Here is a 60,948-nt window from a genome sequence, read left to right as displayed (position 1 = left end):
TCAGACCTCGAATCCAGACTAGTAGCCAGCATAACAGCCAGCCTTTTTCAGACATCCTTGTATGATCTCTCAATTGTTTTAAAACATCGGTTTAGTTGTGAAAAGACAGAAATACAAAACCTTTCCAACTGAGTAGCAGCAGCAGCGACAACAAGGTTTAAAGATTGCCAGGGTTTTCACTCTGCTAGATGAGTTTTGCATTTCAGAAGCAGAAACTGTGTAAAAGATTTTAGATACACACAGGTCAGAAAAGGACCAACTGATTTAGAATACATCCACCAAAAGATTTTTCAAATTAGTTTGAAACATCCTTCAGCTGAGCAGGGAGCTGACAGAGCTCTGCAAAGGGAGTGAGGCAGAGCAGCAGAAAGCCACTCTTGCAGGAAGTCAGGAAACAAACTTGAACTCAGTAAAAATTTGAGAATACCAATCCATGAGGACAAATGGTTAAATGACAGAGTAATTCCTAAGGATGGAAATTTTATTCAATTATAAGAGCCTTCAGTCATCACTGACAAAGTTATCTACATACATCCAATTCAAAAAGATAAATGTGAGGTTGTTTCTTTTTTGGATCAGGCTCTCCAATTTCATGGTATACAGTTCAAGCTTCTATTTTACCTGCCTTTACAATAAGAGAAATACTACTTTATTATTATAGAGGTGTCTATAACTACAAACTCCATGACAGATGAAAAAAGGTGCTTTCTTCCACTAAACTTTGCTTTTGGGACAGAACAGATGTAGCTCCTTATGACTCTAAGAAATTAAGCACTTAAGTAATTACTGGTTATTTACACACCAGGAAAATGAACAAACTGTTTCCCCATAACTTGGAACAACTCAATCCCACAGGATAAATAAGGGGTTTTACTGGCTTGTTTGTTTTTTGTTTATTTGTTTGGTTTTTTAAGTTAGCAGCACGTGTGTGTGTGTGTGTGTGTGTGTGTGTGTGTAAACAAGATCACATACAGAGATAGCCAAGTAAGAGATCTAGCCAGTGGCTATAGTGGAGAGGAAGAAAGTTTAAGATTCTACAACATTCAGTTTAAGATTTTTTAATCCAGTTTATTAAATATTGCTTTTTGGGGACATGTTTACAACAAGCCCAAATAAATTGTTTAAGGATTCAAAGCAGTCATATTAAAATACAGCTTCAATATAAAGTTTGTCACAGTTTTACAGTATTCAAAAATGACAGACCTGCCTTAAAAAAAGACTATTACACCAAAACATAAGAAAAACAGAAAAAACAAACAAGTTTGGCATTTTCATAATCTTTATAGTATAAAACAGAATATTAAATCTATTACCAGCAAGCTGATACTTCAATCTATTACCTAGTCTGAAGTGTCTCCCATTAAAACACACTATACAACAGCACTATACAAAAAGTTGTGGTGATACTCGTTTGATGAAAGTGCATCCCTGAAAGTTTGCCAGTTTATTATAGTTAGCTCTTAAAAAAAAAAAAAAAAAAGTAAAATTAAACGTCCTCTTTTAACCGAAGGCTTTAGTATTTTTTTTTTTTTTTTTTTTTTTTGCGGTTTTGTCTCGCTTTCAGCCTTCTTTTAAAAGTGTCTAGGGACGCCCACCAGGGGGCAGCGTAAGATTAACCATCAAATCACGAACGGCTGCAAATATTGTGCATTCACCTGGAACAGGGAAAAGAGACAGGTTAGCATCACCCCACACACCCGCCCTCCACTCTAACAAGCTCGCGAGGCAGCGCGCGACGCCGACTCCGACCACGCCGGCACGGCTGCTACCCCGTACGGGCAGCGGCTGACGGTAACACGGCGACTGCGACTCGCAAATCCCAGCGACCTCCGCGGACGTCGGGATTTGTCATGATTTTAAGTGAAGTAGCTCCGGCTTTTTCCAGCAGGGCCGCTCTTGTTGGTCATGAAATGGCAAGCAGCTCTTAGCTTTTAGTGGCTTTTGAACGTCAGATTGAATCTACACTAGAATTTATCGTGCATGGCACTGCAAGCCGGATTTTTCTGCATGTTATTAAGTAAAAGCACCACATCTTGCAAAGAAAAAAAACCCACCCAAAACTAAAACCCAAAACTTTTTCAAGTTCTATTTGTATTGATTAAGAGCAGAAACTAAACATTTCAAAAGACTCAAGCCTGACACAGCTGGAAGATGTTTTCTGTCCTAAGCCTAGTTTTGGAAACATTTCTAATTGCAAGACTGGGCAAAAGTCAGAAATCTGTTTCTTCCAACCAAATCGCTCTGGCTCTACCCTTGACATCTGAACTGCAAAATAAAATACAGAGCAAATGGACTTTTGTTTCAAACAGCTGAGATCTAATACAGAGAGGAAAAACCAGCCACAGCGGTCTCAAGTTCTGAATACCAGCATTTTTTGACAAACACACACACACACACATATATTCTGAAATAGCTTAAGAAAGTTAAAACCAATAGAATCAAAAGGGTTTAGTAAGAACAACAAAAGGTGAAGTATTAGGCAGCTGTGACTTTCATCTACTGTTTCCTGGTAAGAGAATACAATTAATAGCCACTATCGTACCCTGCTCACAGTGGGCTGAATTCTTCCTGCATATTTCAAGAAACATTGATTAAAAGACATGGAATTTTGTTGCTGAAGGAGCAACAGTGTGAGCAAAGAGATAAGAGCAGAGCCTGTTGGGATGCATTAATCCTAACTGCCAAACTAGGGATTCCCAAGATTATTTTGGGCAAGTCATTACCACATCAAAGCTACAAATCTGGGCTAAATACCATCCACTGCATCACTGAAAATCAGACACTGAAAAACGCTTAGGCGTTAAGTGCTCTAAGAAATATCACGAGTCCCCTGAGCTCCTCTCTAAGGGTCACCTCCAGCGTCTGTAGGGACTTTCATTTCCTTACCAGATTGATGTCCACTACATAATGCAGGTTGTAGACTTACAGCTCAAGTTTAACCCTATTATTCCAGGGCATTGATTCCACCTCAGTTCATATAATTTTTTCCCCAAAATAAAATATTTTTTTCCCATGGAGGCGTAGGTAAAGCGATCTCAGAAAGACAGCGTGCTCACAATGAGTCAACATTTTACTGTTAAACACAGCAGAATGTGTTTGTCCACAGATCTGAAAAGAAAACTCTTTCAAAAGAACTTACTTTTCAGGCACTACCATTTTATTAAGAGGAAAATTAAGCTGAATACAAAATACTTTCTCACAAAGAGAGAAAGGTAAAAAAGATACAGCCAAAACGAGGCAACACTGATTACGGGTTACAATGAAAGTGCCAGTAATATCATATGTGCATGATGGGAAGCCCTGGTCCTTTCTGACTGAAACAGTGAAAAAGTCACTTAACCAAGCAAATTGTAATTAGTGCAGCAGAAGAGCTAACACAGGTAGGAAAATCCTGGGTACAGCACAATAGCATCAGAAGAGAAAGGATATGTATCTGGGATCTCCCATGTACTGCTGTTGTAAAAAAAGTCTCCCAACTATCTACTTTTCATCTGTTGGCTCTCCTATCACCTTTCAATGGCAAAGAAAAGAAGGTATCTTGTTCTCTTTTATCAGATACAATAATGTAAGTTTTGACAGTAAGAACACAGGAAATTGCAGTTCAAGTGTCCTCAGGGAAGATCCTACTTTGGCTGGGTGGTGGTGGTTGTGGAAATAAATAAATCAATCAATCCATACAGACTCATTCTTTCTTTTAGAAGTCAGAGGAAGGACTACTAGAAATGTCCTCTGCTTGGCCAGCTACACTCTTCTTTGCCTGGGTAAGGTCCTGCTCAGGGCCACCATCTCTCTTTATAGGCATTTTTTCCCTGTCTATACTCTGCCCTCTGTGCCGCATTCCCGAACTACTTCAAAACTTGTATGACGAACAAAAATTGTCTATCCTGATCTATCTAATGATCATCAGAAGACATCTCACCTGGGATACTCAAGAGCAGCTTTGACAATTACTCCCTATGCTGCGGTATTTTGCGGAGGGTTTACCAGAAAACACAACTTAGTGCAATAACAAACAGCAAAACAAGCATCTACCCTTCCCCGCACTAGGGGAACTCAGTGGGGTAGCACCTTCCAAAAGAAACATCTGAAGTTTAGTTAATGTATCCTGAAATAAAAGTGCTATACAAACAACAGTTCTGTACCACATACAGAACTCTTACAGGTAATCCCACATGCCCTCAAGGCTATTTTCTCTCCTGTTTACCTACACTATTACTATACGTTAAACAGAAAATGCATGTTAATTTAAGTCTCATCACAATTTTCAGAAATGTATGCATACCCACACCAATTTAAGATAAACATTGCTCATGTTCTAGCACTTGAAATAAACCATCAAGCATAGTTCAAGTTACCGCATAACAACAAGATGAATAATTATACAGAATAGAAGTAGAATTCAACTGCTGGATTCACAACTTCAATCTATTCACTGGGTTATTGGAAAAAGGCTTTGTTCTTCAGCATATAACTACAGCAGAAGTGAAACTTATTGTTCTTATGAGCCATCTGTGTATTAGGACCCTAAACCACTGCTTACAGACAACATGCTGCCCAAAGAACCTGCTACTGTTGTTCAACGTTTCCGATATTAAAAACAAAAAAATAAAAAGCATGACAAACAAGAGGGAAAGCAAAGCACAACGTTACTCACAGTGCACTACCTACGGGCCAATGAACATTCAGAACAACCTATTTAGCTCAAACACTTCACAGCACGTTTGGTGGACAGAACTGTATGCACCTCTGTTAGTGTACACACTGACAAAGGAGTATACAATCACTCCAATCACTTTTTAGTCATTCACAGCACATGGACAAGTTCTGATAACTATTTTAACATCCCCTTATATTCTACTGTTAAGCTAAATAACTTCATATTAACCATGAAAACTGACACTCGACCATAGCATATTTCTTGTGACTCATTCTGGGCTCATTTGTTAAAAAGTATGACTCCTACTGTGCAGCAAGAGTTGGGCCAATAAGAGGTGCATTCTATCACTTGGGCAGAACAGCAAAATCCAGCCTGAATCATCAGTGTAACCTTCTGCTGTGTTGCCAATACTTGCTACTAAGTTATGTATTGCCTGTCACATCAGGAGTTTGTTATCACTAAGGAAGTATGATAGAAACCAAGAAGAATTCAGACTTAGGAGAGGTTTAGTTTTACACTGGAGATTTGTCACAGATGTCTGGGTGAAGAGAATATATCTACTGGACATGTACAGTACCTGGTCGTGGTGAATTCAGTTCAGCAAACCTCTTTAGAATATTGCTAACCATCATTGGAGCAGCAACAGAAGAGTTCTGCTGCCTGGGAATGTCAGCTTGTTGCGTTGTACCCGAAGCCATATCATAAATAATTGGGACGATAATACTAACAGCTTCCTGTGGGACTGTTGTTTTCTGTGTTAGCTGGAGCTGTGGGAAAAAACAAAAAGTGTGTTAAATTGAATGACCATGTACTTCAGCGCAACTCCTGATACAGCTAAACACTCAAGGCCTACAGACAGCATGCACTTCCACCCCCTCAGTTTTCAGACGTCAATTCAGTAACAGAGAAGTTATCAGGTGTAGACTATTTTCTTCTCCAAAGCACCCTACAGTGAGCATTGCCTCAGAGACAACACTGATACAGATTTGTTCTAAACATCTCATTCCTGCTATCCTTTCCCAGCACCACTAATGTGTGTATCACTTGATCTAGGTGGTTAGTGCCTCAAAGAAGAACAAAACACCCCGAAGTCAAGCATTTGAAGATACCCGTAGCCCAGAGGGAACCGAACTTTATATATTGTCAACATCTCTCCAAGAACCCAAAACACGAAGAGCTGCTGTGCTTTTATAGGAGGGAGAACAGGAATACTAGCTGAACTCATTACAGAAGAGATGCACGTATATCTAGGCTTCCAAATGGCAGAACATTTTTAGCTATTACAGTTGTCAGATATAGCATGCTTATGTTTTGCTACTAACCCGTGATGATTTCGAAGACATGCAGCCCACAAAATTTTAAAACAGATAGCACTACTTACAAAAAACAACATTTTGGATTTCAGCACAACAGCAGGTGTTCCTGGAGGCGCAATTGGCGGTGCACTGGGAGGAATTGTTAAACAAAACTGCACATTCCATTTCAGCTGACTTGCCTGATCAGGGAACTGTTTTGAAAGAGCAGCACAGAGAAAGAACAGCAAAGGTCTCACATCAGTGACATATACGACTATGAACTAGGAAAGTTTTACAAAGTAGAATGTGCGCCTCTAGCTAAACTAGCAGATGTTGCCAGGTTTAGCATAAGTCAGAATAACTCTGAAAGAATTGAGCATAGGGTAAACAAGAATACAATCAGAAAGATTCCAGCCAGCCTACGCATGTGCCTATGGTGCAGTAACATGCCTACAGTTTCTCAAAATCATCAGATTAAAGGAGAAATTTTGGGAGTTTCCAGGAGAGCTAGTAGTAAAATGAAAATTTCTTTATTAACACTAAATAACATATGTATAAATTGAGAGTAATTTATGTGTTTACAGATAAAGATACGGCACCTTTTTTTTTTTTAAATATAATAACCGAAGTTGGGTGAACTAAATAGAACAGTTAACTTACCAGCTCAAGTTTCATGATGTGTACGCAGTCCCTGAGGATATGCGTTGGAGCCCCTAGTAATTTTGTGAAGGCTATTAGGGTGTTTGCTTTAAAAGGTGGTCCTGCAACCTAAAGAAAGACACTGTTTAGTACTGCCTGTTTAAATATAGCTATATCATTTAATATGGTAACCAGCATGCACTGCTGTTAATTTTATATTTTGCAGCCCTTTCACATGCCAATGAAAGTCAGCAGTACCACTCAAAACACCATCAGAAACTAAAAGCAATGCACAAAAATTTAAACATTAATGATTTGAGTACATACCCTTGTTTCAAAGAACTTCTCCAAAACTTGTAACTCCTCCGATTTCCACTGTCCTGTATTTTCAGGTGTTACTTTCAGTTGCAAGGTCTGGTTGGTTTTGGGATTGAGAGCAACCCTGCACTTCAGTGCCTCCGTCTTAAACATAATTACACCTGGTTCATTGGAGTTTATTAACTGTAGCTGCATAAAAAGAAGTATCACATTCAATCAGTCATTCGTTAAATATGGCATGCACACACATTCACTCCCAAGACTGTAGTGATCAGTCTGCCCTCTTTCCAGAAAGAAACACGTGATATTTGTATACAGATAAAATTGCCTTGAGAATGAAGCTTATGCAAGATTTGGCTTCTTTCTCTGTCACTGAATTAATGCCAAAGAAGTGAAGAGGTGCACATTGTCTGTCCCAAACCCTAAAGCAACATTCATGACTGAGTAGTTCAGTTACTGTCAACTAGTAATTTCTTGGGCGCTCCTGCCAAGTAGTGGCATTCATAGTAACCCTGTGGCTGTTCTAGTTAACTCCCAACGGACATGCTAAACTCACAGGAGCCATGGCATCTGAAAATCTGGTCATAGTCTTGCTATCATACCAGTTATTAAATGTCACCTGACCAAACAGGCTTTCCACTTCAAATCTGCGTGGAAAAAAAGTGGAACTAAATGTTTTTTCTAAATTTTGACACTTTAGACAGCAAGATTCAGAAGTATAGCACAAGTCCAACAGCAAATACTTACTATATTTGAAGCATTTCAGTTGTGAATTTGAAAGATTCTGATCCGAAAGACATGGAGTACAGAAGCATGAAAAAGAACAGTTGTGAAGTCATACTCGCAGGTCAGTATTAAGACAACCTAAACCATACCGTTTCCTGCTGTATGATCCTCTGAAGATGCCTCCTCATAATAACTGATCCGAGGAATCGCTCAAGAGGGGAGCAAAGATAGCTGCCAGCTAGTCCCGGCACAAGCCCAGGGGTAGGAGAGGGCAACAGCAGAATATTCAAGGCACTGTGGGTGAGGACTGTAGGTATGGATGCAGCCCAAGAGCGCTGAGGTAGTTTACGAGGTGGAGGCATGCTGGTCGGCATTGCTTGGGAACCTGTTGATACAGAAGAAGTACTTGCAGTAAGGAAGGATTTCAGCTGAAACATAAGATAGGTGTTCACTTTGTTGTCACTATACAAGCAATGAGTTCTCTGGGCCAAAGCTTAATTGCTCTAATTTAAGAATTTGGCTGCGTAGTGATAGGCAACAGATAGACAAAGTCAAAGAATTAGAGTTTTGACCCTCCACCCATGCAAAGAGTCTCAGTAACATTAAAATCCTACTCCCTCTTCCTCTTTCTGCAGCATGCCAGCAGATAGCAGGTTTGTACAACAAACTCAATGAGATGTAAAGATGGCTAAATCAGTCGTGCAAGAGCAGCATTACAACTCTATGATGTGAAAAGTTAGTATTTGGGTAGGCAAATATGCCTATCATTGCTTTCACTCTGAATAATTTTCTCTCAGTCACGGAGCTCAGTAGTTTAAGACTAATTTCTGCAGTGCAACCAGAGGCATCAATCCTCCTGAAGTTTATGCTATATGATTTAACTAGTTTTCCAACTTGTTACAGAAGACTTGAATGAGGACAGAATAAAGGCTTCATTTCCTTAGATATTTTACTGCACAAGGGCAGTAAGGACCGTTAGGCTGACACACAAAACTACCAAAAAAACCCAGAACTAGAAATGTTAAACATGAGTGTTTCACAGTCATAACACTGATAAAGAAACCTACTTGTTCCAGCTCGTGGGGAATGAGAGGCATCTGGGACAGGTGAATGAAGGGAAGGGTTGGCTGGTGACATTCCAGGCATTCGTGCTGCTGGTGATGGACCAGAGACCTGGGGAGATCCTGGCCAGTTCCCTGCACGCTGACTGGGTGACATCATGGTGTATGGTGAGCTTGGGTCTATGGTACCTACAGATGTTACAAGACTGTTGTTATTTTCTTAGAAGTGCAAGGTTTTCTAATCTAGAAATCTAAAAAAAGGCTTACCAAAATCTGTAAAGCATGAAAGTGTCTGCAAGCTTTTAGACTACATTTTACAACCATATAAAAAACGTAAGGGGGGGGGGGGGGGGGGGGGGGGGGCAGAAATCGAGATAAAAATTCAAGGATTTTCTGGTTGTATTTTTTAAAAAGTAAAATAAAATTGAACGTTAAGGCAAATGGGCATGTTCAACATGTAACGGGGTCTAAACTAAAAAGGGCTCTTGCCTATAGACTTGGACTTCTACTGCTCCTTAGCAGCTGAAAGCCTCAGCTAGACTCTTCCTTACCTATTCAGTATCTTACAGTTATCTCTGCAAAAGTATCTTTGGTTTTGTACTCTGCTATAAAGACTGATCAGAACAAGCTTCTTAAACTGTCTGTTGTATATCTATCTCATTTTGTTCATCTTGACAGTTAAATCGGTGTCCTAAAATAACAAATCTGAAGTGTTCATTTATTGTGATCTATGGAATGATTTCCAATGCACTGCAATTACAGCAAACAATTGTTTTGGCACCTTTCCCAAAAAACATAATATAGGAAACAACCAAAAGGCATGTTGCTTGCATATAGGTATGTCAAACCAGCAAGACTCTGACAATGTTTTCAAATTGAAAGTATTTGAATTTCTAACCTGTTCCAGTTACTTTTCCAGGAAATGCAAGCAGTGCAAATACATTAACTACTCTAACAAGAGACAATGCTCATTAAAAGCTGCAGCCATTGTTCTGCTACAAGACCACATGGAATTTCCCCACATTAGTAAGCAGGAAAGAGTGACTGGTAGTCAATTTTTAAAACGTTAGGAACACCTCAACGTGCCATGCAGCCTCTTTTGACTACTGTTAAAAGTTACCCCACATGTACGAAAATAGCTACGTAAGCCAATTACCAGACATGAATTTTTCTCAATTAACTGAAGTCTGCTGCAGAAGACTTAATTTCAAGAAGCAAATGTGTTCTCCTTGTCCTATATATAGACCTGCCAGTAAAGAACTCACCATGTGGGCTGGCAAAGTTAGCTGTTTGTCCCATTGTGATTCCAAGAGAGGAAGGTGAAGGAGTTGGACCAAAGGATGCTGGTGATGGTGCTCTTAAAGCTCCGCTAGGTGAGCTTGCAGCATGCAAATTTCCTAATCAAAAACACCACGTCACTCAACATACACGTTTCCGATTTTTCTGTTACAATTTTTTCTATCAACTGCTACAGCTCTCTCCTTTTTAGGGAGACAGCAAACGATTCATGAGAATTTGTTTTGCACTCACAGGCTATATTTTGTACATGCATGAGCATTATATTTTCCAGATTGATTCACCACACAAAGGAAACTTTCCAAGATATTTGGCTTGAAGAATGGCATTTCCCCCTGCCCAGCCCTTCCCCAAATTTAAATATTTTCAGCTGTTGCGCTATAACAGCTGGGAGCAGAAAGCAGAGCTTTGGTGATGAAAAGCTTTTCTGAAAAAGCAGGTATTTAAAATTAACAGGTTTTGATCTGAGCACGTTGTAAGCTGTAAGAATGAAATCGTCCCAAATTATTACATAGCTAAAGATGACAGTTTCACTGAATGTTTTTTTTTTAGCTTCAAAATGTACTTTCCAAAACATGCACAGCAAGACTTTGCTTTGCTATTTTTCCACAATATAAGGTGTATTCTCTTGGCTAACTTGGAGATAAACACAGGTCAAATAATAGAAAAAACATGCACACACAAAAAGAGCTGCATGTGTATTTCCAGTACGTGATTCGCACACAAACTCTCAGCCATCTTACCTGGTGACTGTGTGTGCATCATAGATGGAGATGGCGTCACTGTGTTGTGATAGGAGGTGGGTGGTGAAGTAAGAGGATACGCTCCTGATGCTCCCGCCTGTTTTGCAAATGGCTGAAATTGTCAACATGGGACAATGAAAATCTTTGATCATTTTGTACTGAAGTTAAGTATGTGCAGGAGAATACTAATGAGAATTTGTTCCCCAGCTATGAAATCTGATAGGTCCATCAACATAGTTATTTGATTCTTTGTATCACCTTGTTCAAGTGCTCACTATTTTTTTTAAAGGGAGTTTTTGCAGTTTTTCCTCAAGACATAATGCCTCTGCACCTCATTCCTTTTTATCTGCCACCCTTATAACAGAGAAATCTCCTGACTCCCCCTCCCATCTTTTATCTTAAACAGTCGCCCTCCCTCCCTCAGTCCTTTGATTCTAAGGCAGCAAGCCTCATGTAACCTTCCAAAGCTGCTATTCATATGCTATGGGCTGTTTACACTGGAATGAGAAACGGCAAAATAAATTAATACATTTTGCCCCAAGGGTAATTCCACAGCAGAGAACTATTATTGTCTCCCTTTCCATTTTCTACTGCTAATCCTTCTAGAACGAGTGTTCTTAAAAACCTACAGTTGTGGAAGACAATAAACTTTTCTGATTTTGCCTGGAGGGTACCTGTTGCTGTGGTTGCTGCGGTGGCTGCTGGGGTTGAAGCTGTGATATCAAAGAATCCATCATGTCTCCTCCAATAGGAGAAGGTGGGTTATCGTCTTCATTTACAGATCGTCTTCGTGCATCCTGATTGCTGTCAACAAACATGTTCAGGAATGTCTGTGGAAAAATCAGTTTTGTTAGCAGTTTCTCCATTTAAATGTTATTACATAAATGAGCACGGTATTTGCTGAGCTCTAATACTATATCAGCTACAGCACATAAGAAACAGGCAGGTCTCTAGAACTAACTACAAGTGGGCATTCATTATATACAGTACGAATAGTTTACAAAATATATCAATTCATAAACAGAGCTTCTCAGTGGATATTTAAGCTTAATTTCCTTTTTCTTTTAAAAAAGGGGTCTTGCATCACCACCAAACAAGAAACCTTGCTTATTAACATGAAATATCTCCAAGTAGTTGAAATACCAACATTCTTCTTTTTTTTACTTAAAAACAAGGGAAAGCCTACACCTGGAAATAGCTGTTCCAGAACAACTCACCAGTATCCAGAACCTACCGGGCTACTGTACCACACCTACAACTGCCCTGTTCAGTCAAGAATGCCCAGGTCACCTCCCCTGCAGGGATCTCTTGTATGCAGAGGAATTTGCCAACCCTCTTGAATGACTTCCTCCTCTACCTTCTGAATTTCATTCTCTTACACTTTTCCACTGGTATCTACAATCTCCTTCCTCTTCCCATTAGCCTTCCGCTTAGAATTCATGAAAGAGGCAGATGTTTAGCATCAGCTAAATGCAGTACCAGAGATCAGTATTCAGTTACAATGGTCATAACAAAAAATTAGGAAACTATCCTGTCTCACAAGGGGTGCCACTTTCCAATATTTCAGTATAACTAGCACTTGTACAAGCTGCCCTCAGCTAAGGTATTCTGTCAAGAGCGTGCACAGATTCATTCTTCAGGAAGAGCAAACCAGCACTGTATTCATAAGCAAAGCCACAGGCTCCTGTCACACACCAATGGAAACCGTTTTAAAAGAGAAGTTTCCGTCTAGAATCATCTGACATGGAGTGTTTCCTCATCTGCAACACATGAACGCTGTCCTGCCAGACAACATAGTTTGTGAGAAGCAGTTGTTGTTAATCCTGGAGAATACATCTAGCCTGGTCACAAAGCTTCAGCAAGTTTTAACAAAAGGATGCCTGAAGTAGCCTCTACATTACTTTATTACATAGATAAGAACCCCCACCCGACACTTGGCGCTAGTTTTCTTAAAGGAAACGTTTTAATTCAAGCTAATTAACAAATCTACTTATAAATCAGAAACATTCCTTCTGTGCTCAGAGTTTTGGGAGGATTGCAGCTCTTCACAAAAAAGTTTCACAAAACTCTTCACATCAGATCCATGCTTCAAGTTAGAAGCTCACTTATTTACAACATACCAGAAAACACAGAAATGGTCACCTTTAATCCAGGCGCAGGGTAAAAGCCTTCAACTATTTTGCTGTTGTCAAAGAGACTGTATGCCCCATCACGTATTGCTACAACACCACGACTCCGGCAGTAGATGTCAATGCAGTACATATTCCTAAAAGCCAGCCTGATATGCGTGGGTGACTGTGGCAGAATTGAGAAACACTGATAGGCAGTGTTGGTGCGTTGAGTCAGACCCAGCATTGGCACAGTTGGAAGTTTGTTGATGGCATTTAATGGAGCCTGAGTGTCAAACAAAACCTGAGAGAGAACAGATATTGAGAGATCAGGTAGCTTACCTTTAAGCAAAGGTCAGGGAAAATGGGGCATAGTGGGGATACAATCTTCCCCAAGCCACCTTCTGCCAGTGAGATCCATAAACAATCATAACACACACATGTAATTTTGAAAAGAACAGTTTAATCAGAATTCAGCTCTTAATTATCTTGCACTTTTCTTGAGAGAAGTTTTTAAAACGTTACCTGTAACAACTGTACCACATTTGGCGTTTTATTAAACATCTCCTGGAGCTGGTGCAGAATTGTGTTGTGACAATTACTGCAACCTGAGTTTGGGCCAACAGTTCCCAGTGAAATGTGGAACTTCTGGAGTATGGAGCTCCACTGAATGCTGATCTGCAATGTCAAGAACATAAAATGGTTTTGGAAACTACCACAACTACAAGATTCTAACAAGAAAGCTGGTCTGCTGTCATTTTTTTATCAAACCTCAACAGATTCCTAACTCACCTTCCTCAAAAGTTGCTGAGGTTCTGAAAAAAAAGTGCTGTTAGCTTTAACAGCCACTTAGCTAGCTGGATTGTTGGCAACCACAAAACTGGGGAATTACTTAAGCAAGTCAATCAGAAAGAACAAAAGCCTTTTCTGCCAAAGGTGAGATACAGCAAATTAAACTTGAGAGATTCATGCTGCAGAGAACTGATTAATGGGTTGCTGGAGGGGGACTGGTTTTCTCAGTCATATCACACAAAACCAAGAACTGGACATGCTAATATGTAAGGAAGTGACATGCAAAATCCACACTGCTACTCTTGCTACTTATTCACTGTCCCAATAAAATGCACGTAGAAATACTCTTAAAAATTCAGCTTAGAACACGAACACAAAAACCTTCCAGGAAGCAAATTTCAAGTGCATCAGCTACTTTGCACTGGTTCCACAAAAATACATTCTTAGTCTGTAATAAATGTGCACTTACTTCCTCCTCTACCTTGCATTTAATGCAAGCGCGTGAGCAAGTACACAGTTATCAAAGTAATTAATAAGCTGTAAATTCCAATAGTAAAGAGTCAGCTAGAGTTCTGAACAAGGGAACAGCACTGCTACAAAATAATTAAGGACTGCCTCATTTGAAAGCACAGTTATTACAGTCTTTTCTCATGCAGCATTAGGCACACAGCTTACATACATCCATATATCCCAGTATACAAGAGTGACCAGTAGCAACAATTACCTTAAGTTTGTCAGAAAAAGCCTGCCACACCAGCTTTCATCAGTCAGGAGCACATAACTGTCCTTCCCACAATTTGAAACATCTTATACAAATTCTCAAAAATTCTGAACATCTAGTAACCTAGCAAATTAGTAATCTGATACCCCCTATTTCTGCCTTTTCTACATTCATTAATATTAATTCCACAATAATGCAATACAAGGAGATACTTCGTAGCACAATTCTGAGAACTCTAGGCCTGCCCATTCTGTTTTCAAACATACATTTTAAGTGCACTTAGGAGTTACTTACTGAGCTCCCCTTGGTAGTTCCATAACAAAGGATAAGTTTTCGGTAATTGTAGATACGAACTTCTGAAAAAACGTTTAAGTGGTTGGGTATGTCTTTGAAGAGAGGAGGGAAAAGAGTTAAGAGTGAGAAAACCATAGCAATCTGTAAACACATCATTTTAATGAAAAGGAGATGATTTCTGTACCTGGTAAGGATCGTGCAAACTCCAGGACACATTCATACAGCCGAGCAATACTGTTCCAGTCATTAAGGAACATCTCAACAACTTTGCGACCTCCAACTGGTTCAGATAACTGGTTTTCATACGTCAGGTAAACATGACGGGTTGGTCCTGCAGTGTTAGAAGATGGTAAATACTGATTAAACTAGCAGTTCCTAAACTGTGGTTTACAGACTGAGTGAACCATGGCAAGTGACCAGGAAGCATAGTTTAATAATAAAAGTGCATCAACTCAGCAATCAAAATTTTGATTCAGGTGCAATGTGGTTTATTAGAAATCTTAAGAGCAGACAGTTGTCCAGTAACACAAAACCTTAGAACTACTGGAACAGAGTAAAACACAAAGAAACAAAATTTACCAGTCTTCCTAAATAAAACTTACCTTGCTCCCTGGATGAAGTGCTATTAAGTGGACAGTTTGCAAACACCAGCTCAGCCACCCATGTGCGATTATTTCTACCTTGTAATCGGAAAGTGCAATCAAGAAGAGATCGGTCCAGAGCCTTCTGTGTTTCCTCATTTACACCTTTACAGGGAGGAATTCTATTCATGAAGAAAAAAGGATCTCAATTACACACAGTACAGTTCCAAAACTAAAAATACTACCTTCTAACATTTCCTGAAGGTATTCCAAGTCTGGACGTGAAACAATGAACAAATCAACAGCAAAGATAGCTGGACTGCACAGTGAGATAGCCTATTCCTCTTCAAGGTTTGTAATCAGTGTGTTACAAAAGCACTCCGAGTTAAGACCAATTTTTATATGGATTCAACACCTGCAAATTACAAACTGTTAAGGGATCTGCTGAATTGCCCTGATCTCCTGGTGAAAGTAAGAGCACACCTATATAAAGCTTTTATACAAAGAAACAAGCCAAAAAAGATGAAAATAAGTTCTGTGGCAACCTGAGTTCATAAATCAGTTTGCCCTCTAGAACAAGCTCACTCTAAATGCAATGAACAACCTGGCAGTTATCTTAGTACCCCCTAATTTATTCATATCCCAATGTGAGAATTGAGCTCAGGGAACAGACTAAACAAAGCTTAAGTAAAAACATGCCAAACTTTCCCTTTCTTGGGGTTAACACAGAGGCCAATACTATTTAACAATTTCAATAACCTACGTGATGCAAAGGAACAGCAAGTTTGCCGATGAAACCAAACTGAAGGGAGCACTTGACATGCTGGAGGACAGGGCTGCCATTCAGAGAGACCTCATCTGGCTGGAGAAATGAGTTAATAGGCACCTCATGAAGTTCAAGGAAAACAAATGCAAAGTCCTGCACTTGGGCCTGAACAACCTCAAGCAACAGCACAGGGTGGGGACTGACTGGCTGGGGAACAGCTTTGTAGAAAAAGAACATGGGTGCCTGGGAGACAGACTGAACAGGAGTCAGCAGCGTGCCCTTGTAACAATGACAGACCGCTGCATCCTGGGCTGTATTAGCCAGGCAGCCAAGGGACTACTCCCCTCTAGTCAGCATTTGAGATCACTGTGCCCAGGGAGGGCACAAAAACCCTTGGAGATTGGAAAATGCAGCTGATCAGCCCTGCTTTTGAGCAGGAGGTTGGACCAGATAACCTCCACAGGTCCGTTCCACTCTTAAATTACTGGATGATTCTCAGATGTTTCCTCTACAAGTTTTTTACCATGCAATTGTCTTTTCTGCAATTCCTTGCATTTTCCTCTGCAGTATCACATACTGGTAACTGTCAAATAACATATGGAGTATGTAGGCCTCTGATCTGATCTAAAATTGCAATTACATGTTCATGAATCATCACCATACCTTCCTTAGCACTGCCTGGATTTTAGGACTGAGAACTGTCAAACTGTTTTCAGAGGCCCCCAGTTTAGGCTAATGAAGGAAACAAATTATAGTTGGCTCTGTGTCTACTCTTATTTTCTCCTTTCTCCAGCACTGCTTCACATGAGAGTGCAAGACACCCAATAATTAAAAAAAACCAAACCAAACAAAAAAAACCTCCAAAACCCAAAATCCTCCCCGCCCCAATATTTTTAGTGTTAACTCTCCAAACAATCCTTTTTTTCTCTCAAGCTTATGTACAATAATAAACTGAAACACAGGAGCATATCCTCTTACTTTAATAAACGTATTGCATGGCTGAAGCCATCTCCTTCTACTTGTACTCCTTGGTGAGGAATGTCCATATTAGATAACTAGGAATGAACAAGAAACATGTTATCCCAAGCAAAAAGTCAAGCAAAATAACTGTAACTTTTTCAAGGATTTCCCCCCCCCCCCCCCCCCCTAAGGGTGACAAATGTTTCACATCCTCAAGCACTGGAAAGCCAAAAAACAGTCTGTGCAAATCTGGAATAAAGTTGTCTCCCACCCCCTCCCACAAATATGTCTTTCATCCTCTCATTTTCACTTTTCCCTCAACTTCTCAAGCTTTTTGTGGTGCTTGGTATTAGAGAACCAGCTACAACAAGACCAGAGCAGCCCAGTGTAGAACATCAGTCATGCAGGCTCAGCCAGTGGGGGAACTCCAAAGTGAACACGTGACCACAAGTTTGCCGAATAGTCACATCTAGACAAGAGAATCAGGAGTAGTAGAGGGGAAGAAGGAAACAAAATATTTCTTAATACATACCTCCATACGAAGCCCTATAAATGGCATATTTGTATCACACATGGCTACAATATGAGCTAGCACTTTATTGAAGGCACACATTTCTCCCGACCGTTTTGGTTTCTTAGGTTCTATGGAACATGGATCACCAGATAACTAGAATTAAAATAAAGATAAATGTACTTGCACATTCAGAGTAAACATTTTGAAAAGATGTCAGAGAATAATCTCATTCATCCAAGTTTTAAATGAATCACACCCTGAGCACAAACTCCTGAAACGGTCTGGTCTGCTTCAGGACTGAAGCAATTCAGTTAAAGTAATTTTATAACCACCTCCTTCCTTAAAACAGTATTTACATATCACTAAGCCATGTCAGCCTGACCCCAAGAAGTAACTCTTATCAGCCCTGCAAGTCTTTCAAAGACTACACCTACATGGCACAAAGCGTATCATGCAGATACCAGTGCTCTGTGTATACAAGCTACTCTAGCTATTTCAGCACAGTGCTCGGCCTTGGCTCATTATAACAGCTGAGAAGGCCTGGCATGAATTAAAAGACAACTGTTAGAAAACAGTTTCCCAACATCTCCCTAGGGAAGCAGTCCAGAGAACCAAGCCGCAATACAAGTAAGATGTCAGCCATACAAACTTTTGAAACACTACTAAAGCTGGTATTGATGCTCAGAACATGTGTTTAGCTTTCACGCTCTGTAACTAGCCCAATGGCTTCTGAAGAACATACCTTGCGCTTGACACCACTTTTCATTTGTTTCCCACTTTTTGTGTCTAGTACCAACTCTTCAATGTTTGGTTTGAACTGCTGTAGTAAAAGTGCAGTAGCAGGGCTGTCATCTCCTTCAGCATAGCTCACAGAGAGAAAATGGTACTTATACTCTAGTTCTGTGGGGTTGCCAGGAACATCAAACATCTCTACAACCTATATTTAAACAAAACAACAAATTAAGATGACCCTCAAGCTAAGAATATGTCTACATCAGTTCCTCTCCTCCCCCCCCAAAGAAAAGACATTAGGCTTTTTCAAGATACTAATACTGTGGCTAGGAAAGGGATCCAAGAAGAGAAGGAAGATTAAACTTTCAGGAAACCTAAAGAGAATGGGAAGGTTGCCGAGTAATAAACCTTTAGGTCCCCTCCTCTCTACGCTTAACAAATCCACTGCATGAGAGAAGGGAGGGAGAGGGGAGAGTCGAGGATTACATCAATCACTTGTTTCCTAATGTTAGAGTTAACAGTACAAACTGTCTGGCATATCCATGCCTGGGAGAAAAAGATAGAAGCATTTTTCAGTTACTTACAATGTAGTACTGTGGAAGGCGAGTGAGTTTGATAAACAGTTTGTGTTTGGAAAGGTTTCCCACTGGATGGCTAGCGTAATTAGCTAGTTGAAGAGTTTCACTGCTCACTGTAGGCAGATGTTTTATAGACTGTTTGCAACGTTGCTGTCCAAGCCAGAACCTTGCATTGAAATAAAGGTATTAGTACCCTGAGACTGTTTTAAATTATCCTAGCATACCGCTATTTAGAGCATTAGTGTCAAATTAAGAGTCAGTCATCTTCTAAGTCAACATCTATCATTGCTGCACAAGTTATATGGAGAAAAATCACACAGCGAATTTCATGAGTTTATATTTTCTTACTACTATCTTTACATATTGTCTTCAGTTTGAGTAACAGACAGCTGTTGACTTAAGAAGAAAAGCCCTGAAATTATTTGCTGAAGGAATACATAACATAAGTTTTTTATACAACACAATATAAAATTACAATATAGAAAAGAACGGAAAAATTAAAAAACATGCAGATTACAGTTATTTTACAATTCAGAATCTCCAACTATTTTTTGGTACAGAAAAGAAGATCTTTGCTCCCATATGCTGGTAAGCAACACAGTACAAAAAGTCACCAAAGTTGGATTAATGTCACTCTGGACTATGTCACAAACTCATTCACCTGAATAAGTTTGGACATGAAGAACCACATGCAAGACACCAAATTTGTTCTAATGTTTGGAATGAAACTTGTTCTACTCCAATGGATTTTGGCTATAACGGCAAGGCCAGAAAGCCTTGCAAGGGGCTCAGAAATGCATGGCTTGATTTTTCAGTCAAACTTCCACTGAAAACAGCAGTGGAAAGTGTGGGTGCTCAGCATCTCTTCATCACGACACACCACATTTATTCTTGTAGATACATGTTAGATATAGCTGTCCTAAAAGACATTTCATGGGACTGCCTAGCTTCCTCAAAAACTGCAGCACTACCCAAGCCATTATCTCGAGTACATTATTTATAACAAAGGGAGGTTGATTAGTTTCTCCAGGGTGCCAGTGCTTCATGCGTCATCATGCTTCTTTTAGAAGCAACATTCCTCAAATAGAGGTTTCACCCTGCAATTAGCTCAGAGTACTGGGAATTTCCAAAACAACAGAGCAGGTGGAACTTGGTTTTCAGGCAGATGCAAACTATATTTGTATTATTTGCTACAACCTCTTATGGGAGCCAAATGTATCTTGTGCCTAAATCTCAGGGCTTTATGGAAGGAAGATTAGAGGTTTAAACCAGCAAGGGCTGAAGTGTTAGAAGATAAACAGATATTATTTAAATCATCCTAGGCCACTTCCTGGTTTTCCCTCTGTTGTGAGAAGGGAGATCGTTCTTGATGAGAAACAAGCAGAGTTCAGCTGTAGAAACAGAATGGAATAAAGGACATAGAAAATGAACATGAACACAAAATGAGATGCTCAGGAAGCAAGTTGTCTGCTGCTGACAAAGTGAAAAGACTTCATGCAGAGTGTGCACATAGCAATGCATGAGGCTACGTGTAAGAGATAGACTAAAGGAGGACTATGGAACCAACTCCAAGCAAAAGCAGAATTTCCTCTACCCATTTAGAGGAGATGGTAAATACTCCAAGTTGCTTAGAACAGGGAGAAAGTATATTCCCTACTGCGGTAAAACACAAAGCCATGCAAGTGTGATCATCCAAAATACAAACATGGTGACTTATTCTATGCAAACTAAGTGAATCATTCAAGTCTCTTACTTGAGCTGCTGGAGCCAAGGAATGATACGCTTCATATCATCATTAACAGACTTCTCTATGTCATCGAGCGTCAGTTGATCTACAAGAACGTTAGGCGAGTGAATGGTTTTAACATCTGCTCTTCAAACAAAATTTTGACCTTTAATGGAAGTGTCTCATCTAATTTAACAAACAATTAATCACAGAATCACAGAACAGCCCAGGTTGGAAGGGACCTCAAAAGATCATCTGGTCCCACCTTTCGTGGGAAAGGGAGCCTAGATGAGATCACCTAACACCCTGTCCAATTGCATCTTGAAAACCTCCAGTGATGGGGACTCCACCACACCCCTGGGGGGTCTGTTCCAGTGATTGATTGTTTTCACTGTAAAAAATGTCTGTCTTATATTGAGATGAAACCCCTCCTGGCGCAACTTGTAATTGTTGCCCCCTGTCATCTCTATGTGGCTCATTTTGAAAAGAGAGATTAAGATGCAGAACAAACGATCCACAATGCTTGTAAAACCACAGCGGTATGTCATTAGGCAAATAAACTAAAAGAACTCACTTCTTAAGTAATCTGAAACCTGAAGTTAAGACTTGAACATAACTCAAGATGCATAAGGTCACATAATGCAATTCTCAATCAGGTCCATATGAAATGACTGCATCCATTAACAGCACAACCCAGGAATCATGAGTCATAAAGAACATGCATTGCAATGATGCCTAACAATATTTAGTCTATTGTCCTCTTAAAATATACCTGAACTGTGACTCTTAAGCACAAAGATCCACTTCTCTGTTCCTCAAACTCAAACACCTAGATGATGACCCAAGCGTGGTGTTCATTTGCATTGCCCTTAGTCACTTACAGAACTTCACAGATTTGACAGAATTGTTCACACAAAATTACCTCATAATGCAGGATTCTTGCAAGATATTAAATACAACCTGGTTTTGCACCTACTTACCAACACCATACAGCATCAGTTGAAACATTCCAGAGTGGAGATCAACAAATACATGCAGGCACTCTGATCGACCACATGGTTCCAAAATTGGAATTACAAGAGTTGGAAGAGCCGTCTCAATGAATGCTAAACAAAAATTGACGTTAATAATTTGACACAAAATTCAAGCTCATCATATTAAAACTTAACCCATTATAATCAGAAAACTTGTTTGTTTTTACAGAAGCAATCTTCACTTGCACATTATTATACCGTTAACATAAAAAGAGAATTGAATATAAGAATTTCTCTGTGAAAATAGTGCTAGTAACAAGCCAATGAGAAGACAGACCAAATTTGAAGGAGATTATTAATCCTTGAATATCTTTTAACTCACTGCTTCACGACTATAAACTCAATTTGAATCCCAACCGTTTCGGCAACAGTTTAAGCAAAGCCTCATCCAAAGCTAGCTCAAGACAGCGAAGGATTTGCTTTCAATTCTGAACACATACAAGTTTTACAGTAGACAACTTTTAACCCTTCGACCCAGACTATAATGTTCTACCAGCTTCATCTATTATACTACATTTAGAGGTATGAGTATTCTACAGTTATCAACACAGAATAATTTAAAGCTGTCTTGTTAATTCTGAACACATCTCCCTTTATTTTTTCTATTTTTTATTTAAATTAATGAAAACAAGAAATGCCAATAAAAAAGGAAGCCATTACTATGAACAAATGGAAATAAACTTGAAACAAACTTCAGTAGAAAACACATACAATTGTCATTAACGTTGTAGCTCTTAAGAATGGCTTTCAGCTCCTGTAGTTTTTGATGAGATCTTGCATGGACACTGTCTATTAGGAGTTTCTCTATTGATAGGTGGTCAATCTGTAAAAAAGAATGTACTCGAGCAAGTTCAAATTGGATGTGTAAACTTTATGCATTAGCACACTGGAACAAAGCTACATAACTTAATAAAACAACCACTCAAGAAAGAATTTGCTCAGAACTGTGGCGAACCAAATGAACTATTAACTTGAGTATTTGGATCACTACAAAACACAACAAACTAACATAAGATTCTGCCTGTGCAGCAGGCAGTGGGAGGGTTTTTGAGAGAAGACCGGAAGAAAATGTAAAAGAAAAGGAGTTTCACAAACTATGCTGTTACCGCTCCCTGTGCAGACCTACTTGTTCTGGACCAAGGCCAGAGTATTTTCCAGCTTAGCATGCACCCGTTTATAACTAGCTTAAGCTAAGGGCGAAAAAAAAAAACCCAAAACAAAACAAACCACAACCCCCCCCCAAACAACACTCTATTGGAATAAGTTTGCCTCTGCACAAACACACATGTAGCTGTAGCATGAAATACAACACACTAATTTTAGTCCTGCTAACAGGGTAACAATGCACTCAGTGAAGATGCAGTGGCAGACAGTGAATATAAGCAACCCTACTGAACCCAGGAGTATCTAGAGGCTTGTTGCACTACCAGTGCTGAAGCTTTTGCCACCACTATATTAACTGTAGCTTACTTGTGCAACCAAAATGAAAGCATTTGCATTTATATCCATTCACATTACAGTCATATTATTTGCATATTTTGTATAAGCAAGCTACAGATTACTGCAGAAAACCTTTTTCCAGTTAACCTCATATTGCTTTGAAAATTGTTCAAGGTGAGTTAAACTCAAATTTTTATTCTAGCTTAAGAGATAAATGCAGAAGAGGTTTATACCAGAACAGAATTATACAGAATTTCGGTACATACCTTTGTATATACCAGAATGACCTTCCCCTAAAGACTAGCTTTCCAAGATGCCTTAAAAATCAAGTGTTTATCCAGCCACAAGAGCATTTCAACTCAGCAGCTGCTATGAGTTAAATCTTCCTCACAAACAAGTGACTACCAGTTCTATAGCTACATCCAATTTTCAGTAAGTTAATGTATAATAACCTGCTTAGACAAACATATTTTGTTCGTGCCACTGCTTTATATAGTATCTTAAATAAACAGAAACACAGTGTGCTATCTACGTCATTACACCCGAGATCATTATTCAAACACTAGAACAACAGTGTATATACCATAGCTGATAATTTTTTTAAGCTCAGACCAAGTAGTTATAAAGGGAGTCAGCGTTAACTTTGATAAATCACAAATTTACAGTGGCGTCATGTCTTAATCTACAGTCTGTAGACCCGATTCAGTGAGCTTAGATTGCGTCAGCGCCAGTGGAATTTCCACAGATGTTCTAGATAAAGCACATTTTCCTGGATTAGGCATAAATACAGAACCTTCACTAAATTAACTGAATATTTAGTAGCCTACATATGCTAATTTAGGCTATTAAATGAGTAAATTTAGTATATATTTACTATACTAATAGTAGAATTTCTACTCTAAAAATGGAGTTGAAGACTACTATGCTCCACTAAGTTTCCCACATTCCTCTGTTGCCCAAACATATGAAGTTCTTGACATTCACCATATAGACACCTGTCTGTCAGACTTGGTAAACAAGATGGGCCAAGAGGCTCAAATACGAAGTATGTAAAGTATGTGAGGGCTATCATCAGTAGAAGGTTCTGCAAGACAGGTAAAAAATTTGAGCTGGAGAGTTTTTCCCTGTGGAAAAACTGTACCAAAAGTTTGAGAACTACACCATTCACTCCAGTTTATTAACTGGAGTTTAACTGGAGTGTTGGTTTATTAAACCCAAACACTGTCAGAAATAATGACAAACACACATCCTGACATATCACAGCCAGACTTGCTGAGGAACTTACAGAAGATGTATTATAAAACCTAGAACGCAGTTTCTCTTAGATACCATTAACCGAGATCTAGAATTATCACCAGTGAAACCTTATCCAAGTAGGAAGTTGACTGCAGTTACTCATTTTGGATCATTTCAACAATCCCACCTATAAAATATGGGAATTTGAACAATACAAAGGCACATTCAAATAGGCCACATGACATAATCTGGTTAGTGACAATGTAAAAACAAGTTTCACCTAACACAAGCAAGCAAGCCACATTAGCTCTTTTGCACAAGATTTTCAAACCATAATGTAAGGTTTTCTGAAGCGAATAGCACTGCTGGGTGCTGAGTAGTGAACTCGAGCAATACAGGGAAGCCGATTTTCAGAGGAACTTTACACAGCATCTCCAAGACAGGACAGGGAAGAACTAGCTCTCTATAAAGCCTTCCAAGCCAAACACTAAACATAACTGAAACTTTGCTGTTGTTTCCCCCCAGCCTCAGCATTCTGTCTCGTAAGTGGTATATAATGCACTGTAAAGTGGGTGTAATTTTTAAGATGAAGTCAAGGCCAATAATTTGTAACAATTTTAGATCCCAACATAAACACACCACAACCTAGAGTAATTGCTGACTAGAAATCTTAGAAACAGCTCTTTAAATAGAATCAAGGTGAAACAAACTGACAATGCAAAGCATTTCTAAGTTTTTGATTTATAAAACTAATTGTCTACTGCAAAGCAAACCTTTACCTTCATGGCTCTTTCCATCAGTTTGGAATCACAGGCTGGCAGTGGAGGCTCATGAGATATTTGTAAGGGTTTTGAGACATCAGTCTCATCAATCTTAATAGTGACCTTATGAACAGACGCGGTCCCTGTTTTCCTGCCAAGCACCTGTTGACTTAAAATAAAGAGAATAATTAAACCATGTAACTGGAATAGCAGAAAACATGCTTTTCAGTAGCTAACCCTTGATTCTGAGAGTTCTACATAAAAATAAAGATTATGTCAGCTGAACTGAAAAAAAAAGCATTTGTTTTAGTTCACATTTTAATGCAGGACTGTTGGTAAACTGTAACTACATAAAGAAGTTTTAGATGGCTGCAAATTCAACACAGAATCAGAAGAACGTCTGGATTGCTTTTTAAAATTTCATCTAGTGCAAGTCAAGCAATAAATACAGTGAAAGACTGACAAAGAATTGTCTAATTCATTTATTTAGATAGCCACATAGATATGAGCTGATTTATGACTATCCACTGTTCTCCTGTACAATAATGTGTATATCTCACTTCTTTGCAAGTCAAGCAACATGTTTAGGTACTTAATTACAAGAATTTAGGAGTCTCAAAAAAAAAGTACAATTCTAAAAATTCTGGCTCAAACTTAGTAAATGAAAACCCTCCTATTATTTCATTTATTGTTTGTTAACAGCCCTTTTAAAATTTACTTACTTCCAAACAGAGAGCGAGAGACATTTCCCTGCATGATATCGCTCCACTTGCACAAGGTCACCCCAGCGCTCTCGAATCAGCATTAGTGTTTGTGAATGCAAGACTTCCAACTGAAGTGCTAAGCAGAAGGAGTCTAACAAATGGAGTTAAGAAAATATTAAGACCTCCAAAGAGTCTGTACACTACATAAACCCATTTCTGTACACTACATAAATCCATTTGTCACAAAAGTCAGCCAAGATGCTGTCTGAAAACACACTAATGTACTAATCCAGAGATAAAGACATATTAACAGCATCAAATATTTTTTTCTCTTTTTTTAAACTCTTATCTAGAGCAGAGTGTTAGACAAGAGTGTCACAACAGCTTTGTTTTATAAACATTAACTCTGATCATCTTTTAGGGAAAAGAAGATTACTAACAAAGAAATTCAGTTCACCCTATAGTTACCACTAACCCCATCTTCCATGGTCACCCTAAAATAACATGATTCTATTTGTTTCTGGAGGAACTGTTTCACTGAAAACCATTTCACATTGTCAAGCAATTTGCTCTTTGCATGTAGAAAGTCACTGCACTACTTCCTGCACATGCTATACCCCATTTTGTTATTCACACAGGTGCAATACAGTTAACACACCATCATCACCTTACTGCAGTTCTTGGTAGTAAGAATTGTCAGCTCCAATAACTTCCAAGTCAGCACTGTATTCCATTTCAGAAATTAGCACATGCAGCCAGCTGCTGCTGTGCTGACCTACCACACAACCTGCTGTCTAGAGTATCTCACCTTTACCTTTGCTGATTAAGTGTGTAAAATCAAATTCTACATGCTGACACGTGAGAATAGCTGTTTCCAAGGCCATCATTTTTACTCCACATCCAGACATTTCTCCCTAGCTTAATAGGGTATCCATCTTTCTTGACCTCCAGCTACTAGGAAGAGCAAGGCTACATTACACAGCTTATTCAGAAGCAACTTTCAGAAGGATACGCAGACAGCTGTACATATCCTGAAGTGGCTTTTCATCAGCAAACAGCCGCGATTGGACCAACTGATGGATGAAGTTGATCTGCATGCTGTGAACCAAGGCTCGACCATCTTTCATGAATGAAAAATAATTCACATTAGACATCAGGAAAATAGGTATTTAAAATAATTAACTAAAATAATAAATTAAAAAGAAAAAAGATAAAACTGTACTGAGCAATGTCAATATCAGAATTTCTAACAAAATAACAAAGTCCTTGGTTTACTCTGGAAATTTCAGTCAGTCTACAACACTGTCACAGTCTGTTCAGGTATCAAACGCATACAGAGCAAGGTGAAAACAGGGCAAGTATATACAGCTTCATTATCTTAAGTTGTGATATGCAAAAGACCCTGTATAAACAAGACCTATACAGCATCAGAGATGAACATCATGTTAAAAAGAAAGTGTAAAGGTTTGATTTTCTTACCACCAGTTTCCTTGTCTTCAACCAAAATTTCCAGTTTGAGAAGGCGCCAGGGGATGTCAGGGTCATCACCCATCACTGTCAAGGTGGCCTCAAACTCACCCTCAACTCGGAACTTCACACGGCCATTGGCTAAGGAAGAAAAAAATGTTTTATTTCACTCAGTCTCCTAAGATGCCTCAAAATATCAGTCTGGTAGCTCCTGGCACTGACAATGGATTACTTCCCTATAGTTTCTGCTCTGCTACATATGTTTCTGTGCAACTCACGGTTGCTTCTGCAACAGAACCAGTGTCAATAAGCAGCATGGGCAGACATCCCAAACTGTGCTGAACAGCAGTACTTTAGTCAAGATAACTTATTAACACTTGTGCTACTATAACGCAGAGTAACATTGAGCTGACTACCAGCCTGACAAGTTACACAAAATGCCTAGCTTAATTTTTCCAATTCTTTGCTATATCAACAATAATACTTTAAGCAATATTCAAAAGAGGTTCAGAACGCAATCTCAGCCCAGGCTGAAATCTAGTCCTGGAAACACATCTCACTGCAAACCATTTATTTAACATTAAAATACTATAACTGCATTTTCATGTGAGAAAGCTAATCTATTGCATAATTTATATATATGCACACAAGCAAAGCTTATGTACACTATTTATCTAGTTGACATATATATCCTCACACCTTAGTGAACACTGGTATCAGTTTCAAGAACTGGCAAAGACAAGACTGTCAAAACTATGTAAGCAAGGTCATAAAGAGAATGAGTGGCAGAGCAAACAATTCAGTACAAGTCCTTACTATAAACTTTTCTTCTTGAAAGTAAGTAATATTTCAGCAGTATTATCAGTGTCCTCATTTTTCAAAAGGGGAAAAGACATATTTTGATGTCATACAGAGACAGGATCCCAGTCTTAATAGATTAAGCATGCCTAATAGTCTCACTTCAGCTGTCTTTTAGCTTTGCTTCAGCACTAAAGCAACAATTTTAAATCAGCCTGCAATAACGTATTCTTCAAAAAGTAATTCCAGTTCTTACCAACTGTAAGATTTGCCAGCTGTGGAGGGAGATCTGTAGTCACTAGTCGATGTCGAAGAATCTGGTTTAGCTGATGAAGCGTGGTTTGCTTCTCACTCTTTGTTATTGGGTCAGGAGGGATTATTTTATCCTGTTAAAATAAACATGAACAAGTCTACGTATCAAACATGTATAATATATTGACAGTAGGAATGGTGAAAACTAACCAGACTAGAAGTCTGAAAATATAAATGCTACAGGCCATTACACACGAGTGAGGTTTTACATCTTACATTCAGGTTTGTTTTCTAGTTGATTACATTTTACCTGAGACTGACCACTGAATAAAATTGCTCAACTTGGATCAATTAAATAAATTCAGGGCCTTACATCAGGCTAAACTTGTTTTTAAACACTAAGATTTGAAAGCCAATCCTTATCTGTAGGTATAGATCTAAGTCACAGGTACTACTGTTTCTATTACTTCACAAAACCCTGTTATTCCACATTTTATCAGTAAGAAAAAGCAGCAGCATTAAAGACATCTGTAAGTATTTTAGTACATTTCCAAATACAAGCAAAACCTCGAAGAACAACAGATGTCAGTACCTCCTTTTCACACTTCATTTTTCTAGGATGGTGGCTTAGCATGTGCAAATACTTAATGAACCAAGGGAGATGAGTTGCTACTATACTCATCCTAGAGCAGAACTAGTTTAAATGGAGAGAATGTTTTACTGGGAAAGCATAACTTGTTCAGATGGGAAGTGCTCTGCATGAGAAACTGACACTACAGAGAGTTGGCACTAGGCCTGTATTAAACTGCAGTTCCATTTGCACATAGACAATTAGTTTCATTAACAGGCATTTGATACTGTACTGGGGATTTCCACCCCCCCCCCCCCGACATACGGTAGCATTATTTACCCTAATGCAGGTAGGCAGACGTGGGTATGATCCAGTTGTCAGAACATCAATAGCATACGGGATAGCAAAACTAGGTAGACGAGCGTGAACCAAAGCATCTCTAGCTAGCGATGCCAGACGATCAGCAGTATCCACAAACAGAATGGCTTGCTGATCTAAAAAACTTGATATCATCTGTAGAGGACAAGGGGAGGGGGTAGAGGGTGGAAGATATGTGTCCAAAAAATGCACAAATCAATGTCCCTTTGTATTCAGTTCATCTAGTGCACATGACTGAGATGGTTTTATCTGTCTCTTCTAATTCAAGTAACCACATCTATAAAAGAACAGAAGAATGAATATTCTGGCCATTTCTTACATTCGTATGCAAGGACACTTTAAATTTGCATGCCATTTCTGATGCTGTGGAGGATCTGTACTTTATCTGATGATTGCTACTGGAATGCAACCATACTTGTTTGTAATCACTCCGGCTTGTTTTTTGCAACATTCTGGACTTTATTCTTACTTAACCAAGAGCAGTAAAGTGATAATAAGAGCTAACACACTGAGATCACCATCTTCCCTGTCCTATCACCTAAACCCAAAGCACTCCTGAAGCTATACGCAGACAAGCCTTTCATTTTTTGCCACTGATGAGTTTTTGGGAAGATGAACAGTTAAAAGATAAGATTATACAATTTCTAAATAGAAAGAAATTGGTTATAATTTAATATTAATTTGCCTATGAAATAGGCTCTTTTTTAAAACTTCTTTAGCAAGGTGAAGTTAGGGTATACCAAAATCCCATATCACTTAGACATTATTTCATACTGAACTCTGTTGCTAACTTACCGCACATTTTTCCACCTTTCCAGCATTATTAGCCCATTTGACTAAGGCTAACAAACGAACAAACAGTTGACGAGTGCGACTTGCAAACTGCACTATTTCTATTTTTCTGGAAAAAAACAAATGTACGTTAAGCCAGTGCTCAGATATATAATAAAGCTGCAATTTAACTCTGTGCCAATAAAAAAAAGCAGTAAAGATAACTTCTAATGGTGTTAATGAAGGCACCGCTAATATATGGCTTGTTTGATTAGAACATGGCGGCGGAGGAGGGGGAAGCCTCACTGTTCTGAATACCTAAATGCTAAAAACATACATGGATTCTAACAAACTAAGACTGGGGAAACAAAAGAGCATACTCACATGAATTAATCCCTGATTTTAAGAGAAACAATTCCCTAGTGAACTCAACTGAATTATTTTTATACCTTTTACAGGATTTCCCCAGGGCTTATGATTAAATGTAAAGTAGACAAGACAATATACCTAAGGGTTACAGGACCTGGCAGTAACATTACATTGACATTCACTAAAAAAAAAAAAAATAAAAAAAAAATCAGATACTAAACAAAATATCACTCTAGTAATTTTAAGATACCTTTACACAGTGCGTTACAATATGCTACCATTTTGCCAGAAAACAGGGTGGTGGAAGGGAAGACCACAAAAAACCCCCACCCTTTTACTTTCCCCTCCATTCCTGCCTTGCAAAGAAATTGGGGTAAGGAAATACTGACAGTCAATATTCCTCCCACCGTGCTTTGTATGATATAGTCAAAATGAGGCAGTGTATGTTCACATGTCTTAAGAGTTACTTTTTGTAAAAGAGAACGTAATAGGGGCACACCCAGATTTTTCCCCTTCATTACAGATCTACATTGTAGATGCATTAGACAAGACATGCAGATCTACAATACCGTATGCTCTGAAATACCATTTCATCTGCTGTTTATAGAGGTTTTCCTCCCATTCTACACATTCAATTCACTAATTTCACCATGCTTCTCTAGTTACTTTGGGAAAAGAAAAAAAACCAAATCCAAGATGCTCTCCTAATATGGTTTTCTAAAGTAACAAAAGCATTTGGAAAAAAAGAACATTAATCAGTGCAACAGATATTGGCCTCTACCAAACAGATGTTGCACCTTCTTCTGATCCTAATCTGTAAAATACATACTCACAACGTAGATAGACACTGTTTCTGCTGAAAGTGTTAGTGTAATGAGGTTAACTCTTTTGTGCAATACATAAAGCATAATGTGCTTGTAGCAGATGAACATTTAGGCCAGAAGCACAGCTAATACCATCTGGTCCAGTTTCTTGCATTACATACTACAAACCTCATCCAACAACTTGGGCATTAAGCCAGTAGCTTCTCTATGTTCTAGAGTGTATGTTTTAGAATGGCATTCAGCCCGATATTAAGATTTCAAGTGGTGGACACGCTGCTATATGTACATACTGCTCTAACAGTAAGTACACTATGAAAACAAGATGTTGAGAATTTTGAAAGATTCAGAAAAATTTTATGGGATTTAAAAGATGTCTACAGTGAGACTTTAGAAAGTCAGTAATCTCTCAGACAAACTCCATATAATAGTTGCTAAAATCTAGTAGTTACATCAGTCAAACTTCTGTGGTGAAAACAGCACAACAGCAAGAAAAATTAAAACTGATGTTCTGTGACTGGAAATCAAAGGCAGACACCCCCCCCAACTCCCTCAAAAACCAGAAAAAGTATAGCAATTTAATAATGAAAATTATTGATAAAACTAGGCACAGTATTCCAGTAACTGTTCCATGAATACCACATGTATGAAGTTACAGAAGACTTGTTTCTTCTACTTGACAGAATCCTGCTTCCAGAACCACCACCATCACCCCTGAATGACAATTGCTTTGGGAATTCACATCCTTCTACTTCTCTACTAATAACCCAAAGTCTTTCAATTTTGCTGTGTTCCTTTGTCCTTCATTATAGATACAGGACCTTATGCCGGGCTGCACAAAAAACCTGATTCAAGGAAGATGAAACTTAAGGAAAGGCCTATAAAAGCAAAGCAAAGCATGTTAAAAAGCTTTCTAACGACCACAGTACTCAGCGTGTTCTTTAGCTTGGTCTTTACTGGTAAGTTCTGATCTCAGGCGTTTCAGATCGTTCAGACTAGTGGCTGAGTCTGGGGGAGTGAAGCATTAGCTACAGTAGAAGAATATCAAGTTAAGGATCACTTAAGCAAGCTTGACATACAAAAGCTCATTGGAGTGGATGGGATGCATCCAAGGGTGCTCAGGGAGCTGACCTATGCCGCTGTAAAGTTGCTCTCTATCATTTTCAAAAGGCCATAGTGATCAAAAGTCTTGATGACTTCGAAAAAAGGCTTTCAAGAAGGCCAAGAAGGATCTAGGGACCTATAGGCTAGTTTGTCTAAGCTCAGTTAAGAAAATTAGAAAATTCATAGAACAAATCTTTCTAGAAGCTGTGTCCAGATAAATAACGAACATGAAAGTAGCCTGGGAACAGCCATCACAGATTTGCCAAGGGCAAACCATCCCTGATCAACGCAATTGCCTTCTACAGAATGAACAGCTCTGTGATCAAGGGGAGAACAGAAGATGCATTTACATTGACTTTTGCACAGCTTTTGACAAGATTGGCCATAGCATCCTTGTAGCCAAGACAGTGAAATATGGCATGGGTAAGTGGACTACAAGGTAGGTGAAAAATTGGCTGCGCTGCCAGGAATAAAAGGCTGTGACTGGCTACCAGTTGGATTTCTTCAATGCAGGTTACTAGGGGTGTTCCTTAAGGGTCAATACTGGGGCCAATACAATTTAACATCTCCATCAACAGCCTGCATGATGTGAAGGAATGCACTCTTTGGAAGTTTGCAGGTGATGCCAAACTGGTGGGAGCAGAAGGACCTCAGCTGGCTGGAGGAACTGGCTGACAGGAACCTCATGAAGTTCAGCAAAACTGCATGCAAAGCCCTGCATCTGGAAACAATCTCACATAACGGCACAGGCTGGGTACCAAGCAGCAGCTGGGCAGCAGCTCTGCAGAACTGGACCTGGCGGACAGGTGAACAGGCATCAGCAATGTGCTCTGGCAACAATGACAGGCTGTATTAGCACTGGTGCAGCCTAGGTCAAGGAAGGGGATTATTCACCTTGGCTCAGCATTTGTGAGACTGCATCTGAAGCACTATGTCAAGTTTTACACTCCCTAGCCAAGAAAGATACTGCTGTACAGAAGTGGGCTGAGGCTGGAACACATGACATACAAGGAGGGGCTGAGGAAGCTGTGTTTATGCTTAAGAAGAGAAGGCTATGGTGCAATCCTACTGCTGTCTTCAAATGTCTAAAGGGGTGTTATAGAGAAGATGGAACCAGACTCTTCTCAAAAAGGAAAAGGCTGAGGGACAACAGCCACAAACTAAACCAGTGCAAAACTAGTTAGACATCAGGAAAACAAAGAAAGAAACACAGAGGCAGTCAAAGGCTGAAGTAGGTTGCTCAGAAAGGTTGCAGGATTTCCATCCCTGAAGATATTTAAAACTCAACTGGATATGACCCTGAGCAACCTGAACCAACTTTGAAATGGTCTTTTACTTCAAGCAGGGTGTTGGACTAGTTATCTTCAAAGTACCATTCCAACCAAAATTATTATCGTGTCTATAAAAGGAGTGAAATGAGTCATTTTGTCATTAGAAAAGAATAGAACTCAGTATTTCACAAAAATTAGGTAATTGCACTGTTGCTGAATTAATGAATAACATGTTTTTACAACAGTTCTGAATGTTTTTTTTTTAATCTTGTGTAGATGGACATGTTTGCTGCAAGTTTGAGAAGTAACAGTCCTGTTCACTAACTACTGCAAAACCAGTAGCAAAACTGCCTGGTTTTAGGAAAACAGTATGTTTATGTAGTTCTTGGAAGCCTTTTAACAATACTTCTCTTTTAAATACTTCTCAGCAGGAACTGTTCATTCAGTAATGCAGGTGTAAGGTTTTACCTTCCATTTCCCCACAACAGAAGACAGCATCTTGCAAAGTCGTTATAAGCCAAATTCCAGTTAAACCTTATACAGCCATTACTGTATTTAAAGTTTCCCATGTATTACACTTTATTGGAGGATAGAAAGGAAAAGGTAAAGAATACCAAGTGAAAAAAGGTCTCCATTACCAAGAAGCAAGCCCCGGGATTTCCCCCAGAACTCAGTACTATTAATTTTATACCACAGTACTAATGTTTTTTTTAATCCAACCACTTCTTTCTTGTTACAAAAGTGATTTATTCCTATGAATGATAACTAATAGATGACCCTTTACAAAGAAAAGCCATATTATACTATGATACATAATTTCCTACCAGTTTTTCTTATCATGGCATCTTTTAGCTAGGCACTATAGTCATGAACTTAGATTTTATGTGAACTTTATTAGAGGATAATACCATCACATCTTCACCAAAGTACATATGCCATGTCACCATGTTTCTTCTTCAAGAAACAGAGCTTGAAGCCAAACCACTGCTGCTGTTACAGCTCTCAAAGTTAGGAAAAACAGAATCATCTGGATAATTAAACTACCTTCCTTATAGATTTCCTCCAAGAGCTGGAAAGCCACTTCATCAAGAAGATTTGTAAGTCAAAGCTAACAAGGATGCGAACATTTAATTTCAAGACAATTTCAATTGCAGGACATTCTTTGTAACTATTGAAGGCCGTCTTACTTTCTTTTATCTGTAATCCACTAGGACTTAAGATGTTACTCCAGACCTGTGTGCCCCACAAAGCAGATTCCAGCTTCACCAAGAAATGCTAAACATATAGATGGGAGAAGCTCCCCTACCAGTATGAGGGAGCTCTGGACCTAAGTAGAATGTAATTTCCTCAGCAAATAGAGTTGTAATTAAAAAAAAACCCAAACAAAAAAACAACAAAACCCCAGATTGTTTCTCTTCATAAAATATTATGCATAAAGGAAAAGGGGCACAAGGAATCATCCCAGATTATGATTCCCTGGAAATGGGATTAATTCCCCAACGTTATGAGAGTTTTGGAAGATTTGAGATAACTGAATTAATGATCATCCTGGTGCACAGAATTCTTTTTTAACATTCTTAGGAATATCATAGCTGCTATATGTCTGCAAAGAAATTAGGTCAATTAGCATGTCAACACAAATAACAAAGCAAACAATCTTCTGACAACTTCCATAAAATTTATTCAAAGAAACAAAAAAGTAAATCACGTTCTTTCATCTTGGAGGGTTGGGTGGGAGTGGGGAGGGGAGGGGGAAGGCCTGTTCTGATTTCTTACATTTTTTTTCTAATAACCTTCACACTTCAAAAAACACATAGCAGCAGAAAACAGTGCCCATGATAAGAAAGATCAAGTAACACGGAAAAAAGTAGAAAAGAGGTTTTTACCTTGTTTTAATTGTTGAACTGCTGCTTCTGACAAAAAGTTTATCACACTAACTAGAACCTATTTAGGTTCTCCAGTTCCCTTTCACATCAGCTTTACTGTCACTTCATTGCTTCAAGATTCATGAAGACAAAAACGCCCTTAACAGAGTTCACCTACTACAACAGCAACAGTGTGTTACTGAACAGTGCAATAACAAAAAAAAGCCCAAACAACAAAACACCCCAAATCCAACAAAAACTAATATAGCCACTGATGCTGAGAAAAATCTTGAAATTATGTAGTGACAGCAAGACAGACAAGGCTTATTTTCTTGCATAAAATCTAAAATTAGGAGCAAAATATTTTATTTAAACAGTTCTACATTAATCTTAACATCCTAAACACAGTTCTACATTTTTAACATGTATTACAGACTGTCTTATTGTGACTCACCTTTCCATATCAGTCTTTCTTGGTAATCTATATTAAAAAGGAAAATAAAAAAATGTATTATATATTGTTCTATTATATTTCAGACTACTAGAAATTTTGTTAGTAACCTTCAACTAAGTACAAGAACAACTTCTACATATCTATAAAGAGCATTTCAAAATTCCTACAATTGTAAATGTTTCCTAAATACAATGAAATTACATGTTTGATAAAGGAAGAAGCTTGACAGCTCTAGAAAGCAGCCTCATTAAGGGGGGAAAAAAAAAAAAAAAATCAGGTGTATAATAGCACCACAGGGCACCTGCCACTACTCTGTACCAGGTAAGCTGGAACTGGTCAAATTAATTTAAAAGCTTGATGAAGGGTGTTGAACTCCCAAGACTTCTGCTAATCTAGTGAGCCACACAATATCACAGCCTGTGCTTTGTAATTGATGACTCTCACTAAGCACCCATGACTAGAGTTAATTAATTCATAGCAACAATCCTAGACCATCTGCAGCAGGTGTTAAAATTGGCTGTTTCCTGACTTGCCCGAAATGAGTTTCTCTTCCCTTTTTAATCAATCTAACATTGGAGAAATGCCATACACCAGAACTTTATCAAGGACCTGTGTGACAGATAGTACTGCAGAGAGGGGACTGTATTTCTGTAATGTTCTAAAGGTATCACAGGCATCTCATATTAAGAGTGGGTTTTCTTGGTGGTTTAGTTTTTTTGTTGGTTTTTTTTTTTTATTCTAGGACTAGGCTGGTGCTAGTAAAAGAATGAGAAATCATTTTGTTGGAGGGAAGGAGGAGAATACTTTCCAGATGTGCTTTCTACTAGCCAAATCCACACTTTTCAGGGAAATACAGTGGAAAAATCTAGCTCATTCTGCTTTTGGAGAGGACATCACATAGCTTGTAAGCTACTTGGTGAAATAGAGTGCCCAAAGCATTCCCTGTGTGTTGTTCACACCACCCATTTTCTTTTGTACCTCAGTGATGTACATAAGTCAAAAGGACCTGTTCTACACCTTAAAACAAGAATAAAAGACATCGCAGGCACATGCTCCTACAAGAACGCATACAGTATCAATTACTGTCTACACATACCATAAACATACAGGAAAGACTTCTTGACTGACATTTTAGAAGTTCCTCCAAAGAAAACTAAAATTCTAAAACTCCTCGTCCTTTCCAGAGTTTGAATGCTCTTAACCCCAAGTCAAGCAAAACTCTGTTTGCATACTTACCAGATATGATATTTTACAAGAAGTATACCTATTTTTTTCCATTTGTTCTGTATGTCACTTCTTAACACATACAGGTTCCCCACAAGAACCTCTAAGGTTAAACAAACTAAAAGGGAAACAGGTTTATTCAGAGCCCAAATGCTTTCATTAAAGTTTTCCTCGGCCCAAAAACATTCCTTTACTTTGCCACTTCAAACACAACATCAGCACAGCAGATTGTAAAGTAAATGTAAATAACTTATTTTCTTTCTCCAAAACAATCAAATGGTATTTTAAGAAGTACACAGGTAACTCAAGGAGTTGCAGCATCTGAAAACATCTTAGTTTCACAGGTTTCAGCATCATGTATTTTGCTATCGGTACAGCCACTACAGTTGGGATTTTTGACAGTAACCTGGGGGCAAAGTTAAGCATTTAACCAGACAATCTGCATTCAGCTGCTCAGCATTCCTCACAATGCTTTTCTCTCTTTATGACCGATCACTCAGCAGCTTTCGCTAGGCCACTGAATACACCCCGATGCAGAGACAAACCTGCACGAAAAGGGCATTTCCCCGGGGTGGCTGAAGGGGAAGGAGCAACCACGTCCCCCCACCCCAGGGACAGATCCCTGGCGAGGCCTCCTCATCCTCCCGGGATGCTGGGAGGCTGCACTGCTAGCCCTGCAGGTGGGCAGCGAGAGGCGCGGGAGCGGGCCGGGGGGAATTTGGGGCACTCACAGGTCGGCCAGCACGGTGAGCTCGGCGTAGGTCCGGTGCAGGAGGAAGTCGATGAGGGTGCTGAGCCGGTAGCCGGGGCTGGCGGCGGCTGTCACGGCCCCGGGGGCTGGCGGGGCCGGGGCTGACGCGGGGCCCCCGCCGGCCGGCACCAGCTGGTTGCTCTCCAGCTGCACCGGCGCCATGGCGGCGGCGGCAGCGGCGCCTCAACCCCGGGCAGAAACCGCTCGGCAGCCCGGGGCGGCCGGCGCTCCCGGCGGCACCGGCACCCGGCCCGACTCGCCCCACACGGAGGGAGCGGGGAGGCCAGCGGCGGGGGCGGGCCCGAGCCCCGGCGCTGGGGCGGGTGGCGGCGGCACCGAGGGGGCTCCGCAGCGCTCAGAGCCCGCTCGGCGCAGGGGCCGCCGCCATGTTGGGGGCACGGAACCGGAAGCTAACAGCTGTGGCGGACCGGAAAGAGAACCTTTCCGGGAAAGCCTAACTTGGGGGGGCGGGCGGGGCCGGCAGGTGGCGGCGGCGGCGGGCGCGGAGCCGTTGGGGCGGGGCGTCGCGTCGCGTGTCGCCACCGCCTGAGGGCCGGCGGGCGGGAGCGGTGGCGGCGGGTCCGGCACAGCACCGCACCTCTCCTGAGGCCCCGGGCGGGGTGGGAAGGTGTCCCGGGGCAGGGAGGCCGCCTTTGCGCGTCGTGCGCCGGTCCGGTGTCGGGGAGGCCGGAGAGGCCGAGCCTGGCTTGCCTGGTCGTGGGGCAGGGCGGCGGGGAGGCGCGGCCGGGAGGGGAAATGGCGCCGCGCTCGGGAGGGAGCTGTCGGGAGAAGGGCTGGAGGCGGCTGCCTTCCCTGAAGTGCCACCCGGCAGCGCCGCGATCGAAACAGCTGTAAGAGACAGTAGGGAGAAAACCGAGGGTGGCTCTGCCATTGTATCTGCCCGCCTTCATGAAATACGGGGTGAAGGAGAACCTGATTCCAGACTTAGCGTCTGAAAGAGCCTTTGATGCGGTTCTTCAGGCCGTCAAGGAAACAACGGCCTCTGTTAGGCGCTGGGTGGGCTAATCCCTTTCTAATGACTTGGGAAATGTGAAGCATTTGTGAAGGGTGCAAAGCGAGGCCGGGTAATCGAGACTAGAGGTAGCTAGCTATACATCCTCCTTTAAAGTCACGGTTAAAGCTCAGAAAAGGAGCAGTGAGCAGCAGAGTGGTCGGTGGGATCTGGTGATAAACACAAAACTGTGGGAACTTTTGCACATTTCCGTCTTCCAGATTAACTGACGCTTCTGAAGCGAGATAGGGGGAAGGTCTGTAAACAATTGAAGATGGATTTTTTTGCGGACTGTGTAAGGACAGGAACAGTATAAATCCTGAGTGTTTTGTATTGTGATTTCCTCAAGTGTTAAATCATAAATTCTTGCCTTATGTTTACAAAGAAATCCCCAAAATAGGCACATTGTAGGCAATAAGTATCCAAACTTCTCAAAGTTCAATAAAAAGAAAAAAAGGTTCTACTTGTTTTGCATTAAAGGTAGACTTTTAAAAACCTCTTCTCTTGCTCATCTCTTTCCAAGGGGAAAGTAAGCAAGAAAAGGAAACATTTTTCAACGTGAGAAATGTGTAGTCAACGGTTTAATTAAAAAAGAAAGGGCTGTCTACGCCAGCAACAAGAATAGCCAGTTCTATTCCTGCGGGGAGCGTGTTTCTTGCACCAGGTTATGAGCCGGTTGCCAGCTGCCAAGAGCGGCTTCGCTGGCAGGCAAGCTCTCCCATTGCTTCCGTGGAGCGTAAACTGGTGCATTGAGCGAGATGGACGGTTGGCTCCACGCTGGCACACCAGCTCCCGCGTTGGTGTACAGGCTGCTGGCCGATGCCTCTGCTCTAAGGAGAGAAGAGACACCACCTGTAGTGGAGCGCTGTGGGAAGCGTCCGAGTGGGAAGGGGCTGCATTGCTGCAGCTGTGAGCTGTGCCAGCCCGCAGTTTTGTGGGCTGCTTCAGTGGCAGTGAGATGAACCTGTGAGCCTTAGAGAGGGGGGTGGGTGCTGATAGTGGTTTGGGAATTTTTTACTCCTAAAATCACTAAAACGCATTTAGACCTGAGTTTTGCATTTGGTTTGTTGGGTTTTTTGGGGTTTTTTTTAGGTTAATGGAGGGTTTTTTCACTAATGGTGAAAGAAATACCTACTTTGCGCTGTTTAAAAAATCAATCTATAAAGGACGGAATGACAAATACTGTCTGGATCATCTTGTGCTACAAACAAGTTATTCATTTAGTGTCTTGTAAGTTCTTGCCTCCCCATTGCAAAGATGCATTTTTCCAAATGTATGAAAATATTTTTTTTCCTTTATATGCATGAATAAGTGTGATGTACCTGTTTTATGGCCAACTAGTTGCACTGTTGAAGAAAATACTGACTTACATGCACTGGAATGCAATTAGGCTATCTATGAGAACTATAACTTAGAAATACAAGCTTTTTTTATTGTTCTTTTCCCTTCTTCCCATTTCTTCTGTTCCAATTTAACCCATAATAAACTTCCGACTGGTTTCAGCAGCACAGGCTCAGACTTTGTTGATGAAAAGGCAGGTGGGAAATTGTTGTGATGCAATTTGACTTTTCTGCTGTTAGAGCTGTTCTTGCTTGGAGAAGCTCTGGTCTTAGTGAATTTTTCAGCCTTGGCTGTGGAGGGGGGGATATCCTCAGCTCAGCTGCCTTTCTTCACTCCTCTCGGAGAGGAGAGGTTTAATCAGAGCTGTGGCAGGGATCATGCTGAGCTCTCCTCTCACATGGCTGCATAGGAAAGAAGCTCTTGATACTGTTTTCAAAGAAAGGGGAGCAGCCGCAGAGAAATTTCAGAAGCTCAAGGCTTATGCTTGTGTGCATACAACAATCATGCTGTTGGGAGACTTGGCAAGATTAGTTATTTTAGCAGTAAGCTGGAGATGAGTATTAGGAGTTCAAAAATCAGGTGACTGTAAAAAGAAATATATACGTTTGCTGCTTCTTGTTGCTTTTCTGAGGTTGGCAGCACTACTGCTCTTTGGTACAAGTGCTTCTAAGAAGGATGAGCATTGTGTCTAAATTCAAAACCCCAGCTTGCAGGAATTGGAAGTAGGTTTCAGAAGTCTATTGGGGTGGCAAAGGCAAAACTATGGGAGGGAGGAAGTTGGGGCAGCAGGGTTGCTGTAAAGAGTAACAGGACTTCTGGGGGAGTGCGAGCTCCCTCCGCAGTGCTTTCATGTGGACCTGACGAATTGCACAGTTGTTAGGTAGGCTACAGATAAGCCCTGTATAATGTATCATTCTCCCAAAGGGTGACGAACAAAGTTGGATTTTTCAAGCAATAAAGAAGGATGATGAAGCTTCAGTTCTGACTGGGGCTGTTGGTTCCTGCAATCCTGTAGATCCTCAGTTTCTTAACATTTAAGTGCATGGATGAAAAATGGTATATTTGGACTGCCACTGTGGACTGCAGGTCAGGCCTGCAGTCATCATATAGGCAAATTTGTTGCATGTAGATAACAAAATGTCTTAAATTAATACTTCAAGGTAAATAGCACTTCCTAAATGCAATTCTCCAAATAACAAACTGACTCCAGGTACAATACAATGGTGCACTTCAGGAGAATAGTCAAGCAGAAGCAATGAATAATGCTGAAACATAATCGAAGTTGTATCCTTCCGTACAGTTGTGTGTGTCACTGAATTATATGCCCAGGGAGATTCATTGTGAGTTACAGGATTTTGCAGTTTGCAAGGGTAAAAGGATAATTCAGCCTAAAATATAATCTGATTTTATTTGATCGGTGTGGTTTATTTTTCTGTTTGTAGTTGACCAACTACAGTTGGATCTGTTTCTGTGCTGTCTAGTTGCTGGGATTATGATATTTTATCAAAACTTCTGAATCTGCTGTTGAGCACTTTTTAAAAGCAGTGACATTTTAACAACCTTGAGATTACTGTCGTGCTTTCCTGTTGCCTCTTTGCTAGGAGGTAGGCAGTGCCCATTTGTGGGGCTGAGAAGGATGTCTGTGTTCGTGTGGGTTTTTCAGGCTACTTAAATACAGATTTCTATTGTATTTTCATTTATGTTCATTCTCTTAATTCAGCAGTTTTCACTCTTCTGCTGTTTCAAGCTGATGACAAATTTTCTAGTAGTAATGGGAAGAGAACAGGCCTGGTAAGTCTCGTGCATGCAGTTGGCTCTCGCCTCAGGCTTTCTTGCAGGCAGGGAATACCTCACAAACACATGCAGTGCAGCATCGGGACCTCTGTCCAGCTGAGTGACCTGATGTGCGGGCGGGGCTTGGCTGGCCCATTTATTTAGCTTGATGACCAGCTCTACCTGCCTCATCTCGTCATGGAGCACGGGCAAGGTCTTAGAGGAACCGGGGGAGTGCCTGGCAGGAGGATCTGGTAGGCGCCCAGGGGAATGGGGGTGATGCCCTCGCGGAGGGCTGCCCAGCATTGCAACCTGTCTCCAGACGTCAGCCTGGCCAGCTCCTGCTACGTGCATCCTGTCCCCCGCTGTGTGATAGATGTCTGTCAGGTTGCATGAGCAGCATGGCAGTCTACTACGTTAGGACTGTACTGCTGTTGTGATGCACTGCTTAGTCTGGCTTAAAGGACCTTTGTGCTCAAGAAAGGCTTGGGCATTCCCAGCCCAGGAGTACTGCCAAATCTTTCCAGTGCAGACAGCGCTGAGGAATCAGAACATCAGCTTCTCCTTCCAATATTGTTATTAATATACTTTGTGACTCCAGGCAAGCCATATCTTCTGCATGCCTCAGTTTCCTCGCTTGTGAAATGGCTACAGTAGTGATTGCACCCCTCTGTACATTAGTATTTATCCACGTGTGCAGCCAAATATTTTAAATTGGCTCCTCTTTCTTACCATAATGGGGAGCCTGGAAGCCTAGCTTCAGATAGGGAATTGTTGGTCGGTCAAAACCTGTTGATATTTAGCTGTGGAGCTAGCACTGTTACAGAGCTAATGGGAAGGACAGCAGATGACTTTCTATTTCCAGAGAAGTTAAACATTTACTGTTCTTTGGAGCTGTGGGACAAATGTTCAGTGGGAGGGAGGTAGACTGTATCGCACTCTATGAGACAGCCTCCTAGCTATCCTGTGTTTTAGAGCTTGGTCATTCCATTTCTCTGTCTTTTTTTTTTTGTCAGAAAACTGTTTAATCACACAGGCGCTGCCTGGACTTGACATTTAAGCATTCTTTTAATAATAATAAATAATAGCACACAAATATAGTGCAAAGATTTCTTGTTAATCACTTGATTTATAAAGTGTTGTGACATTTAGCAATGTTATATCCAAATGCCTATATAAATTATGAGTAATACGAGTTTGGTATCTTTTATCCTTTTCAGAAGACATTGGAGAATCAGATGTGTGGGAGAGTTTCCATACATAATATCAGTTATTGCAATACTGTGTATTATGAACTTACAAAGCTTCAACCTTGTATTCAATAAAAGTTAAGGTAGGTATTTAAATTCTGTTGAGATATCATGCATCACTATACATCAAACACATACCAATTGCCAAAAAAATATTTAGACTTTTCCATTGTAGCACTTGCATGAACATAAGACTTTTTCTATGATCTTATGATAAAAGTTTAGTTGAAAAATATTGATGACCTTTTAATCACAAATTATTTTGTGGCCTGTATCTTTATTAGTGATTACATTATTTGTTGACAGTTCGGTACTTCATGACAGAAATCGCTGGTTTGTGAATTGTACAGGGCTATTGTACCTACAGTGGAGCATTCTTTGCAAAAGTGTATGTGTGTGTGTTAGAGGAAGGGGGTTTGTAGCTGGTCACTGCACAAGTGCTCTGCTTTTTTTCTTTTTGTTAAAAAGGGGTACAGAGACAACCAATTCAAAAAAACAACCTATAAGTTTTAAAATGATAAGTTACTTCTCTTTTTTGATCTACTTTGTTGACAGGATTAAGTTTGGCAACTATGTTTTGGAATGGTAGAAAACATAGTAACAGATTGAGAGTTCTCTGTCAGTCACGGTTTGTGAGACTTCGTGCCACTGTGAGACAGAGAATCTCTTGTGCAGCGTGTAGTAAAGTACACTACAGCTCTAATTATATGTTGTGAACGACTTAAGAAAAGAAACATTCTCCAAGTCATAAAATAGAATCTTTGATTTTATTTGAATTTACAAAAGTCCCCTTTCTTACAATAATGTAAAATGGATTATTTTTCAAATGCTGAACATAGCCGTATTAGTCTGAGCTTCTTTGGGGGCTTCTTTACTAACAATGTTGATATCCACTGTAAATTTTAAATTGGTTTGTCTCTGTCAGACTGGAACTAAAACTAGCTAAAGGCCTTGCTATTCTCAAAAGAGTGTATTTTCATTATTACTGTAATTAGTTAATTACAGCTCAATTTAGTATTTCAACCATACAAGCTGCATCTTTTCTGTGGGTACAAAACACTTTGTTCACAAGTAATTCTGAAATAGGAGCAAAACAGTAACATCCTTTCTGGACCCCACATCTTTGAAAAGCTAACAAAGGAGGAAGAACCCCTGATCTAGCGCATGGCAGTGAAGTGATGAATTGCACTGTTCAATCATTGACTTGAACAACTTGACAATATCATCCATAACCTGTGATTTCTCCCTGTCCAAGAACTCCTGAGTTTTACTCACTGAATTTGAAAAAAATACATGTATGCAGGAAAAATACAAAATGAACACTTATTTCAACATGAAAGTACTTTTGGCCAAAAGGATTTATCTGTACAAACACCTAAAGAGATGGAGAAAATATCAGGGAAGTAGATCTGATTAGTCATACCCAGTGGGAGCAGGACTGCAGCTGTGAAGTATTCTGTCCTAAACTTAGAAGTAGGCAGCTCGATTGTATTTAACTGCTGCTGGCTAATACATTCAGACAGTGCAAATTCTCACGCTCTTCTAAAGACAAGGGTGGATACCAGAACATGCTTAATTGCAGATGCTTTGTAGATCTGCAGCTGTGGTCAGATAATGTTTAAATGCTGACCCTCACTCTCAGAAGTAAGGACACACAGAATTATGCCTGAGCTGCCATTCTCCACCCAGACTTTGGATGTGAAGGGAGTTGTCTGAGTTTCTGGGATAAGATGCTATCCAAGAAGTTTCCTTCTTGCACAGCTTCCAGAACGAGCCAGTTTTTTTCACAAAGGATAAACCAGCACTTTTTGTAGCAGTTAGGTGGAGTTTAGATAAGTTTCTCCTATGGCACAAAGCTCTGAAATGTCAGCTTTGGCAGAAGGTGATACTAGAACAGGTTTGGCTCTGGGGATTGAAGAGCTGATTGTTTGTTTAGTTGTGTGACTGCAAACTTGGTTGACTGTTGGTGAACTCCAGCGACTCCTCACTGCCCATTAAAATTGAAAGAAAAGTACAGTGAAAAGGCAGAATGTTACATCTGTAGCAATGCAGGAATACCGGTCCTCTGGTGGATTATAGGATGTTTTGCTTATGGACAAGAAGAGCAGATTGCTCTCGGATGCCATAGGGGCACGCACACAGGCAGCAATTCTGGCCAGTGCCAGTTTTGAAGGATCAGACAATGTAGGTTGAGGGTGGAGTCTCCTCTGTGCAAAGATCCTACTTCCCCTGGAAACACAAACAACTTATACCTAACTAAATACTGCCTGTTGTGCCAGAGGGATATGCAGCGCTTCGTGTGGGGTCAGGCAGCACCTGGCCGAGCAGTTGCTCAGAGATTTTTGTGAGGCACAGACCATATTCTGAGATCTGCATATAGCCCACAATTCGTGCAACTTACGTTGTAGCTTAGAAGAAGGTTCCCAGCCCCGCTGATTGCAGGGGTCATTAACAGCCTGTGGCTTGTTGCAGTGCTGTCTGAGTCTGCAAAATGCTAAAAATTGTTACCTTTCTGCATAGGTCTAGAATGCAGAAGACACAGTAGAAACTCAGTAAATCCTAGCAATGTTTTCTTTTAAGTTGAGGTTCAGCGGGAAAGCTGTAGCTCCTTCTGTCTTTTGTTTGTTTGTTTTTTAGGAAATGATCTGATCCTGCAAATGGGCATTTCTTGTGAAAATGCCTTCTCAACAGGAAATACAGCACCGTACAATGGCACTGTAGTGCACACTGAATAAATCACATGGGGAAATGACTGAGCTTCACCTCTGTACGTCACTTATTAAAATTGGTTCCTCCAGGCTTGAGAGCATGATTGGAAAGAAGAGCAATAGCAAAGCTATCTCTCTCCCTCTAGTGCCTACAGAGCCGGATTTTCCAGAGTGTGGCAGCTCAAAGTAAGACTGAGAGATGCAAAACAAAAAAAAGGTGTCTTTCTGCAATGTATTTAGGACAAGCAAAAGCACATTCACAGCTAATTTTAACCAGCCTTCAGAATGCAGTATAACACTTTATTAACTCACTTGTACTTAGTCCTTGCATTCTGGTATTTTTAGAAGCCATTGTGCAATTCAGCAGTACTTTGAGCCCGTATCTCCTTTATAATGGATGACACCTTTATATTTCTTATTTTAATTTAGAATTTGCTTTCTGACAATAAGCCTTGCTCACACACAAAAGTTATACTGATTTAACTAAATTAATTTAGAAATGGAATTAGTTAAACATGCCCACTTTTCCTTCTCCTTCCCCCAATGTGGCCTTCTTAATTTGGCTAAAGAGTGCCCTTTGTCGCAATCTAGTTGGAACTGGTAACGGCCTGTCTTCACTGCTTGCCCCTGCCTGATCCTCTGCAATGTGATGGGAGTTTGGTCTAGTTGAACCTCTTGCAATCTGAAACTGTAGGAGGGTAAAGTCACCTTCACAGATTTAGGGCTCTTTGCCAGAGGGCTACCTGCCTTGACCAATTTTGTAGTGCAAGTACCCCTGCAAGTACTGGATTGCAGCGATTTGAATGGATGGGGTTTGAGGCTTTTGAAGACGGCGCCTCTTCCTTTAGTGGCTTATTTTTTGATCACGTGGGAACTTGGGGTACGTCTGTATCAAGTGCAAACAGTTCTATTTTGTCTGCGCCTGGTTTTATCTTGATCCAGTATCTCCCAGCCAGGAGGCTTAAGTTAGCTTTGGGCTGCCTCTAATGAACTGCAAATGAAAACAAAGTCCTCTAAACCGTGGTTTCTCTCTGTTAGGTATTATCTAATCAGGGCTGTGCGGAACAGGCCTTTGGAAACCTGTTCTCTGCACAAGCATACGAACTAGACTTATCAGGTAGTTTGTGTTAAGGCTGCTCTGGAGCAGAGAGAAACTTACAGAGGTCTTTTTGATTATTTTATTTCTAAATGTATAATGTTCTTACTTAGAGACATACACAAAAAACCATGCTTTCTCTCATAGAGCACTAGTCAGAGGTACAATACATAAAATGCCAGTACAGCAACAGATAAGAATTTAGAACAAGGGACAGTAATGCCCCACTGAACATTTTCGGAGGAAAACAAGGAATGCAAACCAAAACCAATTCTTCTTTTTTCAGCTTGCTAGAATGTAGATAAAAAGAAAACTAACATTTCTAGGAATGGGTTTGTGTACATGGGAAAGCTGCTGGGAAATCAGTGAACACAGGGACTTAAAACATGATTATTCTGCACCTTTCCCTGCATAGATCCTTTCATTCCATACGAAGAGTGTCCTTTTGCAGTTCAGCTTAATCTGTTTATAAAAGGTGAAAGAAAAAAAGACCACATGGTCCTCTAGTGCAGAATATCTGCTGCAAAATAGCTGGTCAGACCCATTTCTCTATGCAAAGAAGTTCTAGCTTAATTGCAGTTAATCCAGTCAGAAAAGAGCAACAAATCTCTATGCATAAGAGGTATTTATCAGTCTAAAATGACAAGAAAAGAATGAAAACTTCCCTGGAGGGTGCTGGCTCTGAGCCCTCATCTGGAGCTCTCCCTTCATTTTACCCCAAAGTTTGTCTGATAAAGAGATTCACAGTTTATGTTTGTATTATATCACAGCTTTGTTTGTAACATTACATTACATGAGGAAATTGTTTCTAGGACTTCACTGTGCTGGTAAATTGTATACTCACCTCTTGGAGAGGGAGGCAAAAGGAGAAGTGAATGGTATGGCGAGTGTTTATCAATTTTAAGTATTTTACATGGGTGCCTGAGTATGGGAGAACTTAGACCCTTCACATGCTCTGAACTGCATCTAATCTTGATGCCCAAAGGAGCTGATGTGAATAGAGCTCCCGTGCACATGCACAGACACGGGTAGTGGAGGTGTGTGTCCATGTACACAGTACATAGCAGCAGGGAGGGCTGAACCTGACCAGGGCCTTTATTCTCTCCTATGATAAGAGTCATAAATCACAATATTCAGAAAGTGCAGGAGAAGTAGCAAAGAGCACTGAAGATGGGGGCTGTCATCCTTCTCTCCCTGCTCCCCCCAAAGCAGGAAAGCCTGTCTTCTAGCCCAGAACAATTTCATTTAATAGTCTGTTTAGTCCTTCCCTTCAGAGCACCATTTCATTTTCAAACACAAAACTCTCAAACTGTCTTGAAGTGATTAACTCCCCTAAGCAGAGCAACCTGCAAATGGTATTTCTCCCATCTGACTCCAGCATCTCCGTATGTCAGGCGGCCTTCCCTACTCTCCTAATTTTTTAAGGAGTCATCTGAGCCCTTTCTCTCAACGACTGATAATCTTCTACAACCCACAACTGCTCTTAAAACAGGTCCATCTCTGAACAGATGTGCTTTGCCTTAACATGTGTGATGCTGCAACAAGAAACTTAACTTGCTACAGAACCAGACTCACTATTTACAGTAGTCCTGGACCATGGGTAGAAACTTGTGACAAATTTTGACTCAGAAAAAAAATATGTTAGTCATAGGAAAAAAGGAGGACGATAGAGAAATGAAGAAACTGTAGGAAGCCAGAAGAAGCCAGACTGCTTTTAAATCGAGGCAGGAGAAATGTGATCCATAACTTGTCATGACTGATGGGAATGAGAGCTAACTAGGATACTGATTAGGCCACTGGAGGACTCTGGTTTAAGGAGTCTTACAAAAAATTGCTTTTTATCAAACCTATTGCTAGGGCAGGCACCTACCACTTTAATGTCTGTAGTTCAGACTATTTTTCTGCATGCATCTGAAAGTAAAACATTGTAATGAATGTATAGGAATGATAGGAAATGAATGTATTTTCGCTTAACCCATGAAGAGAGGCTGAGAGCCTCGCTGAAATAAAGTATCTTCCACAAATTTTGTAATCAGAATGGAGATTGCATTTTGAGGGACTCGAAGGTCTCCACTTAGTATGTAATCTTGCACCCTTTGGAGCGTGAACTCTGCATGTGCTTCCGTCACAGCCTGAGCATGAAGGACTGGGGCAGAGCACACAATTTCTTACTGTCATGGGAGAAGCAGAAATGACAAAAGCATTTCCGGTACATTGCTAGGAGAATGCTGAGATGCCACATGTACATTCAAAAATTACTCTTCTAAACAGAGAGAGGACCTGCAATTTCTGTAATTGCTGGTTTGGTGTTTGTGTCCACAGATCAAAAGAAAGGGAGATTTCCTCCTGTTAGGTAGGGGAGGATGGTGGTATCAGTAGGGACAAGCTACTAATCCAAGATGAAAGGCATAGGGAGAAGTCCTCTTTGTTTTGGAAGAACAATGGGAATTGGTTGTGCTCATTACCTGAAAAGTCTTGCTTTAGTCTCTTTTTTTCTTTGTGTAATCTGTACTTTACAGATTTATGGAGTATAAGATTATCTCCTTTGACCTCCTGTATATCACAGACCCTTCAGTTTCACTGGACTAACCCTGTTACTGAGCATAACATGTTCAATGAAGGATACCTTGTCTTTGATATAGCGTATCTTGAAGAAAGTGTCCAGTCTTGGTCTGAAGATATCAAAAGATCACAGAATCATAGAATCATAGAATTGTTTAGGTTGGAAAAGACCTTTAAGATCATCCAGTCCAACCATTAACCTAACATTACCAAGTCCACCACTAAACCAATTAAGGTAGAGTAGCAATTTCGTGTTTCCTGGCTTGGTGGCTGGATTATTTTTTAATGAAAGTAAAAACTAGGAATCATTAAGATTGGAAAGGATCTCTAAGATCATCAGTCCAACCATCAACCCAGCACCACCATGCCCACTAAACCATGTCCCAAAGTGCCACGTCTACATGTTTTTTGAACTCATCCAGGGATGGTGACTCCACCACCTCTCTGGGCAGCCTGTTCCAATGCTTGACTACCCTTTCCATGAAGAAATTTTTCCTAATATCCAATCTAAATCTCCCCTGGTGCAGCTTGAGCCCATTTCCTCTCGTCCTATCACTAACTACTTGGGAGAAGAGACCAACACCCACCTCACTACAACCTCCTTTCAGGTAGTTGTAGAGAGCGATAAGGTCTCCCCTCAGCCTCCTCTTCTCTAGGCTAAATAACCCCAGTTCCCTCAGCCGCTCCTCATAAGGCCTGTGCTCCAGACCCTTCACCAGCTTTGTTGCCCTTCTCTGGACATGCTCCAGCACCTCAATGTCTTTCTTGTAGTGAGGGGCCCAAAACTGGACATGGTATTCCAGGTGCGGCCTCACCAGCGCCGAGTACAGGGAGACAATCCCCTCCCTGCTCCTGCTGGCCACACTATTCCTGATACAAGCCAGGATGCTGTTGGCCTTCTTGGCCACCTGGGCACACTGCTGGCTCACGTTCAGCCACCTGTCAACCAGCACCCCCAGGTCCTTTTTGGCCAGGCAGCTTTCCAGCCACTCTTCCCCAAGCCTGTAGCGTTGCATGGGGTTGTTGTGACCGAAGTGCAGGACCCGGCACTTGGCCTTGTTGAACCTCATACAGTTGGCCTCAGCCCATCGGTCCAGCCTGTCCAGGTCCCTCTGCAGGGCCATCCTACCCTCGAGCAGATCGACACTCCCACCCAGTTTGGTGTTATCTGCAAACTTACTGAGGGCACACTCAATCCTCTCATCCAGATCGTTAATAAAGATGTTAAACAAGACAGGCCCCAGAAAGATGGAGCAGCCAAGGTTTCATTTCAGAGAGGAATCACTTTCACAGTTTGACAGCTGTGCTGCTCTTAGCTCCACTTATGTGCTCCTCCACTAGACTCCATAACAGGACAGGTCATAGTCGATACTTAATGGTTTTCAGTGTTTCACATATTTGCTGTTAACATCCCAAGAGATAGATTTTCCTAGAGGTATAGAGTGCTGGGCTTGAAGAGGGCCTCTGTAACACTCTCATGCTATGAACTGTGGTAGAACATGCCAGCTGAGCATAGATGGGAAAGAAAATTAAAAGAAAATGAAATATAAATGCATTACTGCTAGAACAGTGTGGATAAATTCCCTCTATTTCCAGGCATCTATATTATATTCCCAACTAGGGATACTGTTAGTGGAGACAAACTGAGCTCTTTTGATCACTTTCTGCTGTGAAAAGGGTCAGTCCTCCTTGCTCTTCACACACCCTTCTGCATGATCCTGACTCACCCTTAGGCTGATGTAGTGGTTTAACCCCATCCGGCAAGTAAGCCCCACACAGCCGCTCACTCACTCCCCCCACAATGGGATGGGGGAGAGAATTGGAATAGTAAAAGTGAGAAAACCTATGGGTTGAGATAAAGAGAGTTTAATAGGTAAAGCAAAAGCTGCGCACACAAGTAAAGCAAAACAAAGAATTCATTCACTGCTTCCCATTGGCAGGCAGGTGTTCAGCCACCCCCAGAAAAGCAGGGCTCCATCATGTGTACTAGTTACTTGGGAATACAAATGCCATCACTCTGAATGTCCCCCCTTCCTTCTTCCCCCAGCTTTATATGCTGAGCATGACGTCATATAGTACAGGGTATCCCTTTGGTCATTTGGGGTTAGCTGTCCCAGCTGTGTCCCCTCCCAGCTTCTTGTGCTCCCCCAGCCTGCTCACCGGTGGGGTGGGGTGAGGAGCAGAAAAGGCCTTGACTGTGTGTAAGCACTGCTCAGCAATAACTAAAACATCCCTGTGTTATCAACACTGTTTCCAGCACAAATCCAAAACATAGCCCTATAGTAGCTACTATGAAGAAAATTAACTCTATCCCAGGCAAAACCAGCACAGCTGACTTTCATATTCACTGAGCTGATCCAGCTCATTAACCCATCAGAAAACTGTCCCTTTTTTACTTCTCTGGATTTATTTTCTGCCAGTTCAGTGAGCTGAATCAGCTCAGTGAGGGGTCAGGTGAGTATTAAAAGTGCTATAAGGAAGCATGGGTGGGAAACGTAGAGGTGGAATTAGGGGACGGAAAAGGAAAAAGATAGGAAAAAGCACGCGAGGTGACAGAACAAGACTGCTTCTTTCAGTGACAGAAAGCCTTAAGATCAGCTAATCTCCCCTTGTCTGATCACATCTTTAGGAAGGTAATTTCCTTAGAGTTCCTGTGGAGTCAGTGTAGAAAAGGGAGTTTCTTTAGAGGGTGGTTAAAAAGGAAATAAAGGGAAGTAATCTAATTTAGACGCGTAGGTTAGGCAAAGTAAATATGCCTGTTCTTTACTGCAAAGACCCCTGTGGATTAAAGCTTTAAAACACAGTTAATGACTAAATGACTAAATGCTGGGAAAACCAAAATAATGGTCTTTAAATGCAGAAGTAGTCTTCTGAGAGCTCCAAAAAGCCTCAAGTATGATCAGAAAGACCAATGTAAGTCCAGAGAGCAGAGCATGAGCACCAGGTAAATCGGCTGTGTGAAGTCGCTGTCGAGCAAAGGTTGGTGAAGCTGCTGTCACCTGGAGTTTGCTCAGGCTCTGCCTGAGGACAAAATCAGGAACAATCCTCCAGTGTACATCTTGTGTTCAGCAGAGTAGAGTTTCCCCTGCCATTCCCTGTGTGCCGCCAGCTCTCCCCCTAACTTTGTCTCTCTCTTGCTCTTTTCACTTCCGCCATTATTTGTAAAACTACTACTGAAAATGACCTACATAAATAAATAAATTGAATGAATAAATTATGAGGGAGAGAAAGAATGTGTGAGTGTGTGTAGGTGGATGACACAGAGAACCAGGCTGGTGGGAGCAGCAGGAGCTATCAGTTCATTTGCTGTCAGCGGCAGAGCCCCAGGGAGGGTAAGGACATTAAGTACCTGATTGTGCAGGGTGCTGAGTGCCTTCATCTTCTGTCATTTTTGGAGCTAATTGAAAGCATTTCCATACCTTGCCAGTAGAGGCTTCAAGGAAGGAAGAAGAGGGCAGCGGCCTAAACCTGTGATTTTCAGCCTTTTATTTTTTAGTTTGCAGATCCCTAAGGATTTCTCCCCTGTAACGAATCTTTTCATAATTACCTTTCATGGAGCCTTTTAAAACAATCAATGGACCCTCAGGGGCCTGTGCAACTGAGTTGCTGGCTTTCGGATAATGCAACGTGGGAGGAACTTGCCTCTTGCAAGAGCGAGGCTGGAAGTGTAATTTCAGAGTTGGTATTGGTCGTATCCTCTCAGGTACAACCTCTTCTCCATGGAAGACACTAGCCATTCTGTTAATCAAATAGCTGAGCCACTGGTCCCTTGCCATGCCACTGAACCCTGGGACATTCTCTGTACAAGAGCATGAGGTGAACTCTGCAGTGCAGACGGGATGCAATGCTCCCTTGAGGTTTGCCACATCTTGCCCCAGAGATGAAATGTGCCCGTCATGCTGTGTTGTAGAGTCACGCATGCTGACAGCTTTGCCTTTCAGGATGGGGCATATACAGCTGGAATTCAACTGGTTGCAGAAAGACATTTGTGTTATTAAATGGATAAATATAGAAAAAAAAAGTGGTTTAATTATCAGTGGCGTTTGCAGTAAGTACTTAGTAATCCTGACACTGCAGCAGTCCTGTCTTTTTTTTTTCTGAAGTAGTTCAAATTTTTGTATGATATTTCCAGAGTGTAAGATTGTATTATCATACCTGGTAGGTTGAGCATCTTTTTAAAGAATGCTTGGAGATGTGCGTCCTTATCTGTGTATTTTGTATGCATTCAATTTCCTCTTGCCTTTTCTAAGTGGGCATGCTATGTGGGTCTATAGCACTCTTTGTAGGAGTCTAGGTATCCCTCACAAATGGTAAATAATAGGGCTAGAGCTAAAGAAATTTCTTGTCCTTCAGAACAAGTGTAGCTTGTTCCTGATCACTTCTAAAAGATCCAGTTGTTGCCCTGACACAAACTTACTCTTTACAGTTGTCCACTGGAGCTGTTGTGGGAGATCCAAATGACACGCTGTGCAGCCAGCGCTTAGGTAGATTATCCACTCCCCTGGAGAGCAATGGAAAGGAAAACAGAATTTTTCAATTTCTTGTAGTATTCAGGGTAGAAGCAGAGGAGAGAATAGGATATAAAGCATGAGGTATTGTTGGTTGCAGGCTGTGCCTTTGAGAAGGTGTGACGTTCTGAATTGATTTTCACTTTAAACCTGGCAATTGTATATGCAGGAATAGCAAATTGCAATACTAAAGCCTGGAAATCATACATACATTTATAACTCTGGTCAAGTGCAAATCCCTCAGATGGTAAGAAAGGGGCACGGTCTGCCTATCAGTCATAGGCAGATTGCTCTACAGTGATTGCTCTTAATCAACCCTTTATTCAGCTGCAAGATGCTGTTAACATATAAAGTAGGCCAGGTCATCATCTGACTGCTATTGACAGCCAGTTCAGCGACTGAGTCTAGAGTTTGTTGCAGATGTGTGTGTAAGTCCAAGGTTACCTAAGTGAATGCAAGAAGAAGAAGGAGAAGGAGAGAATTAAAAGGAAAATCTGTGCAGTCGCACCAGAAACCTCATAAACATGAATCTGGGAGCCTCCAGAATGACTTGTGAATGTCACTGCCAAGTCAAAGGATATCACCCTCCACTCCTGCAGAAAATACTTTCTGTAGGACCCGATTATTCAACATCACTTACATGCCGCATGGGCTTGCTTTGTGCCAGGGTGACCGAAGGGGCTGTGCAGCAGCATGGCCAGCCCTACCAAGTGGTTTTGAGCCTGTGAGCGTGGGCCATGGCTGGTACTGACGCAGGAGCTGTGCTCCTTGCTGCCCTGGACATGCCACCACCTTTCTGTATCTTTCTCTTGCCTCGGACATCTTCTGTTCATCCTCACAGCATAATGTCTTGAAGCAATGGAAGAAGTAGCGAGTCTTGGCCATAGGCTGATATGGGGAGCAGTAAAAATGCTGCCCTGTTAGAGATTATGCGTGTTATCTTCGATTTGATTGCTTCCTCAGGTGTCTGAAAACAATAGAAATAATAAAAGTATCTACATGACACAGAATCCTGCACCACATTTTCAGAGAGAACTCGGCCATACAAATACTTAAGGCCTCACTGACAGTGGGCCAGATCTTATGGAATATTTAGCAGGGAGAACAAACACCATGCTTAGTGGGATTTCTAGAAGGATTTCATTAGTTAAGGTTCACATTGATTTAAAAGTAGGTGCCTAACAGTGTAAGCACTTTCATAAATCTATCAAGTGTGCATTTGTATGTGTAGATGTCTAAATATTTAGTTTTGTATGGCACTTAGTAACTCTGAAAATAAGGCTTACTATCCAGCTCCAGTCCAGAAGCCTGTACAGTCATGTAAATGTGGCACTGCCTCTCAGCAGGGGTTATTAAGTCTGGCACCACATGGAGCTAACTCAGACATATGACTTCTCAACCAGAACTGCACTTGGATGCTTTTAAAAATGCTACCTTATTCAGCTAGCACAACAGAAATGGCATCAGAACACCACCCTGCCAGTGCCCTCCGCTCCTTTAGGTAAGGGTTATCTTCATGTCACTGTGTAGAAAACAGCATCCACGAGAAACAACAGAAGCAACTGCTCTGCACTCTTTTCCAGGTATATAATTGTAAGCTTCCTTGCATGTTTCTCAGTTCTTGAATCTAAAAAAAAACTATTAAAAAAGCTTAAAAGGATTAGAGATAACATGTTATTTACACGCCTGTTTGAAGTTAAATAATTCATGCTGCCTCAGCCACCCTGCCTGATAATCAGGACAGCAATATGGAATAGTATTGCTTCTCCCTTTTCACCTCCACTCTCTCCATCACTGCTGCAATCCAGTACCCAGAGCACCATCCTGAATACAGATTTTCGTTTTCTGCTACGCTGACTTCCTTTAAGGCATTTTTTTTCCCTCTCGTGGATTGACAGACTTATCAACACCAGCTAAGATTCATTTAATATGCCTAACATAAGCCAAACAGTCTCCTGTCTTGCCACTCTGTATTCTTTTCTCAGAAAGAATTGGGTTTAGCTGCAATTATTTGCATTATCTGCTTAAATATTTAGCAAATGCAATAGTTTGGTAGTCAGGCGTTGCAGTATTCTATTCGGAATTTTAACTCTATAAGCCAATTCCTCGGCTGCCCGGTTGGATTTTTGTTTTGTTTTTCCTCCTGGCTATCACGAGACGATATCCCCAGGAATCAGGAACACAGCAGCACCTGGGGCTGGATGCTGCACTCGTGTGCGTGCGGCTCTGGCAGAGATGTGGAGGGGGATCCGCACACAGCAGGCCTGCAGAATCAATACCAGATGCCAAATGTGGAGATCAGTATCACACAGCAAGGCTTTGAATTTTCATTTTTCATTCATTAAAAGGCAGTCAGAAAGAAAGAAACTCCATTCTCATCCTCCTAAGTGCTGTCAGGCTCACCCATATGTGTGCACATACACTGCTGCCTTTATAGTTAATTTCAAGGGATGTAACAGCACAATAAGAGAAAACTGTACAAAATTTACCTGGATTATGGAGTATATTTTTACGGATCCCATTGCAGAAGGATCGTTCCTATTTTTTTTAGGTTTTAGTATCTTGCAAAAAATATTTCTTCTCCTTTCTCTGTCCATTTTAAAATCTCCTCTGACATTAGGCAAAATGTTTCCCTTACTAATCCCCACAAGTATAGTCCCAGTTTGCTGCAGATTCTCTGCTGGTTGTCCCAGCTTTTCCCCAAATCATCACAAACTGTTATTCTGAATGTGCTTATCTACGTGCAGGAGTACTCTCCCAGGCTACCACAACCTTCCTACGGGCAAGACTCGATGGAGCAGCTAGCCATCGGGCAGCAGCATGCACAGGCGCTCTAGAGTCATCCCTTTAATCTGTGGCTACAGGCCACTTCCAAGTGCTGGTGGACAGAGTGCAGGCAAGACTGTCGAAGGTGCCAGCTGAATGCAGAGCTGTCACATGAGTATCACCTCTTGGTGATAATAGCAGAGGAAAAAATGCCTTTACTCGCCATAAAGACCATGGCAAGGCATGCCCAACTCACCCCCAGTCCTGAAATTGAATGGAGAAAAGGAAAGACTTCCATTTCTTTCCCCTTCTTGCTGTTTATAAAACTGTCTCTAACACACTCCAGGGCCCCATGTTCCATTTCTGATAGATAGGCAAAAGCCTGTGAAGGGTAACTTTGTCCAGCTTCCAAGCTAACGCAAGACCGTATCTGGGACATCCTGGGTTTTACACCCTTGATATTAGCACATTAGACTATGTGACATCAGAGGGTACCCTGCCTGCAGCTTCCCAAAGTTACTTGGAAAGCTTTGTGGAAGAATGCATCTTTTTACAGAGTGTGTCACTCTTAGGAAAGTGATAGAGTTCCTACCTCAACAGCATGTTCACCTTGGTGCATGTGTTCTGACTTCAAAGTTAAAAAATGCTGCTTAGAGAAATTCTCTCAGTGTATAACTGATCTTGGCACATCAGGGACACAATTAACATTCTGCTCATGTGGAAGGGAAATGTTAAAAAACCCCCTTCAACTCATTCCTAGTATTTTTTATTTATCATTCACCAAATGTACACTTTTTAAATAGTAATACTTGCCTAAGTGTAGTATGGTTTTTAGATTGGTTTAAAAGGGTTTTTTTCCATGTGTCTGGTTAACATATCCCAATTTGCAAACAAACTGTGTTTCATTCTGGTGGACCATGCCTGAATTTAACAGGCATCACCTGGGATGATGGAGCCATTATCAGCCTGTATACATGTACATACTTCATTCGTGAAAGCAGCAGTCTCACCTCTTAGGGACAGCCCTTTCTCTGCCATTAGACAAATGGCTAGGGAAAGTCCACGCACAAGATAAGTCTCTTAGAAGCACTCCTTGAACATTCAGAGTTACAGAGCAGCATTCACCTTCTTTGGCAAAAGCTGTCTCTGATCTTCAGGAGACCGTGTGGAAGTGCAGACAGGGCAAAAGCAATGAGCAATTGTAGTCCTTGTAGTTTGCAGGCAGATACTTGTCCCTGTAAAAAGAACATCCTCATGGTATGGGAAATCTGTCCCAGGAATATAAGAACAGGCAAATCCTTGAGCTATAGACTGCTAGAGACAGGGAAATGTTGGGAATATGCTTGCCCTCTTTTTCTAAACTTTTCTAGGCATCCATATTTGGCTGTTACTGGAGAAAGGGGTGCTGGGCTAGATAGACTATAGGTCTAACTCAGTGGGATATTCATTATTAGAAGTGGTTAATGCCTGGAAGAACCAGGTGATCAGGAAACCATTTTTTCATGCATTTTTGCATCTCCATTGGCTTCAGCTGAGATGATAGGTCTCAGATCAGAATCAAGCCAATGGCTGAGAAGTGTTTTGTCAGCACAAGCAAGTATTTTCTATTCCTTTTTCAAGTGGTATGACTCCACTGAATAGCCTCCATAATCTATTTTGCTGTTAAGAAGCAAGTATAAGCCACATACTGTGGATTACGTGCTCTGTTGTGGTCAAAGGGCAGCAGGTGGAAATGAAAGTTGGTTAAACAACCAATCAGGAGAAGCTGCTTGTCATATAACAAACAGAAGTGACTCATGCAATGTCCCCTTCCCCCTTCAGTCACTATATGAATCACCTCACCTGTGGCCAAGGAAAGGTCAATTCAGTTTCTCAGTTCTTGGATGAGTTTTCAGTTTATAAGTACTGCAGGATCAGGACATTATTTAGGGTGAAGAGCTGTACAAGCTGTTACTCAGTTTTAGCATGTGACTACAGTACAATTCTACTAGAACTGTATCTCAAATACACTTAGTGTGATGAACATACATCTTGACTAGCTCTGCCGACACAGATTTTCCTCTTCCAAACTTGTTTGGTGCTCTCTCTTGCTCTGCCTTGTTACTTTTAATTGTTTGCCTTAGAAATGAAGAATAAACAACATATTTGCTGGAGGAAGATGTTCAGACTCATTTTAAGACGGCCAAGGAATTGGAATTAATAAAATACTACTCTTCTTTATATCAGCTGCAAACCCGTCCCGATTAGGCTAAGAGGGGCATTTGCTTTTTTTGCTTCTCCCTCACATTTGGGCTGTACTGACCTCTTCCCTGTATCATTCAGAAGTTAAACGGAGAATAAGTGCTGCTCTGGAAAACTTCAACTTGTCAGAATTGATGCGGTGTTGGTACCAGGAAGGCTTCTTTCATCCCATCGCCTGTCTTTTCCATGACTCTCCTCCTGCTCCCAGCCCCATCTATTTCCATATTACAGGCTTGTTACCACGGACTGGAAGAGTACGGGAAGAAATTCATCCTAGTATGGATTTATTTCAAGGCACATTTCTGTCATTCCTATTTTGTCTTGATCTTCTGTTAACTATCATAAGATAAAATCGGGCAGCTTGACATTTTTATTGTGTTTTCCACACAACAGGTTGGGGTAACCTATGTGGGACTCTTGTACTTAACTTACTCAGCTATTTTGTGTGGAAAATACCAACTCTGTTGTCCTAGCTTGGGTTTGAGTTTGAATTAGCTACCTCAGTGTTAGAGCAAACCTCTTTTCAAAAGGAAGACACGTTTTTTCCCCATCTGAAGTAGTTTGTCTTCCTGCACAGATGTAGTATAAGGGAACATATATATCTTCATGTTGTTTCATTTTCCTCTTCAGTTGTACACTAAAAAAGCAGGGGGTGAATGGAAAAGAGATGTCCTGGCAAATCTGGTCACTGCCATTACCATACCTGCTAAATGAATAAAGAGGCAGTGAGCCTTTTAAAATAAGGGGTTTAGATTCCATACATAGGATCATGCTTGATGTTTTAAAACAAAATCCACCTATTTTTGTCTGCATCTCATGCAAGACTGCACACATCCTGGAAAAATCAATTGAAGGATTTCTGTGTTATGAAACATAGGCACTTTTTTTTTAATTATTGCACTTCGCTTCAGGCTATGCTTCTCTGTGACTGCCTAACCTCGATCTGTTAAAACTCCTTTACAACTCAGAATTCAACAGCATTAGCAGTTTTGATTACACTAAATTGTTATTGGAAATGCTTGTGCTGAGTCTGACTTCAGATATAACTAAAGCAACAAGAATGTAGCTCTTCCTATTGATTCTTTAGCCTGAATACAAATTAATAAGGATGCAGTCCTCCATCTTTATGTTAAAAAATGTATTTGCTTCTTTGGAGGGGCCAGAAAGTACGTTGTGGTGAAGGAAATGGAAAGAGAACTTTTGCCCACTGGACTATCGGTTTGAGATTGAACAAAATCATTGACAGTTTTACCAGAGAGGGTTTGAAGAAGCCCATCAAAATGTCTGCACACAGACTGGCCCTGCAGCATAGGAGCAGCAGAACGCACTGCCGCAAGGGAGATCTGTCTAGGTATTTATACCATGCTCATCGCCATGGTAACAGAAAGCCTTATGAAATGCAGACATTACATACAGAAGTGTTTGTGCTTTCCTGCCTCTCTCACACTCATTCTTTCCTTCCCCCCAACACTGGTGCTTTTGTGGATGCTTTTATAGCAAGGAGGCCCAGTGTCAGAGAGTGACTTGCACTGATTCCCAAAACCTTGGGGCTCCTGGGCCAGACTGGTCCAGTGCCCACTGGATCCTCCAGTCCTGCAGCCATCCACCCGTCGTCACAGGTGCTCCTGAGCCCCCCGAGTGTGCCTGGCAATGTCAGCATATGGTAAGAAGTCCCTCAGTGATATCTGAAGGGCATAGCTGTGGAGAAGGATCACCAAGACTTAAGTCACAGCCTATCTCCTGCCTCCCCAGGGACACAAGACACGGCAGCCACGGGGCTGGATGCACCGACCTCAGAGTTCAGTGGCGGGCTATCTGCCAGGCGTATTGAGCAGTTACAAATGGATGAGTACAAGAGTCATGTCCTCACTCCTACACTGTGAGGAAACATGGATGTAATGCCGTGCAGCTTT

General features: G+C 40.9%; 1 protein-coding gene across 1 annotated transcript; it reads right to left on the bottom strand.

Annotated features, from left to right (window-relative positions):
- Window positions 1-1,076: 1,076 nt before the first annotated feature.
- Window positions 1,077-37,940, bottom strand: MED14 (mediator complex subunit 14). The gene is made up of 31 exons (XM_009480048.2): window positions 37,759-37,940; window positions 35,804-35,830; window positions 29,944-30,049; window positions 29,110-29,283; window positions 28,204-28,333; window positions 27,162-27,290; window positions 26,695-26,802; window positions 25,701-25,833; window positions 24,997-25,147; window positions 22,253-22,364; window positions 21,488-21,613; window positions 20,535-20,613; window positions 18,788-18,947; window positions 18,214-18,408; window positions 17,490-17,624; window positions 16,976-17,052; window positions 15,253-15,413; window positions 14,835-14,981; window positions 14,651-14,742; window positions 13,369-13,521; window positions 12,878-13,147; window positions 11,410-11,565; window positions 10,736-10,847; window positions 9,962-10,093; window positions 8,703-8,885; window positions 7,785-8,020; window positions 6,919-7,098; window positions 6,613-6,720; window positions 6,039-6,164; window positions 5,235-5,424; window positions 1,077-1,655 (listed from the first exon to the last, which is right to left on the bottom strand). Exons 1-31 carry the CDS (start codon window positions 37,938-37,940, stop codon window positions 1,582-1,584), a joined length of 4,344 nt encoding a protein of 1,447 aa, XP_009478323.2. The 3' UTR covers window positions 1,077-1,581.
- Window positions 37,941-60,948: the final 23,008 nt, after the last annotated feature.

Source organism: Pelecanus crispus, chromosome 1, assembly GCF_030463565.1.
Source record: "Pelecanus crispus isolate bPelCri1 chromosome 1, bPelCri1.pri, whole genome shotgun sequence".
In the NCBI taxonomy this organism is placed as follows: Eukaryota; Metazoa; Chordata; class Aves; order Pelecaniformes; family Pelecanidae; genus Pelecanus; species Pelecanus crispus.
Note: the sequence above shows the minus strand (reverse complement) of the source record. Positions and strands in the feature narration are given on the sequence as shown.

Bases quoted from the DNA above. Each gene is read 5' to 3' on its own strand.
- MED14 (XM_009480048.2), bottom strand. From the start codon at position 37,940: ATGGCGCCGGTGCAGCTGGAGAGCAACCAGCTGGTGCCGGCCGGCGGG. The intron at 15,414-16,975 runs GTAAGAGGATAT...CTTCATGAATAG, and splicing joins CATGCAATACGTTTATTAAA to AATTCCTCCCTGTAAAGGTG. The intron at 7,099-7,784 runs GTATGGTTTAGG...CTTTTTATGCAG, and splicing joins GGATCATACAGCAGGAAACG to CTACAGTTAATAAACTCCAA.